This window comes from Heterodontus francisci, chromosome 5 (genome assembly GCF_036365525.1).
Source record: "Heterodontus francisci isolate sHetFra1 chromosome 5, sHetFra1.hap1, whole genome shotgun sequence".
Lineage (NCBI taxonomy): Eukaryota > Metazoa > Chordata > Chondrichthyes > Heterodontiformes > Heterodontidae > Heterodontus > Heterodontus francisci.
The window spans coordinates 170,603,384-170,675,472 of NC_090375.1; positions in this window are offsets into that span (position 1 = coordinate 170,603,384).

Here is a 72,089-nt window from a genome sequence, read left to right on the forward strand (position 1 = left end):
CAACAGCACCCACAAGTACTCGGTGCAGCCAACAGTATCAGAACCATAACAAGGTCAAAAAGGGCAAGCAAGCTGTGTGGTAAGTGTGGTTGGTCTCACTCATGAAGAAGTTGTCCTGCATTTCGTGACCTGTGCAAGGCGTGCAGTGTAAAAGGACACTGGGTCCATCTATGCAAGAAATCTGACTTCGAAGATGCAGTCAGAAGTAGCAGTAGGGCACAGGCAAACAGAAAACAGGGCAGCAGCAGCAAAGAAAGTACCAGAGACCTGCGTAAATGCAAGTCAATACACGAGGTCAACAGTGAAACATACCTGAGACAAGACTCAAAGAGAAGCAAGTCTCAGACAAATTATGAACAGGTGTTTCACATTGTGACCCTAACACATCATATTGATGAAATCAAACAACTGGAAGCTTTTGCCACTATTAACACATGTGCCCAAAGAAAGCTGGCAAACATACACTCAATGTCAAGTTTGACGCCGGCACTAGTGCAAATACCTTACCAGTCTGAATCCTCAAAGATATGTACCAAAGTCATTGGAGATCAATGATACAACCGACTACTACCAAGTTATCTACATACAACGGGTCATCCATCCCTTGCAGTGGCACACTGACAATGCAACGCCGCTATGGCAAGTCGGCATGGAAACCACAAACCGAATAGACACGAGCAGACCAGCAGTGGCAGGACTACCAGCGTGTTAGAACCTCAACATCATCACCATTCACAAGAGTATTGCCAAGGAATAATCTCCAAGGACCAGAACCTGCTCATAGACTCTTACCAGCATCAAACAGTACAGTCTGGAAACACAGCAACTGTACAACTGTGCCATGCCTTCACTTTTGCTATCTAGAGAACCACCAGTACCGCAATGGGTCAGAACAGACAGGTACTTCCATGTGACCAAGTACTCCTCCCCCAAGTCCTCGATCCTGAGCTCCAAGCCTTCAGACGTGGTGGATGAGGAGAGAAGGACATGCAATGTTCTGAAGAGGCAGAGGAATAAGTTGAAGCATTATCTGTTGGATCTTCGAGATGAGGTGCCAGAACTTTCCAAGAATTGCAAGACCCCAAAAGTGGTCATCTTGAGAAAAACAACAGAATACTTTAGCAGGCCGAAGGCAGAGCAACAGAAACGGAATGCAGAGAGGGAGAAACTTCAGAAAGAACAGCAAATGATGAGACCCAAAGTTCCCGAGCAAGAATTGTCAAACCACCGAGCTGACATATGGACTTTGAGCCTCTATATTTGTAAAGTTCTCATTCTATATCCATATGGAAATAATTTTGATGCTATCTAATGTTCTATGTTTCTACTTTTAACATACAAAACTTATCTTTGGAAAGAAGGGGGATGTTGTGTGATCTCCTTAAAGAGTAGTGTTCCTTCAAGATCTTATTATGCTAATGAGCTGAGTACCTGGATGCAGTCATGTGACTACTTGCCAGTCTCACTCTGCCACTGTAATACCTAGAGGCAAGTCATGTAAATAGTTAGCTCTGCACTGCATCTCATTTATGTTGCATCAGACAACATAAAAATCTTCTCTTTACACCCTTAACACACCAACACCATTATTTCATCTTGACATGCAACCTTCAAAGCAGCTCACCAGGCTACCATTAACATTCACCTTTCTTTTTTGCAGGGTGAGTTCGTGAACAGTAGCAGAAAGCAGAAGAAGGGAAAGTGTCCATTCAGGCTCTCTCTCCAGTCGAAGAGGACGTACGGAGATTGTGGGTATGGATCATGCCAGGGCTCTGGCAAGTGGTGACGCTGGAAGACACATCCCGTACTGTCTTAGTCATCTTGCACTCTGTATCTGCTCACTTAAAGTACTCCCAAGGCATGGCAAAGTACTGCTGCTTCAGCAGCCACTCAGTTGTCTTTGTTTATTCTTCACACTATTAATCCTTGCCTTTCTTCTCTTTCAGATGAAGAGAATGTAGAGTGCCCAGAAGATAAGAGGCTTGAAGGAGGCGCGATCATGGTTACACAACTTTACTTTAGCAAGCACCCGCTCGAGAAATGACACCACATGCATATTACGAAATAGAATAGAGGGGTCTGCACTGGGAGACTCACCAAACAGCAATGCACTGGAGCATGGGCAGAATGATGAGATGGGCCAAGAAGCAGTTTGCCAGAGGAAGAGCTTGCATTATAGTCCTGCTGCTTTTCCCACTACTGTGGTCGCCTCAATTGCAATCCAAGCAGCATTCCCACCTTTTCTCAGATGGAACATTTGAAGACTTTGATTATTGGAAGTGGGGATCCTTTAATTATTACCACCTTAGCCTCCTTCCTGAGTATTCATGTCATCTTTTCCTGGGTGGGCTTAAAATTGAGCAAATCGAATGCTCCGAGGCACCAGTATCCCCAAAGGGTCCTAATAACCACAGAGGCCCTATTTAAACATTTCAATGAGGCATGCATTCATTTCAGGCAGCTGCCACAGAATCCTGAGGATTGTCTTCATCAATAGAGTGGTGGTGGCCACATTTTGTGCACAATTTCAGCAGCGGATGTGCCACTGTGAAATTGGTAAGTGGAACACCAAACATGAGCCCAAAAACAGGGAAAACACAAACAAATTTCTACCTAATAAAGTTTCTCCATAAGTTGTGAAATCCGAGTCCAATAACTTTACTGTTTCATTATAGTGCTTAGCATTCAGGGGTTGCTCTTTCAATTGCATAATTACACATGGATATTAGAAAAAAATGTACTCAAAGCTCACTGTAAAAATGCAATGGTCAATCATGTTGAGTGCTGCAGAGAGATCGAGGAGAAAAGGAAGAATGACATAGAATCTTAGAATCATTAAATGATACAGCACAGAAAGAGGCCATTCAGTTCTTCGTGCCTGTGCTGGCTCTTTTGGTAGAGCTATCCAATTAGTCCCACTCTCCTCTTTTCCACATCACTGTAACACTTTTTTTCCCTACATGTATTTTTCCAATTCTCTTTTGAATGTTACTATTGAATGTTCTTCCACCACACTCAGACAGAAAAGGAAGATTAGGGATGGGGCTGCTGTTGGAAAGAATGAGGGGTGAGGGTGGGTTTTTTGGAGGAGTGGAATGGATTGTGCAATTTATTCTTTTTGCAGGAACAGTGCCCGAAGAAAGGAAACCATTGTTGATACTGTTCAGCCAAGGAAAAGCAGGTGGTGGTTAGGCCAAGAAGGAGTTGTGGGTGCAGCAGATATGTCATGTAGAGAAGATGAGCTTGGTAAAGGATGGGAGGGGTAAAGCTACAGAGTGATATGCAGCTAAAGAAAGGGTTGGAAGAGGAAGAGGAGGGTCAGAAAGTTAAGCTTCTAAGGGGAGAATTTCTACAGGACTCTTCCACCATAACTTTGGAGAATGATCAATGGAAACCCTGGAGAAATAATGTCAAAGGCTGCTTTGAACTGTTTATGCTGTTTCTTCAAAGGTTCATCCATTCATGCAGAAAAGCTATAACAGGAGATTGGGAGCATGCAGGTGGAAATTCTATAGTTTGAAGCTCTGAGATGAAGAATCCTACGGGTTTGTCACACTTGGAGTTGAAAGTGAAAAAGCAAGCAGCAGGCACAGGATAACTGGGAAGGAAATTTATATAAATTCGGAAAATATTCATGCCTCCACACAGCATCATTTTAATATTAAACACCTCACATCTCAAAGCTTACTCTAACCCACATCCAACCCACCCATAAAGAAGGAAGTTCAGGGTCTGGTGGCCAACGCATTCTCAGGAGCGATGTCAGACACTGAAATCTTTTAAGGAGGTTGTGTGCCTCCATTTTAACAGAATTTTTATTGTAACTCACAGAAGCTGCAATTTCCAGATAATTTCCAAAGGTAAAAGGAGGCAAAAAGACTTATTTTTTTCCTTACTGATATAGAGCTGAATTTTTTGGCCCTGATGGGAATGGACTTGGAGTCAGGCAGGCGCATAAATTGGTGTCACCAGTTCCTCGGTGCCATCTCACCCCTGGCCATTTTCCTGGAGGCGGATATCGGGGGCGGGGGGGTGGTGCAGGTGGAGGTGGCTGGGTCAATTGTAGGAGGCTGACTAGATTTGTTCCAGTTGGCCTCCAGGTCCCTAGAGGCGTTGGTGAACAGTGTAGCTGTCTGGAGGCAGCCTCCCTGCGGCAGACCAGAGTGCCAACACTCCAGCCAGACTTAGGAACCCTCCCTGCTTGGCTGCAGCTTCAACCATAAGCTGCCCTGTGGAGTGGGTCCCCCTCCACAATGGTGGCCCGGCTGCTAAGGGCTTTTTTTATTTTAACTTTAAAAAAGTTGGGAGAGAAGATGCCTCCATCTTGGGGTGCCCTCACTCTCACTTACCCCAAAGACATCCTGCTCTGAGGGCCTCCTGTTTGCCCTTCAGCTTCGAGAGCCAACCTGTTGTCCTTAATTGGATGGCAGCCCACCTTCTGACCATTAATTTACCAATTTGGGGAAAGCCACAGCCAGGTGACTGTTCTTCATATAGTGTAGGGTTCTGACCCCCATTTGACCCTGACGCTGGGGTCCTGAAGCCCGCAGAGAAAATTCTGCCCATAATCTTCAAAATTTCAAAACCTATCATCCTGATACCACTTTTTTGCTCTTTATACTTCATAAATTATTGCCCTTGGTGTTTTACCTTAGGGTGTCAATGAAAAAATGGATTTCCAGGCTACCAGAGAATATCGAATGCATCCCTCTCCTCATGAAACCAACTGGATCAAAGAGCATACAAACAGCTCAGAGCACAGTGTCCGATAACTATCAAAAAAATTCCCCTAATTTTAATGACCGAAACCAGTTGTGTTATACTGATATAAACAGGAACACACATTAGAAAACATTGATTTGCTGCTTTGGAGAATTGTGTGAAGGTGCTTTACCTCTGTGAGGTAAGAAATTTTAATATAATTTTTGACCTGCCGAAAGGAGGTCAAATACTTTAATGAAAAGTGTGCTTGTTTCATTTTCAGGATCTCGATGGTTTTCAATGGAATTCACTCTCCTACCCAGTTTCTTCCTGTAATGTCAAGTCAGCTTTATAATACCAGGCATCTTAAAAGAAAACTTCATTGCTATCGTCCAACACATTCTCTTCAAATAATTTATTTTCATTTCTCTGTGTGCACTTCAACTTGGATATTGTTTCACTGAGGTGTAGCATTTGTGAAAAAAGAAACTGCAATGTCAGTACTTCTCAAGTTTTAAAAGGCATTCTGAGAGCTCAATGTAAGGAATGCTACAATGACATTAAGCACAAGACAATAGAAGTATTTTAATTGGCACTTATTGAATAGGGGATAATTGAATAAGAACGACATCCCCAGTTCAATTAGTATTAATTCAGCACTGACAGCCCTTATTCACTTCTTTGTTTAAGTTTTAAATAGCACAGAAGCAGAAGAACATTAAAAGAATATTACTCTTACTGAGAGACAGAGGAGGGGGTGAATTTTGAAAGGAAAAAGATACGTCAGCGAGTTCTTATGTCAGTTTATTAATGGGCAATCAATAGGAAAACAAAGAAGTCAACATAAAGAATAATAATTATTGCCAAAACACAGAGGCAGTGTAATAATCTTACTTTATATTGAATGATATTGAATTTTGTGAAATGATAAGTTCCCTGTAGCGCTTTATCTGAAAGTGCTGCACAGCTCCCTCTAATGCGAACCGTTCAGTTATCAGAATTGGCTGAAGTAACAGTTGGTTTGACAGAGGTTGGAAGAATATTCTTTATGTAGCAACCATGACTGATCATCCCTACAAATATTGTTTGGATTAATTTGATTGTCTGCAGATGAATCTGCAACTGAAACAATATTATTGAATTAGTTACGAGCATGAGGGGGAAAGGAATAGAAGGATATGCTGATAGTTTTGAATAAGTAGCGTGGGAGAAGGCTCGAGTGGAGCATAAGCACCAGCACAGACCAGTTGGACTGAATGGCCTGTTTCTGAACTGTAAATTCTATGTAATTATTGCTTTAGGTGCTGTGAGGATGACACAGTCATTGTAGTTTAAGTATATAGCTCAGGACTATGGTGAAGGTATACTCAGAGAAGATACAGGCTTTTATCCGGGCAATGGGGTTCTCCTACTCTGGCAAAAGTGCCGGCAACAGCCCCCGATTCGCCCCTGCTGTGGGACCCCTGCCAGATCAAGTGTCAATTAGGCACAACTGGGCAGCTGCCGGCCTCCATGGGGTCAAGGACATTGGTGACGCAGGTCCCACCCTGTGAGAGCTGCCAGTCAATCCACGGCCAGCAGCTCTTTAATTGAGCAGCAACACTGCGGAGGCAGTGGCTGCTGCTGGTGGAGCGCCGACCCGAGGCCCAGGTAGCTCGGGCAAGCGGGGGTGGGGGAGGGGGAGGTTGGGGATCGCAGGGGGAGTGGGTTGTAGGGAGGTCGGCAGTAAGGGCAGCATTGTGGTTCTCAGTGGGGCCCCCACTTCCATTGCCGGGTCCGTCGCTTTAACCTTTTAATGGAGGACCCAACCACCCACCCCCCCCTCCCCCCACCACCATCTCCCTGACCCGGGAGCCGGCAAGCAACCAGCACGGTTTTTCTTGCCATCTTCCCTGTGCGACATCAGGCCCATATACCACTGGACTGATACCCGCGGAGCTGGAATGAGGCCCTTAATTGGGCATTAATTGGCGAACAGAATATGGGAAGGGAAGGGTAGCTAAGAAGAGCCAGAGGAAGTGCATCGAAAGACATAATTTCTTTAAATTTTAAATCTACTTTGCAAATTTAAGCTTAAATTTGAAGAAAAAGTGTTCCTGAATACAACTGTGGAATGAATGAATTAACATCGAACAGCCACTGATTTCTAGAGGCGGAAGTTCAACCAATGAGAGCTGCTCCTGCTGCCCTGCGATCACTTACTATGCCCCAGAAGCAGCTCTGTTTGGTGATCAGGAGAGGGATAAAGATTTGGAGGGAGGGAAGTGAACAGAAAGGGACCACGTGGGAGCTCATTTCAGTCTTCTGCCTTCCAGCGGAAATTGAAAAAGCAATCCTGCTCCTCCTGGCTCCATACTCAGCTAAGTATTTTTGAACAAACGTACCTTTCTGGTGGTCCTACCAACAGTACCTTTAAGAACCGTTGGTTAGACTGAATGTAAACAATGGCCTGGATTTTGCAGTCAGTGGCAAAGGAACAATGCTCGCCAGTCACCTTATTGATAGCTTCCCACAATTTTCTTGCGGCTTTTGAACAAAGACCTGTGCAAATCTGGCATCAAATCCAGTGCAGTGCCCTCTAGAGGGTATCTGTGAGCAAATCAATAAACAGCCAGGCCCTTCATCCAATCAGATTGGAGAATCCACACTGAGCAACGCAAGGCTGAGTTTTAACTGCAAGGGAGGCAGGTTCGGGTGCAGGCCTGGCGGGGGAGAGGGTGGGTAAAAGCCCCAAAAAAGGGCGTCGGATTGGGAACCCAACGTGATCCTGTTCTAACTTGGGTTGGTTTGTCGGCAAGTGGGAAACCGCCATGGATCTCTCAGATAAGGGTAGCAACGGCCAAAATTGCCATGAGTCTAAAAGAGAAACTGGTCAACATTGCTAGTGATTCTGTTTTGAGGGATCACTTAAAGTCATGCCTCTTTATCAGTTCTTGCTGTCAATTCAAAAAGAATTCCTGAATTGTCCCAAAGAGCCATTGAAATACTTGTTCACTTTACATGGAAAACAATATCAAAGCCACTTGAAAGGTTAAACCAATTTGTGGTTGAAACTCTCTGAAATCAAACTGAAATTCCATAAATTGTTCACCAGCAAACAGACTCATCCTACTCACTGAGATAAGCTTGAGTCAAGTGGTCCTTAATGTTCAAGTTTATTCAGTAGTATAGTACTGATACTGTGCTATTATGTTGCTTCTGTCTTGAGCAATAGGTTATGTTAGCCGACAAAATGAAATCATCTTGTTCAATGCAAAAACACTGTTTCTTAAAATGAGGGTGACACCTTGAAGTTGTGAATCTCCCGAGGGAGGCTTCAGTAAAATATGTTTGGGATCCTCTGTTGCAATGTTTTGATGGTCTAATCTTCAGATAATAACTGGTGTTTTAAAATGAAAACTATTAAACATGTGGAATTAGTGTTTTGCATGTCAGAAATTCTGGCTGGTAAATGAGAAGTGTCTGAATGTAAGAAAAAGATCCTGATGGCATATTCTTCTGATCCCTTTCACTAATCTGCAACTTTATAAGGTTAATAAATGCAATGATTCATTACGACACAAGAGAATTCAGCTATCTTAAGGATTTGACTTGTGAGGTCATGAAATTTAGTTCTGTTCAGGTCTGTACATGACTCCATAGACTGATGGGAAACATGAGTGCATTCCTCCCATTGAACTATCGGCCTATACCCATTGGAATTTAGAAGAATGAGAGGTGATCTTATTGAAACATAGGATTCTGCAGGGACTTGACAGGGTGGATGCTGAGAGGATGTTTCTCCTTGTGGGAGAGTCTAGAACTAGGGGATGCAGTTTAAAAATTAGGGGTCTCCCAGTTATTCTGAGATTAGGAGAAGTTCTTTCTCTCAAAGGGTTATTAATCTGTGGAATTCTCCTCCCCAGAGAGCAGTGGAGGCTGGGTCATTGAATATATTCAAGTCTAAGTTAGAAAGATTTTTGATCAACAAGGAAGTCAAGGGTTATGGGGGGGGGGGGGGGGGTGGGCAAACAAGAAAGTGGAGTTGAGGCCACAATCAGATCAGCCATGATCTTATCAAATGGTGGAGCCGAATGGCCAATTCCTGCTCCTAGTTCTTGTGTTCTTGTACTGGGGTAAATCAAGATGTAGTCACTGTTATATAGCCAGGGTTTGGGCCACGGCATTATCAGGAGATCAGGGAAAATACGCTCAATTCAATTAGAATCCAAGAATCATGCAACACAGACAGAGGCCAATCAGCCCACCATGCCTGTCTAGCACTTTGAAAGAACTCTCCAATTAGTCCCATTACCTCATTATATCCCCATAGCTCTGTCTATTTCAAGTATATATCCAATTTTTTTTTTAAGTTACTGTTGAATCTACTTCCACCACCCTTTGAGGCAATGTCTCTTTATTTACAAGTGGGAGAGAAGGAGGTCAGGCTGTTGTGTCAAAGATAGACTGAGATAGAGGAGAAGAGATTTTCCCACGAGGAAAAACATCCTCTCAGCATCTATCATGTCAAGCCCCCTCAGAATCGTATATGTTTCAATAAGATCACCTCTCATTCTTCGAAACTCCAATGAGTATCAGCACAACCTGCTCAATCTTTCCTCATAAGACAAGCCCTTCATCCCAGGAATCAACCTAGTGAACCTTCTCTGAACTGCTTCCAATGCAAATATATCCTTCCTTAAATAAGGAGATAAAACTGTACACAGTACTCCAGGCTAGTCTCACTGACGCCCTGCACAGTTGTAGCAAGACCTTCCTACTTTTATACTCCATCCCCCTCACAATAAATACCAACATTCCATTTGCCTTCCTAATTATTTGCTGGATCTACATGTTAACTTTTTGTGATTCGTGTATGAGGACACCCAGATCCCACTGCACTGCAGCATTCAGTAGATTGTTTCCATTTAAATAATATTCTGCTTTTCTATTCTTCCTGCCAAAGTGGACAATCTCACATTTTCCCACATGATACTCTAGCTGCCAAATTTTTGCCCACTCACTTAACCTATCTATATTCCTTTGCAGACTCTTAAGAAAGAATTTTACCAGCACAATGTGGGTCCTGTCTCTGGGACCAAATGCGGGTCTCAAGCCTTCGTGGGCAAACTGCAGGACAGCAGAGAGAATATTACCGGTGGTGGCTGTTATGTACTCGCTGGTTTGCTGGATATTTTATATATCTTATTTATCTCAGAGCAATGCAGATATGACACTAGTTATAAATCAACAACAGGTTTATTTACAGTACTTTAAAATTTCTCAGCACTTACAAGATTCCAGTACAAGGTCTTTCAGAACACTCTTGTGTTTACTCGAACATTCCAGCCTGTCTCTTTAGTTTCAGTTTCATCAATTAAAGGCTTAAACAATCAAGCACAGTGAACACTGATCAGTGAATGGGCTAATACAATGAAACCCAGATCAATCAAACCATTTGAACACGACAGTGGCCAATTAAGAGGCCTCTGCCATCCAATCAGAGGGCTGCCAGCTCTGCTGCTTCGGCAGCACCACTCATGGAGATGGCCGCTGCTGAGGCTGCAGGGAGAAGGAAAGGGTGCCTCCATGTTGAGGTGCCTTCAAGGGGCCAGTGAGAAATTTCTTTAATATGCTAGCGCCAGGCAATCGCACCCCAGCGATTGGATGGCTGAAACCTCCAGCAGCGATGGTGGAGCCCTGGGGGCAGCCAGTGCCACCTGGGGATACCCCTGTGGAATATAGAGCCTCTGGGAAGGATGTCCCCTCCCCCTCCCTACTCGAGAAGCTGCTGGGAGGCTGCCTCAGTGTACCTGGTGGTTTCTCAACATAGTGTGGGGAGGGGGGTGGCATTCCAGTGCTGGTAAAATGCCAGCGTGGATGTAAAATGGCCATTAACAGGCCAATTAATTTCCTTAGTTGGCTCCTGTCCTCCAGTTGGAGGGTGGCTGAACCGCTGCCCTTGTCACCTTTTGAAATATCCTGTGGCAGCGGGAAGACATCAGGCTTCCATCTTGGCCCCTTCTGCAGCCATTTTATCAACCGTCCTGCCTCCCAGCCCATCTCCAGATGGCAGCTAAAATCCCAGCCTTTGCATCCTCCTCACAACTTGCTATCCCACCTATCTTTGTATCGTCAGCAAATGTGGCTGCAATACACTTGGCCCCTTAGTTATTAATATAAATTGTAAATGGTTGAGGCCCCAGCACTGATCCCTGTGGCACCCAGTTAGTTACCGCTCACTACTAGATTGAGTAATGTGGAATGAACCAGGGCAGATAAGAGAAATAAAAACAAGGGGAACATCTAGGCAATAGGGACCACAATATAATATTCTTGAAGATAATAATAGGGAAGGACATAAGTATGATGATACCAGGTTGACTGATTGGGGAAAAGCTGATTTTGAGGGGCTGAGAATAGAACTTGGGAAAATAAAATGGGCAACAATATTGGCAAAAAAATGTAGTACAGCAATGGGGAACATTTAAAATGGCGTTCAACAGAGTGCAGGAAAATATACTCTACGAAAAGGAAATAACAAACTAAATACTTGTCAGACTCCATGGGTGAATAAAGACGTAAGGGAACAATTGAGGGTGAGGAAAGAGGCATGTATTCAATATAGACAGCAGTTTGTTGAAGAGATTAGAAGAAAAGTAAAAAAAAACAATTAGGAAGGCAAAGAAAAACTATGAAACTAAATTATTAAGGAACATAAGACAAAATATTAAAATATTTTACAGGCACATCAATTAAAAAGGAAGACCAGAAAGGGAATAGGATCATTAAGGGATAGACAGGATAATACCACAGGGAACGATAGAGAGATCGCGGAACTATTAACTAATTATTTTGCATTGGTATTTACCAGGGAGATAGAACAGGTAGACATGACATTGAATGATGAGACGAGTAATGAGATAAGTGCATTTAAAATAAAAAGGGGGATGTACTGAATAAATTAATAAAAATGAAAAAGGATAAGGCCCCTGATCTGGATGGATTGCACATTATAAAAGAATCTAGGGAAGACAAAGTAGAGGCATTGATACACATATTTAATAATTCATTAGAAAATGGTGTAGTGCCAGAAGACTGCCGGGTAGCTAATATAATTCTATATTCAAGAACAGGGACAGAACATGCCCAGGGAATTATAGACAGCTTAACACCAGTGGTGGGGGCAATAATGGAATCCCTACTAAAGGACAGAATAGGAGAACATCTAGAAAAGCAAAATATAATAATAAATAGTCAACATGGATTTCAAAAGGGAAAATCTTGCTTGATGAACCTTATTGAATTTTTTGAGGAGGTAACAGTGAGAGTAGACAATGATAATGCAGTCAATGTAGTTTATTTATCTGTATTTTCAGAAGCCCTTTGATAAGGTGCCCCATAGTAGACTATTGAATAAAGTCAGAGAATGCAGAGTCAGAGGACAAGTGGCAGAATTGATTGCTAGCTGGCTTCGAAACAGAAAGCAAAGGGTGGGAATAAAGGATATTTAGTCAGAGGGGCAGAAGGGGGAAAGTGGAGTTCCACAGGGATTCATGCCGGGACTACTGCTGTTCACAATTTATGTTAACGATTTGGTCTTTGGAATCAAAAACACAATTTATAAATTTGCAGATTACACCACATTGTGGGGGGCGGGGGGTGTGTGGAGAGGGAGCGGTGTTGGGTGGTCAACACTGAGGAGGGCTGCAACAAATTACAGGAGGAAAATAATAAACTTCCAGAATGGGCAAATAATTGGAAAACGAAGGTCATCACAGATAAATGTGAGGCAGTACATTTTGGTAGGAAGAATAGGGAGGTCACTTATTACTTTAAAGGTGTAAATCTATTTGGGGTAGAGGAACAAAGGGATCTCGGCATACAAATACACCAATCACTAAAGGTTGTGCCACAGGTTAGCAGGGCCATAAAAAAGCAAACTGAGCACTAGAATTTATTTCTAAAGGGATAGAATTGAAAAGTAGGGAAGTTTTGCTAAACCTGTATCAAATCTTGGTTCGATCAAACTTAGAGTACTGTGTGCAGTTCTGGTTGCCATATTATAAAAAGAATATAGAGGCACTGAAGAGGGTGCAGAGAAGATTTACAAGGATGATACCAGAAATGTACGGGTATACATATCAGTAAAGTCTTTTCTCTTGAAAAAAGAGGCTGAGGGGTGGCCGAATAGAGGTTTTTAAAATTATGAAAGGTTTTGATAGAGTGGATCCAGAGAGAATGTTTCTACTTGTGGGAAGAGCATAACCGTAGGCCATCAATATAAGATAGTCACCAAGAAATCCAATAGGGAATTCAGAAGAAGCTTCTTTACCCAAAGAGTGGTGAGAATATGGAACTCACTACCACCGTGGGTGTTTAAAGTGAATAGTATAGGTGCATTTAAGGAGAGCTAGACAAGCATATGATGGATAAGGGAATAGATTTAGATAAGGAATGATTGGAGGAGTTTCAAGCGGAGCATAAATGCCACATGGACTGGTTGGGCCAAAAAGCCAATTTCTGTGCTGTATATCCTATGTAATCCTACATATGTTTGCCAACCTGAATATGACCCATTTATCCTGTCTGTTTTCTGTTAGTTAGACAATCCTCTAGGCAATCATCAACCTCATAGTTGCATGCACCTCATTATAGTGCTCCTCTCTTGCTATTTGGAACCCTGTGATTGGGGACATTGCCATGGAAGCAGGAATAATGCATTGTCACCCAGTGGCTATCTGTGGATCAGATTCTTTTTGCTGGAGTCCAAGGGTGGTAAATGATGAAGGATGAAGGCAATATGGCAACAATCTGCACATCGGGCGTTATCGTGGCATCAATGTGTTTGAGAGGAGATGATTTTAAAACTGGAAATATGAGAAATCTCCCCAGAGCAAGGGGAATAGTGTATTACATTCATGTATTAGGCCAGTCTGATTTTCTATGCGTGGAGAATATTGTGGAAATGAGCTATATCTAGCAAAGTGTCACAGTAGCTTTGTTGCTTCTGTGCCTTTCTTGCTCTGATTTGACACCTGTGGGAACATTATAAGAAAGTGATCAAGGATTTTCAGGGAAAATTCATGCCATGCAGAAAACATCTGATGAGGATTTGGGAAAACCAATAATTTTATGAACATGTTAATCACACACTTGGAATTACAGTTGACATAAGGTATCTGACTGCCTACTGACCTAGGAGGCAATTTTTTTGCTATACCTGTGAGCTGTTTGCTTACTGATATCTAATTAAAGTTGCAACTGCTTAACTGACTGTACAGTCAGCTCCAGCTTGTGACCAGAGACATACAAAATCAATTGACTGTGATTAGTGTATAGAGAAAATATCAATAATGCATTCATTCTGTAAATTTCTCCACAAGCATTCTGAAAGAATCTTGTCAACCAACACTACAAAATTTATATCTTGATGATTACTAAATGAGCATTGAAAGAAGTGAAAAAATGGGGTTAATTAGAAGTGTATAAATAATTAAAAGCAGTTTCTCTGAGGAACATTTGGTGAATGGCCTATGAGGTTATTCCTCATGTGCTAACTTAGTCAGTGTTGATAAGTTATTCATCTTTGAGGGAACTTGACCCCGTTCTCACCTGGGTCAGTTTTTTCCGAGGCCTGTGGAGGTGGCTTTCGAGGTGGGTGGGAGGTGTGGGAATTTCGAATGCAGCAGGTCAGGCCGGCTCCCCGACAAGTTTCTGCCTCCGGCCGCTGTTCCCAAGAGTGACCTGGGGCCAATGCCAGAAACCTGCCCGTCCGTGGCAGGAACCCAATTAACATAATGAAGGGCTCAATTACCAGCAATCTTCTGATAGAAAGGCAAGCTTGCCAGTGTTGGACAGGCCCCCTGCTCTGTCAGGAGCCCAGCAATGCATCGGAGGCAGTTTCACGGCAGGAAGTCAGAGCGCCATCATATCATTTTGCACATTCATGTATAAAGGAGTGGAAAGGTTGTATGCAGCATGTTCACAGCCAAATTCATTCATCTAGAGGCATTTCCCCTGCCCTGATACCCCTACAGTTCTGTCCTTTAGTTTTAGCATGATGTTTGAACCATAGGTTATTGCTTCCGTCTTGTGCGTGCTCTCTTGCCCTCTGTCCACCTGAGCAGCACTCTCCTTTCCCAGTGTGGCTGCTGCCGGCCCTCCCTTCAGCCCCTCTGATTGACCCCCCCACCCCCGGCATTCATGCACTGCCCGCCATCCCTAATTGGGTGGCAAATGTGGAGACGGCCTATTAATTGGCCACCCCCCATAAAATTAAGCTGGGACCTCGGGACCCGGAAATAGTCCTTCGTCAGGTTCCCAACGCCTGCAGGAAAATTCATCCCCTGATGTCCACTCATCTAAATCCTCCCAGTAGAAGTTAATAATGGGGATCAGGAGCAGGAATCCCAAAGTAGAGTCTTGTTTCTAGTTTATTTCTTAATGCAGTCAAACAAATTACATGTTAAAACATATCCTCATATGCACATACATTTTATTTATTCACAATTAATTAGATTCTCAAAATCTACAGAGGGATTACTCATTTTTTTGGATTTCTTGGGGTTCATAGAAATGACAGTAAATTGTTAGAATGCTATATCTCTTGTTCAAATAACATTCCACTTTTTTCATGCAAACTTTATACTTATCCTTACCTATTGCATGTTTTGTTGCTCACTTATCACAAATTATTACTCCATAAGTTTATTCCCTCTAAGTTTATTGCTTTAAACACTTCAAATCTCTAATAATCTACATTGGTTCATCTTGAAATTTACTATAGCATTAGATGGTTCTAAATTGGCAAACATCCACACTACTGGAAACTTGGCAATGCTCATGGCATCATTCATCGGCATGTGAATGGTACCTATCTTCTGCAAGCCAGAAACCATTTCACAAATTAGAAACTTATTACAAGTAATGCCTCTTAATTAAGCATTTTAAATGGAAATAACACTCCTTTAGTTGAGTCTATTAAAGGAGTTAGAATAAACTGTTGGACTTGTTGAGCCTCTTTCATGCTACACAAATCACATTCCTTCACTTAAACAAAAGCAACATACCATGGATGCAACATTGAGGAAAGCACAGAATAAATTCCTGCTTTCTTCTTTATGAGTTAACAAAGGTGAAAAGATTAATTCTTATATAAGACAATACAGTAAGGGGAAATGAAGCCCCAAAATGGCTTAGGATCTGATGTTCAAAACTACTTTGAGGTTAGACCTTTTGCTCAGAACCGTTAAAAAAATTAATTGATTTTGTGTTATTTTTGTGAGCATTAATAACATTGGGGCTAGAATTCAGCAGGGGTTCCACTGACTTCTGCAGAATTTCAACCCCTTTGTTTTAAAGGGGAATTCCATCTTGCAGGACATTTCATTAGATTATATATGGAGAAGATTGTATTAGTAGTTACAGTATTTTACAGATTGTCAAGAGATATTAATATCCAAAAATACAGTAATTGCATTAAACAATAAATTAATTTTTGAACTTTTATATTTAAAGTATCATGATTAAACAGTCATACTTTTCATATTATTATGATTTTTAAAAAAAATTTATTTAGACATACAGCACTGAAACAGGCCCTTCGGCCCACCGAGTCTGCGCCGACCATCAACCACCCATTTATACTAATCCTACACTAATTCCATATTCCTACCACACCCCCACCTGTCCCTATATTTCCCTACCACCTACCTATACTAGGGGCAATTTATAATGGCCAATTTACCTATCAACCTGCAAGTCTTTGGCATGTGGGAGGAAACCGGAGCACCCGGAGGAAAACCACGCAGACACAGGGAGAACTTGCAAACTCCACACAGGCAGTACCCAGAATTGAACGCGGGTCGCTGGAGCTGTGAGGCTGCGGTGCTAACCACTGCGCCACTGTGCCACCCTTTGGGATCACTTTCAACCATTCAACACAGACGTAATTGCTTGCTTACAGAAATGTTTCTTATACTTTTGCTCCACAACATCACCTTTTCTGGTTGAAATTCCCCTGAATGATGTAACCTATCCTGCAGCAGATGCACTCTTAATGATGCTTTGATGCCATATGTCAAACCTTATCACTTGCTGAGTGGAGTGACATTTCTTTTGATAGCTCTTAGCAACAGTGATATACATTGTTAGTGGTCATCTCAAACTGTACAAACAGTTCCTGCAGCAAATACATTTATTTTCAGTTTCGTGCTAAACTGCATATAGCTCAAAGCTTTCTAATCTGTTACCTGAATGAAAGATATTATTACAAGGACAGCCTTTTTAATGTACGTTTTCTTAACTCAAACAATTGTTTGCTTACCAGAGATATTTTGTTTGTAGATATGGGATATTCCTTTTGAGGTAGGGTATTCCTATTGTTCTGTCCTGAGTGAGAATGACCCATAATGAAGGTATTTCCCATAAGGAGAAAAACGGTGTGCACCGTTGCCAAATCAGATGGTCTGTTCATTCTACAGCCATCACCATTATTAAATTAATCATTAAATGCTAATTCACTTTCCTATTATTGATATTGATTTCACTGCTGGAAATAACAACAACAATTTGCATTTATATAGCACCATTAATGTCATAAAATGTCCTGAAGCCTTCACAAGAGTGATGATAGAAGGGATTTGGGGTCAGAAGATCAGCTGAGGGTCAAATAGGACAACAAGGTTGTAAATGGTCTGATTCGGACTCAGACTGTTGCCAGGGAGAGGGATGGTGTCGGTGTCTAAAGAACAGGGTGTGTGCTGAGGCCAAAGCCAATGACTTCGGTCTTCCCAATATTTATATATTAAGTCCTGCTTTAGTGAAATATGAAATTTACTAGCATTACTTACAGTGTAATACAGCCCACTGTAGTATTCACACTCTTTTAATTATTGCTCACCTGACTGTAAGGTGTCAGCCTTGGCTCAGTTGGCAGCATTCTTACCTCTGAGTCAGAGGTTTGTGTGTTCAAATTGCACTCTAGGATTTGAGCACAAAAATCAAGGACTGAGGAAGTGCTGCACTGCTGATGCTGCCATCTTTCGGATAAGCTATTAAACTGAGGCCTCATCTACCCTCTCAGGTGGATGTAAAAGATCCTGTGATGCGATTTTGAAGAAGAACAGGGGAGTTAACCTTGATGCCCTGGCCAACATCAGGAGAAATTTCTGCTCTCTCTAGTAACTATCACTATCCCAATCTCACACAAAACGTGAAAAAGTTTCATTTTGTAGTAATGTTAACTTGGGTTCAAGACAGAGACTGCATCAATTCCAGCTAATTAGTTTGAAATCAAAAGATTTAAACAGTGTTTATATCGAGCTGACTGTGTTCCATCACTGGAGCAGTTACTCTTGCAAAATGATGGAATCACTGAAAAAGGACCATCATGGCTGGCAACAGGCTGAAAACTTTAATGCAACCAGCTTCAACTCCTGAAACACAGGGAAGGGGCTTTGAAATGTGCAAGCACTGCACTGGCATGCTTCCTACATGTGACATCATGGTATCTGGTGCATCATCGTGTACAGCACACAAGCAGTCTGCTTGAGGAATGCATTTACACATGTGTTAACATTTGTGGGATAAGGGAGATGACATAAACGAAACTTCTGGAATAGGCTTGTTAGTATTCAGAAGTAAAAATTACAGTTCCCAGGGAGATGCCTGGGCATAAGGTCACTATACCAATACCAGTTCTGAGCTCAAATAAAAACAAGAAACGCAGGAAATACTCAACAGGTCTGGCAGCATCTGTGGAGAGAGAAGCAGAGTTAATGTTTCAGGTCAGTGACCCTTCTTCACAACTGACAAATATTAGAAATGTAAAAAGTTCTAAGCAAGTAAAGCAGTGGTTAGGTCAAGAGATAACGAAAGAGAAGGTGTTGATTGGACAAGGTCACAGAGAATAACTGACCAGAAGGTCATGGAACAAAGGCAAACGGTATGTTAATGGTGTGCTGAAAGACAAAGCGTTAGTACAGAGAGGGTGTGAATTGACTGTAAAGCACAAAGCACTCCAAGGACAAACATTAAAATAAAAAAAAACAGAAACCGTGGGTAGGCACAGTAGAAACAAACTAACCAAACTAAAAAAAACTAAAATGAAATAACAAAAAAGAAAAAAAAGAAAAAAAGAAAAAATAACTAAACATAAAAGGGGGGGGCCTTGGATAGTGAGGAGAGAGGAGGTAAATGGGCAGCTATTACACCTCCAGCGATTGAAAGATTGCAGGCGAAGGTGCCGTGGGAAGAGGACGAGGTGGTGGGGGTACTGGAAGAGTGGACAAGAGTATCACAGAGGGAATGATCTTTTCAGAATGCTGACAGGGGAAGGGAGGGGAAGATGCATTTGGTAGTGGCATCACTCTGGATGTGTCGGAAGTGGAGGAGGATGATCCTTTGGACGTGGAGGCTGGTGGAGTGGAAGGTGAGGACAAGGGAACCCTGTCGCAGTTCTGGGAGGGAGGGGAAGGGCTGAGGGTAGAGGTGCAGGAAATGGGCTGGACACGGTTGAGGGCCCTGTCAACCACAGTGGGGGGAATCCTCGGATGAGGATCCAAGGCCCCAATGACTCCTTTCAAGTGAAGCAGCGATTTACTTGTACTTCTTTCAATTTAATATACTGTATTCGCTGCTCACAATGTGGTCTCCTCTACATTGGGAAGATCAAACGCAGATTAGGTGACCACTTTGCGGAACACCCCCACTCAGTCTGAAAGCATGACCCTAAGCTTCTGGTTGCTGGCCATTTCAACATCCACCCTGCTCTCATGTTCACATCTCTGTCCTAGGATTGCTGCAGTGTTCCAGCGAACATCAACGCAAGCTCGAGGAACAGCATCTCATTTACCGATTATGCACACTACAGCCTGCCGGACTGGATATTGAATTCAATAATTTTATGTTTAGCTATTTTTTCTTTTTTTTCTTTTTTCTTTGGTTATTTTGTTTTAGTTTTTTTTTAGTTTGGTTATTTTGTTTCTACTGTGCAAACCCACTGTTTCTGCTTTTTTAAAAAACATTTTAATGTTTGTGCTTGGAGTGCTTTGTGCTTTACTGTCAATTCACACCCTCTCTGTACTAACGCTTTGTCTTTCAGCACACCATTAACATACTATTTGCCTTTGTTCCATTACTTTCTGGTCAGTTATTCTATGTGACCTTGTCCTATCAACACCTTCTCTTTTGTTATCTCTTGCCCCACCCCCAGCTTTACTTGCTTAAAACTTTTTACATTTCTAATATTTGTCAGTTGTGAAGAAGGGTCACTGACCTGAAACGTTACCTCTTCCAGCATCTCTTGTTTTTATTTCAGATTTCCAGCATCTACAGTATTTTGCTTTTATTCCAGTTCTGAGCTCCTTTGCTACACATGTATAACAAACTGTATATCTATTTGTTCTCAATCAGTAACTCTTGGAAAATATTTTGTACAAATAAAACTTTTGAGCCTAATTTGCATGTTATCTGTCACTGGGAATAATTAATTATCTCTTATATATGGATTTTTCTTCTTATGGGCTCTTATTATTTTTGAATAGAGAATTTTTTGTAATGCACAGCCTAGGGGTATTTTGGTGAAAGGGTACAAACAGGCACTAAGTGGATATTATGTTAACACGATATGCCTGTTTGAATGTTTTAGCCTTTAGTTTTGGGGTTAATTGATGATTACCAAGATTTAAACTTGCCTGGATGTGCTAAAACAAACCCCTGCAAGTTTATCACTCAAGTGCTGATTGCAAGTAATTTTCCTGGAGCAGTATAAGTAGCTTCCATGCCACCTACCCACTTCTACTTAAAGGTGTGGAGAGTGCTGCCTGGCACATTTCAAGATGGCTCAGGTACTAAGTGAAAGGGTGCACTGATGCGACGCTGGAGGTTCTGGTGGCGGGTGTAAAAAGGAGGAGGAGGGATGTCCTTTACCCGTATAGGGGAAGGAGGCCACAGAAGCAACTAATGCAGGGGATGTGAGAGGAAATCATCAAGGGGATCACATCCAGGAGCACTGCCCCAGGACATGGCTCTAGTGCTGCGAAAAATTTAAGGACTGGAGACAAGTGGTCAAGGTAAGACCCTCATCTCACAAATATGTTTCTCAATGACTGCATCACAACCTCAAGGCACTGCATCCACCATCTAACCATACACTGGCATTCACATAACCTGCACTGTTGCAACCTCCACAGGCACTACTTACTACACCTTAGATACATCACACAGCTCTTCAACCATGTGAGGCATCATATACACGCAAACACACCTGCCAATAAATTCATTATCAATCAGCCCTCTTTCTCTTCCAAAGTGGTGGAAGCAGGACCTGACTGGGGGGAGGGGAAGCACAACTGTTTGACACCATTCCACTTGAGCAGGCAATGTTGCAGGTGATCAGGAGGGGAGTGGCAGATGCCATGGTCACGGCCAGAGCACGGGACATATCGCTCAGAGGTGTGTGGCCACTCTGGCTTCCTTACAGATTTGCAACTATTCCTGATTCCTAATCCCCCAAAACTATCCTCCCTCCCAAGCTCCATATGGTCTCATCACTCACATCGTCCTGTAGTGGTTGCCTTCCTCCCATCCTTATCATTGCATGTTCCCAGGAGCAAAATCCACCCACCCACCCCAGAAGAAATAAAACAGGAGGAAGAGCCACCCACCCCTCCCCCATCCCCGGACAAAGAGGAGGAGGAGAGCAGGAAAGATGGCACTGTGCCAATCGCTACCACTGTTGCAAGCACAAGGTGTAACTTAAAGGTTAGTATAAAACATAGATTCTCGCATTTGGATACACTAAGCACTTGTGGGCAGCAGCCAGCCACACTGGGTAGAAGGGTGTCACCTTGTCACGTAAATGCCAGGCAATGACCATCACCAATCAACTCCTCTTGACATTCAATGGCATTCCCTGTCATCAACATCCTGCAGGTTACCACTGACCAGAAACTTAACTGGACCGGCCACATAAATACTGTGGCTACACGAATAGGTCAGAGGCTGGGAATTCTGAGGCGGGTAACTCGCCTCCTAACTCCCCAAAGCTGGTTCACCATCGACAAAGCAGAAGTCGGGAATGTGATGGATTACTCTCCACTTCACTGGATAAGTGCAGCTCCAACAACACTCAAGAAGCTCAACACCATCAAGAACAAAGCAGCCCATTTGATCAGCACCCCATCCATCACATTCAACATTCACTCCCTCCACCAATGGCACACAGTGGCAGCAGTGTGTACCATATATAAGATACATGGCTGCAACTCACCAAGCCTCCTTCAACAGCACCTTCTAAACTCAGAAGAACAAGGACAGCAGGCGCATGAGTACACCATCACCTTCAAGTTCCCCTCCAAGTCACACACCATCCTGACTTGGAAATATATTGCTGTTCTTTCACCGTCACTGGATCAAAATCCTGGAACTCCCTCCCTAACAACATTGTGGGTGTACCTAAACCACGTGGACTGCAGTGGTTCAAGAGGGCAGCTCACTCCCACCTTCTCAAGGGCAATTTGGGATGGGCCTTGCCAGAGATGCCCACACCCCGTGAACAAAAGAAAAGGTACTAGTTTTGCCATAGGTGAGTTAGATGAGGATCTCGCAGTCCTGAGCTTTAGAAGGCTGATGGGTGTGACAAAACCAAATGCTTAATGCAATGGAGAACCTGCCTGAAAGCTAATATCGGTTCAAGGCAAGCGGGATGGAGGAGACTGTCTTCACTTTGGTCCATGGCTTGATACAGAGTCTGGAACCCATCCTCTGCAGCGTGGATCAGCTGGACAATTCCATCCAGTAACCTGTGGAGCCCCATCTCATGAAGCATCTGATGGCTGGTGTTGCATCTTCCACTCTAGTCATTGCAGATTCCATGGAATGCCAAAAAGCTTGCATGCAATGATAAAGTGCTGCAATGGAAGTCCAAACAGCTCCAATTGAACTACTTGCATCCTTCATGGAATGGCAAAGTGCTGTAATGGACACTGCCATAGTGGCCCTGGGCGCTTTATTTGAAAGAGCCTTGCAGAGTGTCTCAGCTACCACAGAACTGTGTTCCAGCAGATCACTGGACTGACTGAACAAACACCCTGAGGCAGTGGCATGGGGCTCATGGAGTAGGAACCTATTGGCTTCCCTCTGTACAGCAACATTCCTGCTCCCGTCCCTCCACTCCATCATTTCAGTTGCCTGTCAGTCAGGCAGCCCAGACTGCTAAAGCCCATGTTTAGATATTGCAGTCTGAGTGGGTGGAGAATGGAGCATCACAGCCCACAGTCTCTCGAGGGCATTACAGGAGGATATCTAAACTGCCTTCTTCAGTTTCTCAGCAGCCATCTACCTCACCTGCTGCTGCCACTCGGGCCACACTTCATAAAAGCACCAGAGTAGGAAAGAGCACTTATAGGATAGCCACTAAGGTAAGCACCAGGGTGAATAGTTAATATTTGTAAGTGCTGTTGGTTTTGTCATGTTCCCATTGTTTGTTTTTGCTTTAAATAACGAGTGATTATGGTGATTGGGTAGCGCTGGAATTTGTGATCGTTTTTATTGTAAGCTTCATGGAGAAGGGGGTGAAAGAATTGTATGTGGTCAATGGACTTCCTGATGGATTCTCAGTCATGGAAGGTAAGGCATGTGGTAACAGTGCTCTGAAGTCTGATGGTGGAGGACACGTTTGAAAGGCAGCCTTCAATTAGATGGTGACGAGCATCCCTCATATGTGCAGACCGTCTAGCTTGAATATTCTGCTGCTCTCCCTGGTCACCCAAGGTGACCCTAGCGAGATATCCATAATCAAGCATTCCTTTTCTCATAACTTCTATTAGGTCTCAATAAGGTAGAGTAGCACAGCACTCATTCTCTTTAAGTAACGTCCACAGAGAATTTTCAGGAAAAATGTTGATAGCGTGTTGGTGTGGTCTTGGCAAAGTGTTCCAGATAGTCTCCCATTGTATCTAAAAGTCTTCTTCAAACACATTGTAGTGAATAGGTCTCCAGCTGTAAGTGAACAGTCAAAGCTGAGCATGGCTCTGAGTGGTCTCGAAATCCTCAGCCATAACTTTTATATTCCCTTTCAGCTGGAAGCTGTTCAGAGAGATCATTAATTACAGAGCCAGCCAGCAAAATGGTATGCAGCCTCCTTAATGAGTACTGGCAGGCAATTTAATTGTCAATCATAGCCTTAACAATCCTCAGGATGGCCGTTCCTAGCATGCTGTTGAACTCCTTTACCAAGATAGAGTCTTGCACTAAAGGCAAATTCAACTGGCATTGTATCTCAAGACTGATCTTGGCCACCTAGAAGGCTCGTTAGCACTTACAGTGTCCTGGGAGAAATGCCTCCCCTCTGCCACCGCCGTCCCCCGCCCCCGACCTCCTGCATTGCATTTTCCATAGTAAGAGAAGCCAATATGGTACTTGCAACTGAGTAATTATTATTTCAAAATTTCAATAGAACTCTTTTCCTTTAGTTCAACAATGAGAATTATTATAGAATAAAATGAGAGAGGAAAGAGAAAGTAAGAGCAATTGCTGACAGATTATAAAAGAAAGCTTTGTTCAGGGATAAAACAAGCCTTGGGCTGGAAGGAAACTAGTTTCTATGAATCTAATTTGAAAACACATTGGTTATGCTGAAGAATTATACTTTCTTTAAAACAGCAGTAAAATGTCACAGTCCGTGCTATTCTGTAACCATAGCAATGTGGCCTTGTGTGACTAAAGCAATGGGACAGGTGCATTATCATTCAGGAAACACAGACTGTGAAGAGGTTTGAAAGCTGTGGCCTTTCTTTGAAGTTCATTTGTACAGTAGGTAGAGAACTCACCTCTTAGATGCCACTATTTCCTGCTTCACCCAGATCTCATGCCCAATCCTAAGAGGATAACTGCACAATTGACACATTTTCATATTTGACAATTCCATTGCCTACCCAGGCATAAGATCTTTTCAGATGAGACTACAAATCTCCAAAATATATTTTTTCAAGAAGTGAAATGTTTTGGGATAGGTTAATTTTTTCACCGTAAGGTACAAAAAGAGACTTAGTGAAGTTTCACTCAATTGAGTTTAAAAGTGCTAACATTTTTGATGTATCTCTCTCTTACAAATAAACAAATAAACATGTTTAAATGTGTTTGAAATCTGTCCCCAGCTTTTTGACCATAAAATTCACTCCTCCCAATTCTGTAATGTTGACGATTCTAAGAGTCACAGATGAAAAGGCAAGGTTTAGCAGCGCAACTTTTATAACTTTAGGCAGACCATAATGCTCAGATCAGCATTTCACTGAGAAGCAATTATTCTCCAAGTTTTCTCCTGTGTTCTCAGTTTTGTTTTATTTATTCCTTCATGGGATGTGAACATCACAGACAAGGCCAGCATCTATTGCCCATCCCTACTTGCCCTTGAGAAGATGGTGGTGAGTTGCCTTCTTGAACCGCTGCAGCTTTGGGGTGTAGAGACACCTCCAGTGCTGTTAGGAAGGTAGTTCCAGGATTTTGACCCAGCGACAGTGAAGGAACGGCAATATAGTTCCGAGTCAGGATGGTGTGTGGCTTGGAGGGGATCTTGTAGATGGTGGTGCACCCATGCATCTGCTGCCCTTGTCCTTCTGGGTGGTAGAAGCTGTGGGTTTAGAAGGTGCTTTTGAAGGCGGTTTGGCAAGTTGCGCAGTGCATCTTGAAAATGGCACACACTGCTGTTGATGTGTGTTGGGTGAAGGGAGTGAATGTTTAAGGTTGTGGATGGGTGCTGATCAAATGGGATGCTTTGCCTTGCATGGTATTGAGGTTCTTGACTGTTGTTGCAGCTGCACTCATGAAGTGAAGTGGAGAGTATTCCATCACACTCCCAACTTGTGCCTTGTAGATAGTGGACAGGCTTTAGGGAGTTAGGAGGTGAGTTACCCTCTACAGAATTCTCAGCCTCTGACTTGCTCTTGTAGCCACAGTATTTATGTGGCTGGTCCAGTTAAATTTTTGCTCAATGGTAACCTGCAGGATGTTGATGAATGGCGAATTCAGCAATGACAATGCCATTGTATGTCAAGGGAGTTGGTTAGGTTCTCTCTTGTTGGAGATGGTCATTTCCTGGCACTCATGTGGTGCAATATTACTTGCCACTTATCTACCCAAGCCTGGATATTATCCAGGTCTTGTTACAAGTGGGTTGGGACTGTTTCAGTATCTAAGGAGTTGTAAATGGTACTGAACACTGTGCAGTCATCAGCAAACATCCCCACTTCTGTTCTTATGATGAAGCAGCTGAAGATTGTTGGATCTAGGTCACTACCCTGAGGAACTCCTGCAGTGATGTCCTGGGGCTTAGATGATTCGTCTCTGACAACCACAACCATCTTCCTTTTCGCTACGTCTGACTCCAACCAGTGGAGAGTTTTCCCCCGATTCCCAGTTTTGCAAGGGCTCCTTGATTTCATACTCAGTCAAATGCTGTCTTGATGTCAAGCGCAATCACTTTCACCTCACTTCTGGAATTCAGCTCTTGTGTCCATGTTTGGATCAAGGTTTGAATGAGGTCTGGAGCCAAGTGGCCTAAACATAGAATGTAGTTGAGTCTTGTTTTAAATTATTAATTGGCGTTACAAGCTGTAGTTAAAGAGTGTGAGCATTGACACATGTTCCTTTCAGTATCAGTCATGTGACAACCCAAGGGCATCCACAGCATTTCACATGGAGGGTGGTAATGGAAAGGGTGGGAAATGTGGATCTGCTGCAACATTTGAAAGATTGCAGCTGATTAAAGAGCCAGATGCATTTTATTTGAAGGAAGATAAAGAGTAGAAACTAGTTTGCAATGGCAGGAGGAACAGCATCAGGGGTAAGAGCTCCTGGATTTTCAGACAAATTTGTAAAGCTGTTATTGCCAGGGATTAAACCAAAGAGGGATTGGCTCTCTAGCACCCCTGATTGGAAGCCTCATCAGAGAGACTTTTAGACAGCATGGAGGGAGATGGCACAGGTAGTAAATGCCATCTTGAACATCCCACAAATGGCACTGTGTCAGGAATGTTTAATGACCTCTTGAGGTTGGCCACAGTAAGTAAAGTCATGAACACCCATGCTTCTTGAAAGATTGCTAAAAGTATGATGGACCTACATAGCCTCACAGTGTAACTTAATAGGAAGATGAATATTCACAATGGACCTCACACCTTGCAGTACATACTTCCTTATCCCATCATTCCACTGTGCCTTTATCCCATGTCAAGACCGGAGTGGTCGTGCTGGAGTGAAAACTTAAGAGATGATGCATAACCTGCTTCGGACAACATTCTCTCCATGGACTGTCTGCAGACACTGGTGAAATTAATTGTTGATTCACACAGTTGCTTCATTCAATCTGTGTTCTTCTTGCAAAGGAAAAGGTCACTGACAAGAAGTATCATAGGTAAGAGTGCCAAGGAGGAATCTCTTGAACTCCTTGGCAGACACACCAGGGAGCAAACAAGACTTTTGTGATTCCTCAATTTTCATTTAACCTCTTCCATATCTGCATTCTCCATCCTATGGATCACAGGAATGGGGGGATTCAACTTTTCATTTTGATCTCCTTACAAACACATTTCTCCGGTGAGAGGAGGGATAGGCAGTCTTTGATCTACTTGGCATGCTGATTTTTATCTGATGGTAAGAGGTTCACCCCAAAAAAGGCAGGAAGAGTTTTTCAGTCACTTTTCGAAGGGTAGTTACCAATCAAAGGTAGTTATCAACATATTACACAGGATATGAGGTTGGTGAACCTTTAAACCATGGGGCAGCGAGGTGGAGGATTTGTGCAGCCATTCATATAAGAGACCTAACAGTGTCTTGGAACTTAAGAAAGAGAATGAGTAGTGGCCTGCGTGGTTGCCAATCTTTGTTCGGTGTTACAGACAGATGGGCAATGATAGGGATGGTTTCCCTTTTTCATCTCTCAACTGACTAAAGACAGCATTTTTGGCAGAAATGTGTTTTTAACCCCTGAGCATTTTAATGGTCAACAAACAGACAAATGATAGATTTTCTCATTGGTTTAAAGAAAGATAAATGTTTATTAAACAACAGCTGAAAATAATCCATGACGTTCTGGTCAGTTATTCTCTGTGACCTTCTGTCCTATCAAAACCTTCCCTTTTGTAACCTCTTGCCCCTCCCCCCGCTACCCCCCCCCCCCCACCCACCACTCCAGTTTATTTGCTTAAAAGCTATTACATTTCAAACATTTGCCAGTTCTGTTGAAGGGTCACTGCCCTGAAACATTAACTCTACTTCTCTCTCCACAGATGCTGCCAGACCCCCCTCAGTATTTCCAGCATTTATTGTTTTTAACCTGAAAACCATCGCAACTTCACCCATGCTCACATGCACACAGAGACACACACACACACAAGAAAAGATAAAGATTAAAAGATAACATGCATTTAGGTTAGATGGTTTTTAAAAGAGTTCACTGTAAAGCTAGCATTCTTCCCCCTATGGGGTGGGGGAGGGGAGGTGGTGGGGTGGGGGCAGCTGGTGGAGAAGATTTAAAAATAGTGCAGGCCTGCTTTTCCTTTGTCCTGGATCGCTAAAGACAAAACTGGAAAGTTTCAGGATGGTGAATGTGTTGTTGCAGCTTTTGTTTGGTTGTACCTCAGCCACAGTTCGATGTCAAAAACCCTGATACAATTTTTCAGGTATAGATTTCAAAATAATTTCCAATCTCTGCCTGTAGATAGTTTAAAGATGGTGTTCTCGGCAGTGTCCTTCTCCTTCCATTGGAGCAGATGGAATCTCTTTCTCACTGGCTCTGCCTTTGTCTGCCCAGTGTATATTTTTATTAAGCTCCTTATCAGACCCCTGGTTTCTATCATGTGACCGTGGTTTCTCTTTACCATTGTCCTCATAATGGTGTCTGATGGTGGGGCAATTGTTAGACAATGGGGTTGGGTGACAGTCATCTTCATTCCATTTGGATGAAATTGAGTTTTTCACACCTATTCATTTGGTTTGAATTTGAAGACATCGGGTGGGGGGGGGGGGGGGTGGAATTTTACGCTTGTGGCAGGGGTCTTGGCATCGGGGGAATTTAGGATTTGGGACCCAGTTAGTGGAAGCCCCACCCTTGGAGAGCTGCCAGCCTATCAGAGGCCAGCAGCTGCAGCACCACTACAGTGGTGGTGGCTGCTACTGAAGGTCACCTTCCTGGAGGCTGAGGAACATTGTTGGAACCAGTCCTCAGGTCAGGGTGGGAGGGATCTCATGGGGTAGGGGTCACGGAGGAGGGGCGAAAGGGGTTCTGCAGCAAGGGGGTGGCCCTCAGTGGGATCCCCTTCCCAATGTCAAGTCTGTCATTCAGAAACTAAGTGCCTTTAAATGAGGGACCCCCTACCCCGGAGCCGGGAAGCAGACAGCACAGTTTTTTGTACCGTTCATCCCATGCGGTGACAGGGCTGCGGTGGGAATAGGCCCTTAATTGTGGGTTAATTACCAGTTAAGGGCCTCAGTTGGCAATGGGGCGGGATAGCCATTCACAGGCCTTCCTGCCCCGGACCAAATTTCGGTGGAGGCGGGATGGTGCTGGCAATTACCACACTGCCCCATCGCCCCACCCATCACCATGCTACCTGATTTTATGCTCTTCCCACCTCCAAACCCATCATGGGGGAGAGCATAACATTCCACCCATCATATTAGCAATACCATTGTTAACCTAAAAGGTTAGAGAGAAGTAGCCATTATCAGAGAATAGGCCATTTATATTTTAATGTCTTCTCTAAGCCTGGCCTAAACATGAAGATTGACTCAGGGTTCTTGTAGTTTTCATATGTATTGGCAGTACAGGATAAGGTCACCTGACCTCTTGACTCCATCTTGTTTTTTAGGGCTATATAGCTCAGAATATTTCCTTGATGCTTCACCTCCCGAAGGACGTGGATGAGCTTTCCGGACGTCGATGGTGGGCACTGAGGAAATGGCTTATTACCTGCACCAGATTCCACCCCCCCTCCCCCCCCCCCTTTACCCCCCTTCCACCCCCCCCCCACCCCCGTCCCCTTCCCTGCTCCACCCTCTCAGCTCACCCCCTCACAACCCCGTCCCAGCCCGCCCCCCCCTCGCACCATCTTCACCCCGCACCCCCTTCCCCTGCACCCCCCCCCACCCCCTCCCTCTACCCCTCCCCCTTGCATCCCCTCCTCCCACCGGCACCATCCTACACCTGTGTAGGGGCCCCAACAACCCCACTGCCTTGTGGGCGTCTCGGGAGAGACCAAGGCTAAGGGAGTAAACCCTAACAGAAAATCCGGAGCGGAACCCCGTAGGCGGTCATGTGTCACCTTTGGCATGTTTCCGGCAGTTCCTGCAGCCATACTGGTGCCAAACGTCGTGTCCTGCACTCCTTTGGACCCCACCAGAAAGGCCGAGAGGGGGGTTTTGACGACTGGGCAACTCTCAACCTCCATAAATTTGCCCAGGCATGCGCCATGGAGAGGTCACTCCATAGTTGCCTCACAGCGACTGAAACAACACGGAAGGCAGCAGTTACGGGTTATAAGTCCAGATAAATTGGCGTAGAAACTGGGCGCCACGGGTTGCCTTTGTCGGTGGGAGAGGTCATTGCACCTCACTGGACAGCTACCGCCCGCCTCAAACCGGGCAGCCCCCGGTCAATAAGGTTCTGTCCCGCCACAGTCTGCCTGCTTCAATGGGTGCTTGGAGCTCAGGGTCATTGCCCGAAAGGTGGACTGATACACCGCACCAAACAACATGAAAAAAGGAAAGAAGGTACCAGCCCTTCGCTTTGCAAGCTGGAACGTCAGAACTATGTGTCCTGGCCTGTCGGAAGACCTTACACAAATCAACGATTCTCGGAAGACCGCCATCATTAACAACGAGCTCAGTAGACTCAATGTGGACATTGCAGCACTTCAGGAGACTCGCCTCCCCGCGAGTGGCTCTCTAGCAGAGCAAGACTACACCTTCTTCTGGCAGGGCAGGGATCCTGAAGAACCAAGACAGCATGGAGTGGGCTTCGCCATCAGAAACTCCTTGCTCAGCATGATAGAGCCTCCCTCAAATGGCTCGGAACGCATACTGTCCATCCGACTGCTCACCACCTCTGGTCCAGTACACCTACTCAGCATCTATGCTCCAACACTCTGTTCCGCACCTGAAGCTAAAGACCAGTTCTATGAACAACTCCATAACATCATTGGCAGCATCCCCAACACCAAACACCTATTCCTGCTGGGGGACTTTAATGCCAGGGTTGGGGCCGACCATGACTCATGGCCCTCCTGCCTTGGGCACTATGGCGTTGGAAGGATGAATGAGAACGGGCAGAGACTGCTTGAGTTGTGTACCTATCATAACCTCTGCATCACCAACTCGTTCTTTCACACTAAACCCTGTCACCAGGTTTCATGGAGGCACCCAAGATCACGTCGTTGGCACCAGCTAGACCTCATTGTCACAAGGCGAGCCGCCTTAAACAGTGTTCAAATCACACGCAGCTTCCACAGTGCGGACTGCGACACCGACCACTCCCTGGTGTGCAGCAAGGTTAGACTCAGACCAAAGAAGTTGCATCATTCCAAGCAGAAGGGCCACCCGCGCATCAACACGAGCAGAATTTCTCACCCACAGCTGTTACAAAAATTTCTAAATTCACTTGTAACAGCCCTTCAAAACACTCCCACAGGGGATGCTGAGACCAAGTGGGCCCACATCAGAGACGCCATCTATGAGTCAGCTTTGACCACCTACGGCAAAAGTGCGAAGAGAAATGCAGACTGGTTTCAATCTCATAATGAAGAGCTGGAACCTGTCATAGCCGCTAAGCGCATTGCACTTTTGAACTACAAGAAAGCCCCCAGCGATTTAACATCCGCAGCACTTAAAGCAGCCAGAAGTACTGCACAAAGAACAGCTAGGCGTTGCGCAAACGACTACTGGCAACACCTATGCAGTCATATTCAGCTGGCCTCAGACACCGGAAACATCAGAGGAATGTATGATGGCATGAAGAGAGCTCTTGGGCCAACCATCAAGAAGATCACCCCCCTCAAATCTAAATCGGGGGACATAATCACTGACCAACGCAAACAGATGGACCGCTGGGTTGAGCACTACCTAGAACTGTACTCCAGGGAGAATGCTGTCACTGAGACTGCCCTCAATGCAGCCCAGCCTCTACCAGTCATGGATGAGCTGGACATACAGCCAACCAAATCGGAACTCAGTGATGCCATTGATTCCCTAGCCAGCGGAAAAGCCCCTGGGAAGGACAGCATTACCCCTGAAATAATCAAGAGTGCCAAGCCTGCTATACTCTCAGCACTACATGAACTGCTATGCCTGTGCTGGGACGAGGGAGCAGTACCCCAGGACATGCGCGATGCCAACATCATCACCCTCTATAAAAACAAAGGTGACCGCGGTGACTGCAACAACTACCGTGGAATCTCCCTGCTCAGCATAGTGGGGAAAGTCTTTGCTCGAGTCGCTCTGAACAGGCTCCAGAAGCTGGCCGAGCGCGTCTACCCTGAGGCACAGTGTGGCTTTCGTACAGAGAGATCGACTATTGACATGCTGTTCTCCCTTCGTCAGATACAGGAGAAATGCCGTGAACAACAGATGCCCCTCTACATTGCTTTCATTGATCTCACCAAAGCCTTTGACCTCGTCAGCAGACGTGGTCTCTTCAGACTACTAGAAAAGATCGGATGTCCACCAAAGCTACTAAGTATCATCACCTCATTCCATGACAATATGAAAGGCACAATTCAACATGGTGGCTCCTCATCAGAGCCCTTTCCTATCCTGAGTGGTGTGAAACAGGGCTGTGTTCTCGCACCCACACTTTTTGGGATTTTCTTCTCCCTGCTGCTTTCACATGCGTTCAAATCCTCTGAAGAAGGAATTTTCCTCCACACAAGATCAGGGGGCAGGTTGTTCAACCTTGCCCGTCTAAGAGCGAAGTCCAAAGTACGGAAAGTCCTCATCAGAGAACTCCTCTTTGCTGACGATGCTGCTTTAACATCTCACACTGAAGAATGCCTGCAGAGTCTCATCGACAGGTTTGCGTCTGCCTGCAATGAATTTGGCCTAACCATCAGCCTCAAGAAAACGAACATCATGGGGCAGGATGTCAGAAATGCTCCATCCATCAATATTGGCGACCACGCTCTGGAAGTGGTTCAAGAGTTCACCTACCTAGGCTCAACTATCACCAGTAACCTGTCTCTAGATGCAGAAATCAACAAGCGCATGGGTAAGGCTTCCACTGCTATGTTCAGACTGGCCAAGAGAGTGTGGGAAAATGGCGCACTGACACGGAACACAAAAGTCCGAGTGTATCAGGCCTGTGTCCTCAGTACCTTGCTCTACGGCAGCGAGGCCTGGACAACGTATGCCAGCCAAGAGCGACGTCTCAATTCATTCCATCTTCGCTGCCTTCGGAGAATACTTGGCATCAGGTGGCAGGACTATATCTCCAACACAGAAGTCCTTGAAGCGGCCAACATCCCCAGCTTATACACACTACTGAGTCAGCGGCGCTTGAGATGGCTTGGCCATGTGAGCCGCATGGAAGATGGCAGGATCCCCAAAGACACATTGTACAGCGAGCTCGCCACTGGTATCAGACCCACCGGCCGTCCATGTCTCCGTTATAAAGACGTCTGCAAACGCGACATGAAATCGTGTGACATTGATCACAAGTCGTGGGAGTCAGTTGCCAGCATTCGCCAGAGCTGGCGGGCAGCCATAAAGACAGGGCTAAATTGTGGCGAGTCGAAGAGACTTAGTAGTTGGCAGGAAAAAAGACAGAGGCGCAAGGGGAGAGCCAACTGTGCAACAGCCCCAACAAACAAATTTCTCTGCAGCACCTGTGGAAGAGCCTGTCACTCCAGAATTGGCCTTTATAGCCACTCCAGGCGCTGCTTCACAAACCACTGACCACCTCCAGGCGCGTATCCATTGTCTCTCGAGATAAGGAGGCCCAAAAGAAAAGAATTTCCTTGCGTGAGCATGACACTGGTCATGGAACTTTTTCCTGCACTGGCCTGCAGTTCTTGGTGTGAGAGAGATAACTCTCAGAGATCTGCCACCTTTCTCCACATAAAATAAAAGCAAAATACTGCAGATGCTGGAAATCTGAAATAAAGGCAAGAAATGCTGGAAATACTCAGCAGGTCTGGCAGCATCTGTGGAGAGAGAAGCAGAGTTAACGTTACAGGTCAGTGACCCTTCATCAGAACTGACAAATATTAGAAATGTAAAAGGTTTTAAGCAAGTAAAGCGGAGGGGGTGGGGTGGGGCAAGAGATAACAAAAGAGAAGGTTTTGATAGGACAAGGTCAGAGAGAATAACTGACCAACAGGTCATGGTGAGGTGAAAGACAAAGCATTAGTACAGAGAGGGTGTAAATTGACTGTAAAATGAACAGCCCTGGCTCCAAGCACAAACATTAAAAAAAAAGTGAGTAGACACAATAGAAACAAACTAAACAAACTAAAATAAAATAAACAAATAAAAAAAAGAAAAAAATAACTAAAAATAAAATGGGGGGCCCATCATGCTCTGAAATTATTGAATTCAATATTCAGTCTGGCAGGCTGTAGCCTAATCGTAAATGAGGTACTGTTCCTCGAGCTTGCATTGATGTTCTCTGGAACACTGCAGCAATCCCAGGACAGAGATGTGAGCATGAGAGCAGGGGTGGGGTGTTGAAATGGCAAGCAACCTGAAGCTCGGACACTTGGAGGCTGGGAACACTATGTTTCAGTACTGTTCCATCAAAAATGAAAAATCTGAAGGGTGACTTCATTTTCTGTCAGTAGCTGGAATAATGAAATACATCCACTGATGTTTCAGAAAAGGTTGCAACAATTCTTGATGATTCTTCCAAATTGGGAAAAGCAACCTCTACTCAATGGACATTATATGGGAATACCTTGCTACCAGGATTAATGCAGATGCAGCCCCCTGTTTTCCCTCTTTAGCTATGCTGCACTTCCATCCTGCTGACGAGCACTCTGATTAATAAAAGCAAACCTCCATTAGGTCTTGTTTGCACCCCAAAGATGGTCCTGCCCAAAGGTATCTCTGCAAATAAGGTTGTACCCTCAAAGGACCTGTTAGCAACAGCAAGAAACCTAACAAGGGAAGATAGTCAAGCACACAAGAGAGGCATGCAGTCAACATGCAAGAATGGAAGCAGGTATTTATTGACACGCAAATGGCAGCATGATCACTTCAATGCAGAATATCTTTCCAGGTAAGCTTCTTCAAATAAACAGCATTAGCTTACAAGAAGAGCTTCCAAAAACGCTTATGATCCTAGTGTCTAAGGGCTTCGCCCCCTCTTCCCCTGAACAATGCTGGGACACTCAGACAGAACCCCTGCAGGTTTGGAAGGGCTATCTCACTGATTCCCTTACTTGCAGGTTGACATCCCTGTAGTTAACCTGATCACCCTTATTCCCAGAATATAGTCAGTATTGCTCCATCAGTATTTCCTCACCCAGCATATCAATCTCCAAAGATTCAGTTGGCAGCTGAAGTCTAGAATAGAAATAATAATGATAATTCCAGTTGTCCCTCTTCTTTACCACTTGGTGTTGTTTCTCTATAATTTTCACAGAATGCTCCATATTCCTGCCTTTTTAATTTCTGACCCTAATGCGCCCTGTTTCCTCCTCAGTCATTCCTCAGTTTCTTTCTCAATCCTTAAATCTCATTGGTTAAGGAGATAGACCGTTGGTCCCATCATTCACTCAGGACCCAGAGCCTCCATTGCCCTCACTGCACCATTATCGCTCGCATTTCCAACTAGTTGTGGTGCAAAAAAAAAATTCGAGGAAGGGTGCAGCAAAAATCTAACGGCACATCCCTTCTTCTCATTTTCCTAAGGCATTAACTCCATAGTGTACGCCACCACTTTGTTTAATTACCTATCATCCATCTCTAAGCTTCGACAAAGTACTAGCAAACTATTAGACCAGCCGAGTTCGATTTGTCCCTCATCTGATATCCAACCACTCATATTTTCAGCAGGGATTCTTGGATAGTGACCGAGAGTAGGAAGCCTGGCTGATTCCTCAACTCACCCTGGTTTCCCCCCATCTCAAACGCAAAGCTGGTTCAACAATTCCGATAAATGCTCCATTTTTTATTATATTCAGCATTAACTAACAGCAATGAGAATCACAGTGGGGAAATGTTGCTTGGCACTGTCAAGGTGAAGCTCAATAATAACTACTGAAGTGATTATTTGCTTTCCCTGATGCTGCTGTTTGCTTTCTGCTATTACCATTCACTAATTGCCTTATTCTGTAGGTAATGATCTCTGTGTATTTTCATGCCTCTGTTTGTCAATTCATTTTCAGTTTGCTTCTGTTTCTTTTGAAAAAACTCAACACTTTGTTAATTTTAACTAAATTTATATCATGCTTAATTGAATTTATCACTTTGTGCCATTTGTACCTGTTTGCTCCTCGCCTCCCACACATATATTTAATTAACTGATGCTTGCAAGCTGCCAGGTTTCGCATGCCTTCCAAGTGCTTTCTTCATCCTTTTATCCTTCAGGCAGAGATGAGTAAATTAACAAGGCCTAGGTTACAAAAACACTTATTATACCTTCAATTATACAGGAAACAGAAATATATAAGCCAATTTATTTTTATTTTTGGCCAAAAAATGTTACATTCAATAGATGAACAATGAAGGACATAACAACATACCAAGGAATGCCTGTGGTCCAGCCAGTTTCTCTAAATTATTTAGCAAGTCCGCTTGCATGGTGCCTGGAGAGCAAAACAAGACTTCCAACAACAGTCATCCAGATGCATCTACAGCAACTGAGGAACAGCATAGTAAAAACATGTTTAAATTTTAGTCCTGTTCCACTCATGTGCATGTTTTTTAAAAAAAAGTTTTACTTTATCATGAAGGCTGCCTAGTAAATAGCCAGATGGTATTTAAAAAGATGAACACCATTTAAAAAAGTCTAAGATTAAAGATTACACTTTGTACAAAATAATATATATTTTTTTATTTACTTAGAATTTGGATTTAGAAAGTTAAGGGGTGATTTATTTGAAGTTTTCAAGATATTAAGGGGAACAGATAGGGTAGGTACAGAGAAATTATTTCTGCTGGTGGGGGGTGGTCTAGGACTAGGGTACATCGAATAAAAATTCACGCCAGACCTTTCAGGAATGAAATTAGGAAGCACTTCTACACGAGAAACGTGGCAGAGGTTTGGAACTCTTCTGCAAATGGCAATTGATGCTAGATTGATTGTAAGTTATAAAACTGCAATTGATAGATTTTTGTTATCCAAAGATATTCAGGGATATGGGACAAAGACGAGTATATAGGGTAAGGTCACAAAAAGTCATGATTTCATTTAATGGTGAAACAGGCTCGAGAGATTAAATGGTCTACTCCTGTTTCTATATTCCTATGTTTCCTATATATAATAGAAACAGTAACAAGCTTGATTATTTACATCTCAAAATAAACTTGTCAAACTGAGAAATAATTCATTGAAATCTGTACTAGTCATAGAGTCATTTTGGTACAGAAGGAGGCCATTCAGCCCATCGAGTCCATACTGGCTCTCTGCAGAGCAATCCAATTAGTCCCATTCACTTAATTTTATACTTAGCCCGATTGAAATTTTTTATTTCCTGGCTCCGAGTTTGAACAAATGCTCAAGTCTATAGAAAGCAATAGAGAAATACTCACCAACCAACCACTTACCTGCTTTCCTATGATGTCACACTTTGATTTTCATTTTTTTTAAGCGCAGTTGGTCCACTCCAAACCCCTTAGCTCTTTATACCCCGTCGCTGGTTTTACTCAACTCTCACTGTCGCTGCTGCTCTCAGGCCTGCTCTGCTGCCACTGTTTGTTCCCTATCCGTCTCACTCAGCTCTCGCTCACGGGCTGCTCTGCTGCCGCTCTTTATTCCCTATCAATGTTGCTCAGTTCTTGCACTCGCTGCTGGATATTTGTTTAGATATTTTGGCGACAGTGAAAACCAGCTGTTTTGTGATATCATGTTATCACAGTGGACTGTGACTGTGACTGGAAATATGAGGAGGGATCACCCAGGTTGAGGACTGAATGGATTTGTGTCTAGTTTCCAATCTTGATGTTCCAAAAGCCAAAAGAGAGAATGCGTCTGTAACAATTATAGATAGCCAGTATATGACCAGTGTGAATGATCCTCTCCACATAGATGAGAAATAGTGAAAAATGGAGGTCAATTTTAACTCCTAACCCCACCCCTATCACTTACCCCCAGCTCAGCAGAAACCTGGAAAGGGGCAGTTAAGATGGAGTGGGGGATTTTACCCAGTCTGTTGCTGTCCTGATCTGGTCAACTGCGATGTTAAACTGCTAAGACAAGGACACTCACATGCAGTGTACAGCAGTGCAGTGGTTCTGTTACTGGAATTGTCATTTGGAAGTTTGGACTAATAATCCAGTAGAATGTATGTTCAAATCCCATCATGGCAGTTTGAAAATTTGGATGTAGCTTTAAGAAAAAAACTGGTAGCAGTAAAAGTGCCCACAAAGGTCTTGATTTATTGTAAAACCCAACTGGTTACTCCAGGGAAGGAAATCTGCTGTCCTTACCCATTCTGGCCTGTATGTGACTTCTACACCAATGTGGTTCACTCTGAAGTGGCCTAGCAAGGAAGCTCACCACTGTCTTATCAGGGCAATGAGGGATTGGGATCAAAAACTAGCCTTGACAGTGATGCCCACATCACGAGAATAACTTTCTAATAAGATTTCATCGGGGCTGACTGTTATTTTTACCTGAAGACTGAGCAGGGGAGAAGTAGTGGCTTCACGGCGAAGCGATTTCCCCGCCCCTTGACATCTGATGCACTTAATTTGTGCCGGGGATAACCCTCCCAGTAGCGGTGGCTACAGAGCTGCCCGATTCTAACAGCTAGGCAGATGCTTGACAACATCTTGGACGTTTTGATTGTAAAGTCAGCAAGTGAAATCAAATGAGTGGGCCAGCCACTTGCTAGGCTGCATTCCCACACAGAGTAAAAATCGCCCCGCAATCGCTTCCAGAGACAGAAGATATGTGTAATGGCATAGGAAATCCATGTGTGCTACTGATTCTGGGGGCACTGTGTAATTTTGGAATCATGCACTCACTGTGCCCCCAAACAGCACCAACTCTAGAGAATTAGCTCTATCTAGTCTCATTTTCCTTCTCTTTCATTATATCCTTTAATATTTTCCATAAATCTCCCTCTTAAACGTTGTGGTTGATTCAGCTTCAGTAGCCCCTTGAGGTAAGATATTCCATTTTCAAACAACCCTCTGAATAAAAGAAAAAAGTCATGCCCTTACGTTATCCTCCCTTGTTGGTGAAAATACTCCTTCATTATTTATACTCTGAAACCCTTTCATAATTTTGAAAAATTCTATTAGATCTCCCCTAACCTATCTGCTCTAAGGAATACAGAAATAATTTTTAAACTCTCTTGTCGTGACTATTCCCAGTGTTATCATAGTTAATCAATGTTGCATTGTTACCATGGTTTCATTTTCTGCACTGGTGTAGTGTGGACAAAACTGCATGCAAAACTCCAACTGTGGCCTACGCAATACCTTGTACAGATTCTTAATACATTCCTGTAAATTAATAATCCTTAATATATGAGTAAGGGAACTGCCATTAGCTACAGTGAAATATTCCCCATTGGATATTCTTTCTTTCATTTTCAACATGCAAATTTAGATAATACAGTGTGAAAATGCGATTCAACAATATTGAAGGAAATTATCAATATCAAGGCACAATACATCCACATATATATCAAGCATACTCCCATTTTAAATTGTGAAAAGCAAGTGTTAAAATACAACTTCAAACAGACTGCTTTTATTCTCTTGTTCTATGTGACATAAAGCACAGATAGAGTAATGCAGAGGCTACTGAGAATGGCTAATATTGATTGAAATTTCCATCTCCACAAACCTCAAATAATTGGCTCAATCAGTGTTTATAGTCTATTAGCAAAAATATGTTGAACGTAGATCAGAAGCTGTGAAATTGACTAAAGTATCCTTACTACGCAAACTACCATATTGCATGAAGGATTTCACTCGGGTTTCTGCCCCACCACAGTACTGAAACAGCCCTGCTTAAAGGTACAAATTACATCCTATGTGACTGTAACAAAGGTGAACTATTCCTCCTTATCCTTACCAATCTTGACATGATTGACACACATAGTCTCTATGGCGATGACACCCTCCTCCTCTAATGTCTCTCCTCTGTGGTCCAGCTGGATGGGACTGTGCTCACTTGGTTCCATTCTTATTTATCCAGGTGTAGCCAGACACTTACTTGCATTGGCTGCTTTTCCCACTCCCAGATTGTTACCCCCGGGGAACCCTCCCCAAGGACCTATCCTAGGCCCCATCCTATTTCTCATCTACATGCTGTTCCTTGGCAAATTCATCCAAAAACACTACATCAGATTCAACATGTGTACAGACATTACCCAGTTCTACTTCAACACCACCTCTCTCAGCTTGTCCACTGCATCTGACTTGTTATGCTTCTTGTATGACAGCCAGTATTGGATGATTCGAAACTTCTTCCAATTAATAATTGAGAAGGCAAAAGCCATTGTCTTTGGCCCCAGCCACAATCTCTGTTCCCTAGCCATTGACTCTATCATTTTTCCTGGCTACTCTCCGAGGCTGAACCAGACTGTTCTCAACCTTGGTATCCAATTTGATGCTAAGCTGATCTTCAAATCCCATATTGTCTCCAGCACCAAGATCATCTTCTTCCACCTCTGGAATATTGCTTGTCTCCAGTCCTGCATCAGCCCATATGCTGTTGAAACCCCCATCTCTGCCTTGGTTACCTCCAGACTTGACTATTTCAATACTATCAGAGCCGGCCTTCCATCTTCCACCTTCTGCAAACTTCAGCCCTCAAAAGCTCTGCTGCCTGTACCCTTATTCGCACCATGTCCTATTCACTCATTACCCTTGTGCTTGCTGAGTGACAATGGCTCTCAGACCAGCAAAACCTTGATTTTAAAATTGTCATCCATGTGTTTAAATCCCTCCATGGCCTCACCCATCCCTATCTCTGTAACCTCCTCCAGCCCTACAACCCTCCAAGAACTCTGCATTCCTCCAATGCTGGCCTCTTGTGGATCCTGCTCCTTAAAAATGATATAATGGACCAAACTTTTGGTCACCTGTCCTAGTATCTCCTTATGTGGCTTGGTAGCGGATTTTGTCCGATAAAGTTGTGAAGTGCTTTGGCATGTTTTACTAGATTAAAGGCATTATGTAAATGCAAGTTCTTGTTCTTGTTGGAGGCTAGGAATGATTAAAAAATAATTAACAGCCCAAGCATAGGTCCCTTGATTTCCAATTGAGGAAGCTTGAGATTTCACAGACAGTGGCGAAGCAACAGCACTTGCTGCTAACTTCAAAGAAAACTACCCACAAAGATCTAGTGGTCTCTGTGCCTTGGATTTCCCCTTTTCTGATGGCGGTTTATATCTTGGACCAAGTTAAGGGGATCTCCAGGAGTCCAGCACAGTGATGTCAGCAGGGTAAGCAGCCAATCACATTGAAATATTCACACATAGCAAACCAGGAAGTTAAAAGCACTCATCATCTTTTATTTTTTCAGATAGCGAAATAAATGATTATGGTCGGATTAAGATAGAAACTTAGATATCATAAACTTTTAAAAAAACATTGAAAAATATGTGGAAATTTTTTTTATCATAATGGGGAAATTTGAAATTCCATAAATGTAAAATTAGTTTTTCGGGCCAGTGAGGGTGTTTAGCAGTAATTATGAATGTAGTAGGCTGTTAAAAAAAATCCAGGGTTTTTACAGTGAGCCTAACAGTGTTAAGAGTGGAAGTTTTCATCAATTCACTTATTGCTTAGGGATTGCACTCAGTGGGGGAGGGGTAGGGGGCAGGCCTCAACAGTGTATCGTTCGGAGGAGCATAGAATCACACAGTAACTTCTGGATTTCCACATTTTGTGCATATTGAGACTCCCAAAGTTGCTATCAGTATCCCTGGAGTGATGGCAGTGAACACTGACAGTTGCACTGTCATTACTACTGCAAAATCTGGGCCAATAATATGATACTATCCTGTCATATACTCAGCTGCACTATCATACCAAAACTGTACTATAACATACATTACTGCAGTCATTAAGGTGTACCGTTTTCAACCTGGACTTACCTTCCGAGGGTCAATGGCTTCAGTAAATGGTTTGAGTGTATGGTTTTTATGGGAGCAAGCTCACACCATCCTACATCTACCTATATAACGTAACCCAGGAATGTAACAATAATATGGGTGGCGCAGTGGTTAGCGGCGCAGTGGTTAGCACCGCAGCCTCACAGCTCCAGGGATGCGGGTTCAATTCTGGGTACTGCCTGTGTGAAGTTTACAAGTTCTCCCTGTGACCGTGTGGGTTTTTGCCGGGTGCTCCGGTTTCCTCCCACAGCCAAAGACTTGCAGGTGAATGGTAAATTGGCCATTGTAAATTGCCCCAAGTGTAGGTAGGGAATATGGGATTACTGTAGGGTTAGTATAAATGGGTGGTTGTTGGTCAGCACAGATTCAGTGGGCCGAAGGGCCTGTTTCAGTGCTGTATCTCTAAATAAAATAAAATATTCCCTTGTGAGCTGGATCGGATGTTTAAGTCTTTTGCACGCGTCCTTCATCAACCTTTTCGAAAGCATAGCAAGAAAACAAGAAAAGGCCAGATCAGAATTGCTGTACCATTTTATTTCGCAGTAATGTGAACCTATAGAGCAGCCATTGTGACCAGACTCATTGGCCCCGTTAATACCCCGAGGCACATTCGGAACAGGAGAGTGTAATATCAGGTACAACAACCGGAAGAAGTTTCAATGTGCCTGTCTGTGGTATTTTAACGGAGCCATCTATTTGTAATATTATTTTCAGGTTTTTGCGGCAAATGTGCGGCAGCAGGTACGGTGAGGACCTGCAAGGTGCAATCTCATCCGGAGTAGTTAAAGGGCCAGCTATCTGGTGACACAATTAAATATTAGTGACCCACATGTTACACAACACTCAGTCATGCTGACTTCATTTCAACAGCTAGTGAAATATGAGCATCTTCATAATGATAAGTTGCAACATTCGTTCCAAGCCAGCATTAATTCATATTTTTTCTCTCTGTCAGGGCCTTCACGTGCTGCAGCATTTCGTGGACCTCACAGGTGATGAACCGTCAGAGGAACTGATTCCTTCTGAGGGTGAGGGAAGGTGGGTTTGGTGAAATGCATGAGGTCATGGTCGCAACATCTGAATCTTGCACTTCATGCCAGATTGTAGTAATAGGGTGAGGCGGGATTTGAGAAGGTGCATAAAACAGGAACATACCAAGATTCTGGATGTTCTCGGCAGTGCCGGTTGTAACGGGCTCAGTCACTGCCAGCCCAATAATTCACAGCACTGTCTCACCCATGGGGCTCAGGCAATGCAGGTACGCCTGTCCTCTGCCAGTTCTCTGCTGCTGCTTCCTGTCGTATGCCACCTTCTCCTGCAAGAGAGAAGTATGAATGTTAGTGAGTGTGTTGCAATGTGTCTGAGTGATGTGCCTGTCACAGGTGAATAGCTGGAAGTATGTGGAAATTGCAAGATGTGGGTGTGAGGTTTGCAGCAGTGGTAAGTGTGTGAAGGTGCAGTGGAGCAAATGAAAGTTAGACATGAATTCTGATTGTTAGAGATTGCTTATGAGTAAGTTATGGGGATGTGTTGCATTGACTGGTGTGTGAGGCTGATGGTGTGCAGGGTAGGAGATGGCATTTGAAAATGCTCACTGACCTTGAGGTCATTGAATGTTTTGCAGCACTGCAGTCTGGTCCTTGGGGCAGACCCCTGGAATTTACCTCTATGGCTACCTGCTCCCGTTCCCTTTGCAGTGTGTGCCTTATGGGCTTCCTGACCCCTTTTCTGTTTTCCACCTCTTTGACAAAGGCCTATAGTGCTACCTTAGAGAGCCTGGGAGCCCTCTCTCTAGCTTGCTGCTACATTGGTACCCTTATTCCCTCTGAGGAATACCTTTGGACACAGTTCCACCACCTGCTGCAGCCTGAATGCATCTCCTCTTTTAGAGTTCCGAAGAAGGGTCACTGACCCGAAACGTTAACTCTGCTTCTCTTTCCACAGATGCTGCCAGACCTGCTGAGTGAATCCAGCATTTCTTGTTTTTGTTCCTCTTTTAGAGGTACAGGCTGCCATTATGAAGTGCAGGTTAGCTATAACTCTTCCAATCATGTACACACGTGGAACCCTGTTGAGCATGCACCCATTCAACAGTGTGTTTAGCACTGGTCTGCACACTGCAATCCTGCTGCTCAGAAGGCAGTATGAGGTTTGTGTGCTGCCTGCATCAGCTTGACCCAGCATGAGTAATCGTGCATCTCAATCACTGCACCTGAAAATGAGCACTATCTAATTTGTAGCTCCTGTTTCCTGTATTGCATGAGAAAAAATCAGCTTTTAAAGGATTAATGTATTAAATTGAAGACCAACTAGCCAGAAAACCAGAAGCAAAATAACACAAATTTATGTTGCAAATGGCTGTCTGCTAATTATTTCAGTTAGGAAATTATTTCATTGTTTATTCAGCAGTATGGATTAGTTTTATTATTGGACAACATATATAACACTTTGCCATAGAAAACACCACTACCTAAGGCACAATAATTATTGATTTGTGTGTCTAAATAATTATCCACTATTATTACTTCTCATTCCAAAATCAATATCATTCCAAAAAGTGTAGAAATGATTGCTTAATTAAAAAGATACACTGATGTGACCTGTTAACTCCAGTGGTGGAGCACTCATTTCTTCATTTCAAACTGCTCAACCAACATGCCAAGATGTAAAGATTACATTTCACTAATTCCTGACATCTGACTGTGCTGGTGTTAATGTACGAGTATGCTGCTAAACTCTAAATCGAGTTTGGGGCCTGTAACGAGATGAACTGGGTGATCCAGGTTGACGAACAAACATCCAAATTGTGTCTTAACCTGACAGTGTTAGTTTCAAATGTGCAGCCTCAGTATAAAATTAAAATTAGTATAAAATTACTGAGGCTGCACATTTTCAGTGGCAGAGTTTTCAAAGCACTGCACTGTCATAATTTGGGGTTCCCCTGACACTACTAACACTGTGTTCAAATCAAAAGGGGAGTTTAGTTAAAGAGACTGAAAAGAAAGAGAAAAAGACTTGCATTTATTTGGCATTTTTCACAACCACCGGATGTCTCAAAGCGCTTGACAATGAAGTATTTTTGAACAGTAGGCACTGTTGTAATGTAGAAAACACAGCAGTCAATCTGTGCACAGCAAACTCCGACAAACAGCAATGTGATAATGACCAAATAATTTGTTTTTTGTGTTGTTGATTGAAGGATAAATATTGACCAGTACACTAGTGATACCTCCCCTGCTCTTCTTCGAAATTTTGCCATGGGATCTTTTACATCCACCTGAGAGGGCAGACGGGTCATCAATTTAATGTTTCACCTGAGAGATGGCACCTCTGACAGTGCAACACTCCCTCAATACTGCACTGGAGTGTCAGCCTTGATTTTTGACCTCAAGACCTGGAATGGGACTGGGGATTGGGACTGGGGTCAAGTATGACTTTTGAGCAACTGCTCAGCCACCCAGTGTCACGGTGAATAGGCCCTGTGATTTCTGAAGCCCTAGCCTCATTTCAGTTTGGCAGGTGACCTGGCTGTTGGGCACCAAAATCATACCGGGGCAGTCACCAGCAAGGTAAGCTGTGCGAGGGGTTGCTGTTAAAGAGGTTATTTTAATGGGTCCTGGTGGTACATTCCTTCTCCCTGATTTCCATATTAAAAGGGGTCTATTGACTGAAACAGGCAGGTGCGTTAGACACCAGGTTACAGGCAGGTGCGTTAGACACCATGTTGTAGGCTTCTTTTAGTGGAGCCTGTCGCAATGCCAGTATTAACATTTCAGTAACGCTACCAACCCCATTTTGAGGCTGTTACAATCCCATTAACACCAAGCAAAGGCTGTGAAAATGAACCTCATTAAATCTTCCTTGAAACAACACCTGCAGCGTTATGCATGTTTTGAATGGGATAACATCAGAAGACTAACAACTACCCTTTAATCATGCTTCAAGGCACCAGGGACCTTGTGTGCTGCTCACTACAATCTCCTGTCTACTCTGAAAGGCATTAAATATCAGACTATTTATTGTGTAACAATTTCACTGTTTTTGACTTTCCTTGTTAGAAAAAAGAGGAGGCATGCTTCTGTGGGTCCCACAAGTAAAGTTTATCCTCTCCTGTCATTCGGACTTCACCTTACCATGGGGCCCTCAGGAAGTCCCACATACCTGAGTGTCGGGGGACTGTTTCTTGGGTCCCCCGTGGTAGTCTTCCTTGCCTGGCATTTCGCCGTCATCTGCCAGCCTTCTACTGCTTCCTATTTGTTTTGGCTGGGAAGCTGGCAGGACCTATGCAGGTGAAATCTGGGAATTAAAATCACTCGGGCCTCAAGCTACCCAAGGTCAGGAACGATTTGCCACTTGCCTTGGTCCCTGCCTGCATGAGTTAAATTTGGGATTAAAAACTGTATAACTGATCAGGAGTCCATTCTGCCCATTGTACCCATTCCAGCTCTCTGAAAGAGCTTACCACTTAATCCCATTCCATTGCTCTTTCCCCATAGTGGTTGGCATCCTTCCATCTACGAAAGATGATGGATACGCAGTAAACAATCCATTTAGGTGGGGTGTCTTCTCTTGGTGCACCTTTCCTGATTGCTGTGAAGGCCAATCCTTGAGCGGCAGCTTCTGTCACAAATGCCGCACGCAAAGCTGTCAAGTGACGCTCTGAGTTGTTTTGATGTTGACACCTGTTGCCAAGCTGCTGGTCATCGTGGTAATGCACACCAGTCCACAGGATGTGTTGTTATTTCCCTCTTTCACCAACTAGTGACTCCCAAGTGTGATAGTCAACATTTAGGGCCTTCATATCAAGCTTGCAAGCATCCTTGAAGCGGAGTTTTGGGCGTCCCACTGGTCATCTGGCCCTAGCTCCCTCACTATACAGAAAGTCCATGGGTCTTCTGTCCTGCAGACTTGTCTGATCCACCGAAGCCGCCTGTGTTTGATTATTGCCAACACACTTGGGAACTCTGCCTTTGAGAAGACTGATTTTGTCTTGCCAGAATATACTCCTAATGCACCACAGACAGCTAAGATGGAAATTATTGAGCTTCTTTTCCTGGTAGCTGTAAGTCCCCATGTTTCACAGCCATACAGCAAGGTGCTGAGAACACAGGCCTGATAAACCATCAGCTTAGTCCTAAGGGTCAGTTTGATGTTATCCCATGTGTGTTTCACAAGACGGCCATACACTTTTGATGGTATTCTTTTTGAAATATTTATCCATTTCCTTTTTCAAATTTATGATGGATTTTGCTTTTTCTGGCTAATCATTCCATATAGATATTTAAACATCTCTCTGCATGAAATAAATCCTCACAACTTTGTTCGTTTAGTCATGAGCTTAAATTTATGCCCCCTAGTAACAGTGGTGGAAATCACTTTTGATCATTTATCTTGTCATAACCCTTCATAGAACCCCTCTATTATATCTCATCTTAACCTTCTTTGTTCTCTTGAAAGGAGCCCAACTTTCTCTAGTCTCTCCTTGTAACTAGGGGGGTCTATTCCCTTGTATGATATTAGTGAATCTCTTCTGCAGCCTCTCCATGGCCTTGACTAAAGTGAAACACTCCAAAACTGAACGCAATGGCCTAGATTTTAGCCCAGCAATGTGCTCCATGAAGTGGGTGGGATCTAGGGGGAGGTTTAGGAAGGGAGGGCAGTAAAGGTGGGGGGTGCTGTTTTCAGTTTTTTAACTGTAGGTCTCCTTTAAGTTATTTTCTATCCATTTTCCAACCACAGGCAGCCTAATTAACAGGCTGAAGGCCTGTTGGGAGGGAAGCCTGCAGCACAAGGCCACAGCTGACTATAGCAGATAGGTCTAGTTTGGCGGGGGGGGTGGGGAGAGGGGGGGTGGAATGATCCAAATCGCAGCGGGGCAGTGCTCTGATGACAGGGGGTTCTCGAACATTGATGGTGTGTACCTATCACAGGGGTAGGGGTTATATAGTGGTTGCAGGATAGCAGATAGTGGTCAGAGGGGTAAAGATAGTGGTTGGAGGAGGGGATGATGGTCGGGGGGCATATTATGTTCGGATGCAGAGTAGTTAGTTGGAGCAGTTGGTGGTTAGATAGTAGACAGATGGCCTAAGAAACCTGGCCCTCAGTTAAAATCGAATGACTGTTAAAATGAAGCCAGGCAGGCTCATTGTACCAGTTAAATAACTGATCAGTCTCCTATGAGTGGATTGATTGCCTGCCCTTGTCCCTTCTCCATTATAACTGGAAGTGGGCAGGTTTGAACCTTGATCAGTTCCTATTTTAGATTTTAGAGGGGGGACCCTGCCACCATCCAGTCTCCATCGAAATTTAGTCTGGGGCAGGAAGGCCTGTGAAGGGCCTTCCTGCCCCGCTGCCAATTGAGCCCTTAGCTGGGTAATTGAACCCCAAGTAAGGGCCTTTTCCTGCTGCAACCACAATTACCGGTGCAGTGGGTGGCCCTATTGCCGCACAGGAACGACAGCATGAAACACTGTGCGTGCTGCTTCCCGGCAGCAGTGGGGTGGGGGAATGCCCTTGTTCAAAGGCATTTAGTGCCTGAACAGGTGACCGTGCATCGAGAAGGGGAGACCCACTGAGAGCCACCCCGCTGCTCTTGCTGCCAACCCCCTCCCTCGCGACCCCCACCCCAAGAGACCGCTCCCGCCCTGACCTATCTTAAGCCTGGTTTCAGCGCTGCTCCTTGGTGTCTGATGGCTAAAGCTACTGCAGCAGCCACCTCCTCTGCAGTGGGACTGCAGCTGCTGGCTTCTGATTGGCCGGCAAGGCCGGGACTTCCGGCAAGGGGGTCCTAAATCTACGGAAGGTTCGCCACTATCAAGTTAAGTGCCTGATAGGCGCTAAATTCGGTGGGCCTTCCATACAAGAGATGACATGGGGATCTCAGCGTCGGTTTCCCTCGACGCCGAGACCCCTTGCTGCCAGCATAAAATTCCACCCTACCTCACCCATTTTTGAGAATTTCGTTTTAGCCTAATATTCCAAGCATGGCTTGATCAATGGTTGCATAGGTGTGACATTACCCCTTGGTTTTGAACTCCATTCCTCTATTTATAAAACTTAAGATCCAATATGTCTTTTATTTACAGCTTTATCAAAGTGTCCTCAGATTTTAAAAATTTATGTATCAGATCCTCATATTTTTTGGTCCCTTCTGTACATTTAAAAGTTTGGGGCCTAAAATTTCAATAAAGTCACTTTTCCTATGGAAATACAGTGAAGTGGGGCTTAAGGGCCCAGATTTTGTGTGGCCCCTCAGCAAGTGTCGGAGGTGGGAGGGGCATGGAGTACATGGTGGCAGGGAGGTGCAGGGGCAGAGGGCCTGTCGCATCTCCATTACCAAACGATCTTCCCAGGGGCGGGTTAGGCTGATGATGACCTTCATACCCAGAAGCCAATTGAGGCCCTTAAGTGGCCAATTAACAGCCAGTTAAGGGTCTCTGTCCACCACCGCTGGGATCTTATCAGCAGCGGGACATGTCCCCGCCAAGCAGGGAGGACACCTTGTAACATGAGGCACACTCCTTGTGGGCAATTTGTGGCCCAAGGAGGACCCCACCACGAGCTACTTTAGCCCCCAGGACCCTTCTCCCCCTGGACTGCATGACCAGCCTCCCACGCCCCCACCTCACTGGAGCCTTCTGGACTGGCCCAGGCGACCCTGCCTCACTTACCTGAGGTCTGGGGTTCCAACACCCGGCCTGATTCTGAGGCCTCTGCAGTACTGGTAGTGGCCACTGCTCCCAGTGCTGATACCGCTGAGCTGCCAGCCCTCTGATTGACCAGCAGCTCTTGGAGGTAGGATCCCTGTCTTTAAAGGGGCAGGTTTTCCAGTTTGTGAAACCTAGAGGTTAAAAGGATCAGTCCGGCGGGGGTGGGGGTGGGGTGTGGGGGCATGAAAAAGCTGAGGCGAGGCTTCCCCCACCTTTTCAGCCCGACGTTTGGAGCCCTGCCTCCAGCACAATATCCAGCCCAAGGGAACTCAAACAAAGATGCACCACCTGATCTTGTGGGTGGAGACATCTGCATACACGGGTTAGGCAGCCTGTGCCTGTCAGGGGACATCAGCAGCAGCTGCCCTGACAGTGGTCCGGCGAATCAGAGTGTCACCATTACCAGGTCAAGCGGGTGTGTACAGAAATTTCCCCCTTTTTTCTAAAGGTGTACCACATCAGGTCGCTAAATAAATCAATCTCCTCCCAGGAATGCAAAATGCAATCGGCCCTATTTTTGGGCGCCTGTTTAGATGGAGGTGGGTAAAAAAACAGATTTGCATTTGAAAAGTGTCAGTCATGGGTCAGCTCTGGCTCAGTTGGTAGCACTCCTGCCTCTGAGTCACAAGGTTCTGGGTTCGCATTCCACTCCAGGGCTTGAGCATGATAAAAATCAAGGCTGACATTTTGGTGTAATACTGGGGGAGTGCTGCACTGTCCAAGGTGCCATCTTAACCCTACAATTGAATAGGCTGCAGACAAATGGGCTTGTGTCCTTCCTCTGGGTTTAGTCTATAAGATTGAGAGGGTGATGCAGATGCTGGGCAAGTCTGCATCTCCAAATACTGCTCAGGCTATGCAGGCAAAAAACAAATGGGGTGGACATTTCAGCAGATGATCTCATCGGACCTCACCAAAGTTATGAGGCTGCATTCCCATCATCTCGCAAAAACAGAAAGATGCCAGCCACTCACTCATGACAACAGGGTGCCACAAAGTGTTTTATTGGCAATAAAGTATTTTTGAAGTGTAGACACAGTTGTAAAGTAAGAAGCCATCCCACAACCAACGGATCAGATCAAAGCTCTGCAGTCCTGCCACATCTGGCTGTGAATGATGGTGGACAATTAAACAAGTAAGCAGAAGAGGTGGCTCCTCAAACAACCCCATCCCGAATGATGGGGGAGCCTAGCATATCAATGCAAAGGACAAGGCTGAAGCATTTTCAGCCAGAAGTGCCAGGTGGATGATCCATCACAGCCTCCTCCTGAAGTCCCCAGCATCACAAATTCTAGTCTTCAGCCAATTTGATTCACTCCCCGTGACATCAAGAAAGGTTGAAGGCACTGGATACTGCAAAGGCTATGGTCCAGACATCATCCCAACCTGTGCTCCAGAACTAGCCATGCCCCTAGCCAAGCTGTTTCAGTAGAGCTGCAACACTGGCATCTACCCAACAATTTTCAAAGTCGCCTAGATGTGTCCTGTCCATGAAAAGCAGGACAAATCCAACCTGACCAATTATAGCCTCAGTTTACTCTCAATCATCAACAAACTGATGGAAGGTGTCATGACAGTGCTATCAAGTGCCACTTAAACACCAATAACCTGCTCAGTTTGGGCTCTGCCAGGGCCACTCTGTTCCAGACCTCATTACAGCCTTGGTCCAAACATGGACAAAAGAGCTGAACTCCAGAGGTGATGTGAGAGTGACTACCCTTGATATCAAGATAGCATTTTGAGCGAGTCTGGCATCAAGGGGCCCTAGCAAAACTGGAGTCAATGGGAATCAGGTGGAAAACTCTCCACTAGTTGGAGTCGTACCTTGCACAAAGGAAGATGGTTGTGGTTGTTGGAGGTCAATCATCTCAACCCCAGGACATAGCTGCAAGAGTTCCTAAGGGGAGTGTCCTAGGCCCAACCATCTTCAGAATAAGAAGTGAGGATGTTCACTGATGATTGCATACTGTTCAGTACCATTTGCAGCCCTTCAGACACTGAAGCAGCCCATGCCCGCATGCAGTAAGACCTGGACAACATTCAACCAAGGGCTGATAAGTGGCATGTAACATTTGTGCCACACAAGTGCCAGACAAAGTGCCAGTGACTGAGCTGGTGGCTGTGATAGGGCTCTTGGCAGCTGGCATCATTGACAACATTGAGGATAGTGGTATCCTCCTGCATTATACCCGTTCTCAACTCCCAGCACACCCTCATCCTGCTACCTGGAATGATGAGCAAGTTGTAGATGGTGTGACCTCTTGCTTCCCTCATCAACTCCCTTCCCTCACAAGAATCTTTTAGTTCAGAGTTCCAGCTTTCAGACACTCAGGAGCTGCTGCCTGCTCAGCCACAGCAGCCCCAGGAGGAGAAAGGGAGGGAGCACTGCACTAATGAAGAGGCCCTATCACTTGATCTGACACTGGCAGCCACCAGCTCAGTCACTGGCACTGCAATTATCTTGAGGCTAGCATAGAGTTGGAATCAGCACATGGTGAGACCCCGGGCATGAGTAGCCCACAAGCAGGCCCAAGGTAAAGGATGGATCACTTGTTAGCTCACCGGAGGGTGATGTTGCAGACGGGTTCAGCTGCAGAGGACTCAGATGAGGACCTTGACGGAGTGACATCCAGGAGAACACTGAATGGGAAAGCACACTGAGATACTGGGTGCATTAGGTAGCCTGCCAGACAATCTCCTGTCACTGTCAAAGAACATGGAGGAGTTCAGCTCCAACTTGGCAGAGGGCCTGGTGCAGGGCTTGCCCTTGCTGCGCCTCTGCTCCATCTGTGTGTCATGCTGCAGACCCAGCTGCACTGTCACTGCTGCCCCCATACCTGCTGCAGCCTTTGTGTAGACAGGTCAATTGTTCCTCTGCCATCCCTGTGAGGATGCAACTACACTCTCAGGCAAATGAACCAATGCTCATCCAAAAACACTTCAGAGTACTTTCAGACACATTCCAATGGAAAAAGCTCCATATTTTTGTACTTCATTGGCTGTAAAGCACTTAAGGATGCTTTAAGGCAGTGAAATAAATAATCCTTTCTTTTTTTCCTGTTGCTAAATGCTTTACAATCAATGAAGTACTTTTGAAGTGTAGTTACTGTGTGCATCTCTACACTGGTTTCCCAGATAATCAAATGGATGTGAGGATTTTTGACCAATCTGATAGTGATCTAGGGGTTACTTCTCTATTACTTCCAAGTTCTTGGCTGTTTTGATTATATAATGGTTAAGCCCTTTGCTAGTTTAAGTTTGGTCTGGCTTTGTGCCTTAATTTCCTGGTGGTGTATGGGCATTTCAGGTCTATCATATATAGTTAAGCTTTTATCTTTCTCAGTATAATAAGTTAATTCTACTCTTGACAGAAGACTCAGTGAACCATATCAAAATACAAATTTACAATATACAATACATGAATATTGAAAGCATCAAACTCACAGAATAACCTACTTGCAATGTTGTTATTCTTGGGTTATGAGGTGAAAATCCTTTGTAGAGCAGGCATTTCCTCTTCCTTTATTCCTAAAGGGTAGAGGAAGAGAATTGACCTACTATTTATGGTTGATGGCCTCTGTGCATTTCCAACAGCACAGAAGTTCAGATGCTTATGACTGTGATCCTGTTCAATTGAACACTCTGTAAAGGCTGGTGCTGAATAGCATCAGCAGGAACAATATTGTTGGTTGCAAAATATTTCAGTTGTCTGAGTCCATTCTGTGCACTGGGTTGGAGGGAGAGGGTGGAAACAAGTTTCTCAAGCCATTGCCATTATAATGAGTAGATTTTAATAGGTCTCCTGCTGCAAGATACATAGCACCTGGAGCAATTATATTAAATATTATTGATGGTGACAGGAAGACATCACGATGCTGTAAGGCAAACTTTTAGCATCCGGTTGCAAATTTCCAGTTCGGTTGCTGCTAACAACAGTAGCAATGTTGGAAGAAAGATTATGCTGCAGAAGAAGAGCAAAGGAGAATTATTTGACATAGATGCAGATGAAAATTTAAAATCATCTCCAACTGAATTGTGCCAGGAAACAAACCAGAGTGGATTGAAGAGCAAGCTGCCACTCTCATCCTCCACACAACTTACCCTTCTTTAATTGTGAGACAGAAAACAGGTAGTCATTTTTTATTGTTCATTTGCATCAGCAATAGCCTTTCCTCCAGAAATAACAGGTGGAAATTTTACACTTCACCCCCCATCGGGAGCGGACTGAAGGCAGGGGTGGGTGAGGGGGGAGGGGAGTGCATTACATCGAGTGGGAGGCGAGGGGTGCCATTCCCATCGTTGAAAATGACCCGTCTGCCCCAGGTCAATTAATTGCCACATAAGGGCCTCCTCCCACCGCCACTGGTACCTTACCATTGGCGGCCAGGCACTTTGCCACCTGGGTCCTTGTGGGCTGGGGGGTGGGGCCCTCCTGAACAGGCACCTGCACCCCATGGAGGGCACTCTCCCCCCCTGCAGCACAAGCTGTCCCTGCTGAAGCAACTCCCCCCTCCTTCCTAATCGACATAATTAGCACATAATTAGGAAAGTTAATAGAATGTCATTGTTTATCACAAGGGGAATTGAATACAAAAGTAGGGAGTTTATGCTTCAGTTATACAGGGCATTGGTGAGACCACATCTAAAGTACTGTGTACAGTATTAGTTTCCTTATTTAAGGAAGGATGTAAATACGTTGTAAGCAGTTCAGAGAAGATTAAATAGACTGATACCTGGAATGGGCAGGCTATATTATGAGGTAAGATTGGACAGGCTAGGCTTGTATCTGCTGGAATTTAGAAGAGTAAGAGGCGACTTGATCGAAACATGTAAGATTCTGAGGGGTCTTGACAGGGTGGATGTGGAAAGGATGTTTTCCCTTGTGGGAGAATCTAAAACTAGGGGTCACTGTTTAACTTCTGCTTCTAATTCGTATGTTCGTATGACCCCCACCCACCTTGCCAGGACCCAGCCAATTTTCCCTGGCGAGGCCCGAAGCCCCACTCAACTTTCGGTGCCAGCACCCATGGTCCTCTTCTTGTTGGGTCCAGTTGACCACTCCCGGTGGCGCTGCTGGGACTAAGGAGCTGCAGACCCTCTGATTGGCCGGCAGCTCCTGAAGGCGAGACCTCTTGCCTCAGAGGGGCAGAAGTTCTGCCCAGGGCCAATTAAGGGCCTGGGCCACACAAAATCACTGAGTAGCTTCCAGGCCCTGCAGAGGTGGGCTCGTCCCTGACTTTTCAGCCAGTGGGCAGGGCATCCGCCGCCACATAAAATTCGGCCAATCTTTTTTTAAAAATTGATTCATTGTTTTAATGTATTCATTTAGTTTTCCTTTTTATTTTTATTTTCAGTTCATAGCTTATTTTAACATTGTCAGTGAGTATATTGCAGAGAAACAAGTGTGGCTATGGCTAGTGGTAAAGCCCAAGACTCAATGAATCCACAAAAGTATCCCTAAGCATTTATAGGTTTGTAATATAACTTACTTACCACTTGTGAAATCCAAAGGATGAGAATCTATTCAAAGAGCTGTTCAATTACCAATTATGTGGCTTGACATAATTATCTATACATTAGTCTTGCATAGAAGTGAGCAAAATTACTGTTCCTTCACTGTCACTGGATCAAAATCCTGGAACTCTCCCCCTAACGACATTGTGGGTGTTCCCCCATCAGATGGACTGCAGTGGTTCAAAAAGGGAGCTCAACACCACTACCTTCTCAATGGCAATTAGGGATGGGCAACAAATGCTGGCCTAGATTATAGCCCCTTTTTGGGACCATCCCAGATCAGGCATACTCCCCAGATGATCGCTCTCACTTAAGATTGAGAAAGACAGATCTCACAGACACTTAATTGGGTCTGAAGAACCAATCTAACTCTCCCCAAATGAAAGGAACCAGGTGACGATATTACCATCCTCCAGATAGCGTTTTTAACAAGTTTTAGCCAGATTATAAAAACCCAGATATTATAAGGGTCTGGGCATCACTCCTCAATAATATACTTCCCCACTAAAGAGTGTACTGAAATGGGTTCTCGAGTTGAGATACAGAAAGAAGGGTCACTGACCCGAAACGTTAACTCTGCTTCTCTTTCCACAGATGCTGCCAGACCTGCTGAGTATTTCCAGCATTTCTTGTTTTCATTTCAGATTTCCAGCATCCGCAGTATTTTGCTTTTATTTTAAGATTATAACTCAGCTTCCCAGATTCAGTTGACAGGTGAATTAGCTGCATCCATAGAAAATAATGTCTCTATTGTTCAGTTGTGGTAAGTTACAATGATTATTTATAAGACTTGTATCGTCAGCACTTTACTGAAGTAATTATGTTTATGCTTTTCAGAAATGAGTTCCTGTTTTTCAGAAACTGCCTTTGTGATAGGAGGCAAAATTAACAAGCCACAATGTTGGTGTCCTTGAAGGTATGGGCTGCTTCTACCCTTCCAGACAGATGGAGTTCTGCTTTTCATTTTTTGATCCCTAATTCAAAGGAACGTAATTCCTTTAACATTATAACTCCTTATCATTGGCGAATTCCTTCATAGGCCTTGCCAGCAATGTCCACATCCCATGAAACAAATCAAAAAAATTCATGTATGAAACTTCAGATCATAACCTTAGTCACATGTGAAGCAAACAAATTCTGTGAATGCACCCAACAATAAAACAAAGGATGCAGCCTTCTTAAGGCGCATTACTTTCCAAGCAGATAGTCAGCAGATAAACTTACGCTTGCAATCTTCCAATACAGGGGTGATTAAGATTTTATGGAGAAGCTATGGTGAGCATATAAAATAAAGGGGAACTCCACACCATGCCCTGCAGAGGGAGAGACAGGGCAATACGAAAGGATTCTCCTCTACTGGAAGGTATTAACTTCTTGCCATAGTACATTTAGCCATGCACTGAACATCCTCTTAGCCAAGTGACTACTGAACATATATGATCCTTAACAGTAAGGGTCAGGAGGTAATTTATCCACTGGGAGCATTGCAACCGAACCCAAGCCTGCCGTCTCCCAATACCAACACATCTGCACTTCTAGTAGGTTCATTGTATTGAAATTGGAGTGGGAATTGTGGCCAGTGATTTTCCCTACCTAACTAAGAGATACTGAGGACAATTGTAGAACCTCCAGCACTGATTGAGATCAACTAACTCAGCACATACTAAGAATTGCTAACCTGTATGTCTCACCTATTCACAGAAACACAGAATCACAGAATCATTACAGTGCGAAAGGAGGCCATTCGGCCCATCGTGTCCGCACCGGCTCTCTGAAAGAGCAACTCCCTCCGTTCCATTCCCCTGCCTTCTCCCCATAACCCTGCACATTCTTCCTTTTCCTATAACTGTCTAACTTACTGGATACATGCATTAATCCATCAAAGGACCATTTAAGGATAGCATTTTTAGTAACGTTTGTCATGCCCGGAGAACAGAGGAAGTTAAAGTAGTTTTCTACAGCTCTACCCTCAGGTGCAAGATGCTTGTCTTATGTTAAAGAAAGTCACTTTTACTGATTAGCTCGTAGTCTTCAGCAACACATTGGAGCCTATTCCTTACATTGAAAACTTCAATTTGGTCACTCTTCTGCCCATTGACAGGCAGATTTGTCTGCTAAGTAATCACCTTGGTCAATTTAACTGAAGATATTATGATATTTAGTTAAGAATTAACTATGCCAGTAATAAAGTCTAGAATTATATGACAGTAGCCAAAATGAGCAATAGCGAAACTGTGGTCTGTTTTACAATCTTTGGGGTTACTTTATGGGTCCTGCAAGAGCAGCTTTTGTGGCAGACAGGGTAACTTAATTAGGCATGAGCTGAAATTTCGCATTCCCAACGGGAGTTTTTTTAAGATTAAGTCTGTGGTGTGTTTGTGGCGGGTTGGGGTTCACCCCATCCTGTGGCAGCTTCCAGCTTTCTATACATTTGGGTGGCATGAAGAATCATTACCTTATAATTATTTCAAATTAAGTTCTACCTGCCAGATTCAGTCAGCAGTGCATGGGAATCTCGTGGCACCTGGATCATGATCGTTTAAAGGCTTCGTGCACCAGTCGACTTTGTGCAGTTTGTATCTGAGATCAATAGTTTTATTAAATGAACTCTTCTGCACAAGGAAGGCCGGCATTGGAATGGATATTTGGCTCCAGGCTTGGGACCAGCAAGGACGATTCATTTGCGGCGATGGCGCGAATGCCACTGGGGGATGGGGGGGGGGGCGAGGTAAAGGGTCGGGTTTCAGCTGGGTGGAGGTGCAGGGGAGGGTATGGTATACAGTTTAGACTGTATAGTAGGTGTTTCCTTTGCTGCTGTTGGGTGAGGTGGATTGTGTTTGGAGCAGGTAATGAATGTGATGGTCATGATACGACTGTGGGGAGGGGTGTGGGAGGTGAGTGTTGTCAACTACAGAGTCCTGTGGGGGAAACTCAGGGTACTGACTGGCGGAGGGAACGTTCACAGTCACAAGGAGCAGTTGGATTCAGTAGGGGGGGCAGGTCTAGACTGAGAGTAGGTTATTTGATCATATCATAGGGAGTGAAACAGGACTCAGCATTAACATTGAGGTGGAGAACGGGAGGACCTAGGGTGATAGTGGGCATATCAATGGTGACGGGCGTAGGTATGGGGGAAGAGATAGCATGCATAAGCTAATAGCAATCCGGTGAACGGTAATGGGGGGTGGTTCAAGGGTCACAGAAGGAAGCTTTAAGGTAACATTGGGTGGGTCAAGGGTGATGGATGCAGGCTGGAAGGTGGCAGGAGGAGATTGGAATTTGGGAAAACATGCCTGGAATGTAATCCGAACAATTTTTTTCAAATAAAATTATAAACCACGTAGCCAATCGAGGATTGCAAATCAAAGCTGGAAGATACCAGTGATGGGTGAGTGGATCTTAGTCTGTGTGCAATGTTATGCGCATACAAGCTCTCTGCTCACGACTTCAATGGTTGAGCGACGTGGCAAATCAAGGTTGAAGTTTAATGTTTGTCTCATTGCAATAGTTGTAAAGTTGAAAGGACATGGATCTCATACATTCAATGTTTCTGCTACCTCGGGAAGAAGAGCAGAGGATGCGACTGAGGAGGGCCTTTGCTGCTCAGTGGCTGTTTCCGCAATGTTGGCAGCAGGCAGCACAAGAGGGGGAGGCTGCTCAGAATGATGCCGTCCAGGGAAGACATTATAGAGGTGCGATGGTGCGTCAGCACATCCTCAGGATAAGGACAAACTATCTTCAAATGTCTGAGAGGCAATGCCAGAGATATCTGAGGATGTCCGTGAGATAGTCACTGACATTTGTGGGATCATTCAGCAGGACTTGCAACCATGTGGTTTTGGCAGGAACCCCATGCCAGTTGCCCTCAAGGTGACTGCTGCCCTCTATTATTTTGCTAGCAGTGCTTTCCAGGGCTCAACAGGCGACATATGTGGCATCTCACAGGCTGCAACCCACAGGCGCATTAAAGAGGTGACCAATGCCGTATTCTATCGTGCGAATGATTTTATCTATTTCCCAGCAGACAAGGATAGCCAGGCAGCAAGGTCAGTGGCCTTCAGCACCATAATTCATTTCCCTAGAGTGCAAGGGGTGATTAAGTGCACTCATGTGGCCATAAGAGCTCCCTGGGACCAGCCTGCTGCATTGATAATCACAAAGGCTTTCATTGTATGAAGGTTCAATTGTTTTGTAACCACAGACAAAAAAATCAAGTCTGTGTTCATTTCCCAGGGAGCTGTCACAATGCATATATTTTGCAAAATTCACGTCTGCCAGGAGTTTTTGAAGCACCATCCCAAGCTGACAGCTGGACACTGGGTGACAAGGCTTACTCCCTTTATACATGGTTAATGACACCAGTGAGGCATCCCCAATGTGCAGCAGAAGAACTATACAATGAAGCTCACACCTCCACCAGAACCATCATCGAACACACACTGGCTTGTTGAAAATGTGATTTTGCTGCCTTAACTGGTCCAGAGGGGCTCTTGAGTACACACCACAGAGGGTCTCAAGAATAATCATAGTCTGTTGTGCATTGCACAACTTGGAAATGCAACATGGACATATTTTGAATGAGGAGAAAATGGAGAAATAGCATTCCTCCTCAGATGAGGATGAATTTGAAGAGCCTGAAGAGGAGGCCAATAATGTGAAAGAGAATTTTATGGATGTTAGGGCCATGGAGAAATGTGCACGGGACATCAGAGAGAACCTTATTTTTGCACGTTTCAGCGAAAAGTGAGGCACGTACATGATTAAAGATGAATGCACTTCCTGGAAAGTTCACATACCCCTGTAAGCTTAGGCATTGCTGCAATCTGACAGCAGGCGTTCTGTACCATCAAGAATTGCACCTGCAGTTGAGATGTGCAAAATGCCCTGTCTGCTGGAAACTGCATTTGAAGAAAACTGTGTACACTTGAACAATTGTCTTGCATCCAAGCATTACCCCTCAATCAGAAGCTGATACACCATCACATCACTTGATTAGACCTTCAACTTCTAATGGATCCAGGTTGTGATGGAGCTGCAACAGCTCCTATATTACAAAACTGTAAGCTACAACCAGCTGTCAGTGAAGACTGAAGGCTCAAAGGTCAACGTTAACAACACAATGGCCATGTCCGACAATCATTTGTAAGCATCAAAGCATGCTAACCAAAGGGCATCCATAATACTTATCCTTTTCCTGTCAGCAAGTTAAAATGATAAACAAGAGTTTATCAAAGATTAAAGCAATTAGATACATTTTACATAATTACATTTCTAGATATACACCCATGCCACCTTTGTGCTCATAATTCTTTTAGTTTGCATTTTCTACCACTGCGTATAGGTGCTCTCCCAACATTAGCAGTTGAGGTGGAGGCAGTCTGCTCATGGAGCTGCCCTGCTGCCCTGAATGACCGTGGCTGGACATCTTCTGAAGGAATGGGACCTTGAGGGCTCCATCCTCCTGGGGGTCTGCAGCACTGGTGCTTGAGCATCGCCCTTGTGCTCGCTTGCTGAAGATAAAGGGTTCGATGTTGGGGTGGGAAGATGAGACACCGCATACCCTGGGGGTGTCCTGAGAGGAAGGCCCTGGGGCAGCTGGCACATGTTCGTCCCCACCTGTGTACACGATGGCACCTGCCTGTCTCCTGAGAGGAAAGAGCACTTGGAGGTAGGTCCAGGTTTCTCGTCCCTCACTTAGACACTGTTACATAGAGCCAATTCCTATAGCAATGGAGTGCAGGTCAGAAGGCATTTGGTTCGAGTGCTCTACAAGGGTCACCACAGTGCTCGCCAAACTCTCCACTGAGGAAGGCAAATGCTCATATGCCTGGGACATGGCAGACATGGCTTGCATGGACTCTTCTACGGCACATATGACCTCAGCCATCTCCGACATATTTTCGCCATGAGATCGCTGCACTACCAGCAGATATTTTGTAGCATCAAACAGAGGATCAACATAAGTGTGGGGCGGAGCAGGGGCGTGGACACCAGCAATCCTCCGATTGTCAGGGAATCCAGCTGGCACATGCTCCATCAGCCGCTGGGCCATGTCTGTGTTGTGCCCACCAGATTGTGACTCTGACTCTAATTGCAAAGCCCTCCGTAGATCATGTGGATGTATCTGTGCTGGCGGAGGTGGAGGAGGAGGTAGGTGATGATGCATTGGTGGCCTCTTCCCCAGACATGGTGTCTTCAGCTTGATGGCACCCCATCCATCAAATATGGGCATCTGCAGTGGAAAATGAATAGAAGCATATTAACAATCATCATACCATTAGATTGTCACTTCTTCACACTATCCTCCTCCTGTGTGCACATATGGCTGCATTACAGTTGACACTCCATCCTTAGGCTTTGATGATCCTGCCTCACCGTCAGCTACTGCTCTTGCTCCCTCTTCACCAGCGATTTGAGCTGCCCCCTCCTCTGCTGGGGTCAGAATTCTAATATCAAGGACTCCACCCCCTGTTCTTTTCTGCTCACGTTGATTATAGGCAGCATCCAAGCACATGCAGACACCAGACTTACACATTCTCCACAAATTAGTTGCTATATGGCACCAAGGCTGAACACACATCTGTGCACAAGGCATGGCTACCCATTGCCAGTTATGAAATTTAACAGAGCCCAGGAGATCAATATTTGTACAGTCTCAGCCACATCACTTACCCTTGACGATCTGAGCAATTCATTGACCCTTTTCCAACACTGAACACAGGTTCTCCTGGTGACCCCATGGCACAATACCTTCACCATCTCCATCCAGGCCACCTCGGTCAGGCGAGATGGTCTTTAGACTTCATCTTCAGGAAAGAGGACCTCCCACCTTTCCCTGACATCCTGGAGGAGAACCTACATGGAGGCATCACTGAAGTGTGGGTCTGGGTGCTGCCTCCTGGCTGTCAATACGGTGGTGGGGGTTTGGTTGGTGATGGAGTAATGAGTAAAGGAAAACTGGAACTTGGTGCTGGGGTGGTAGAGAAAAAGTAAAGGATGAGGTAGGGTGATAACTAAAAATGATTCAAACTATATGAATCATAAATCTGTTGTTACGACCAGGCGAGAAAGGTGTCTAGGAGTCTGTTACTATCTTCACCTGGTCTTATTGTAACAGGGTTTAATTTTAAACACACTGTGTTTTGAGCTCCCCCTTTGTGAATTCTTGTTCACAGCTTTCCAAATATAAGGCAAAGAAATGAGCACAAACAGGTTTTCTTTGGTTTAAAGAAGAAAAGTGAAATTTATTAAACTTACTTAAACTCTAATACGGTTCACGCCTATGGATATACGGCGCATCCATGCTAGCAAGCACACACAATATACACATGCAGATAGGGCCAGAAAAGAGAAGAAAAGATAAAGTGGAACAGTTTGAGGCAATATCTTGTTACTGTACTTTGCTCACGGTATAGTCCTTTGATATATAATTCTTGTGATGCCTTGGGGCCCAGTGTTCTGCTTAAACCTTGTTCACATAGAATCTTTTCTCTCTTTGAGGCTTCACAAGATTCAGTTCCCTGAGAGATGAGCAGGCAGACAGGAGAGGAGGTAATTCTTGCTTCAGTTCCAGGAACACATGGCGTTCTGAGTTCAAATTCTGTTTTTCCAGTTTAAAACTCCCCTAGTTGTCCAGCAGGTGGTCACGTGACCAACTGGCTTGACCAGGTCTCTTCTGTGTATATTGGGGTGGGGACTGGTTCCTATGTTTCAATACAGTTTGGTACTATGCAAATGTCCTTCCAGCCAGGGGCTTGCAGTTTTAAGTTTTAATGTTCATGTGGCGAAATCATGTGTGTCTCAGTCTTGGCAGGTGGGGTGTTTGCCTAACACTATGCAAAGGAAAAGGGGGCATTCAGGCTGGTCAGCATCCATGCTTGCAATGTGAAATGCTTTATAGCCTGCTGCTAATTGTGCTTTGCAGAGTGACGGCAAGATCCACTGATGGAAAGCAGTCCTCGCCGGATTATCACACATCTCTCCCGTGCCCACCGCTGGAACATAAATTTCAATATGTGATTGTATGGGAACTGGCGTAAATGGTGGAAGCGGAAGTGCAGCCAATTTCCAGTTCTGCTGTTGGAAACATGGAGAGATTCATAAAATACCACCCATAGTCTACATTCTTTTACAATTCGCTATGCCCCATTTTGTGTACTTTCCAGGATGCTTTCTGCTCCATAGTGTTTGTTTTCATATCTGTCATATCAGACCAAATATTAAATAAATTAGATACAAATGTGGTTGAAAAATTGGCTTTCAGTTTGATATTAATGTATTCACAAGGCAAAGTCTTTGATCTATAACTGTCATTCGTAGATGGTACTGTTGAAATCAATCTATGAATACAAGCAGGTCATTGTTTTTTAATGACTATGGTTCAGAACAGCAATATCAAACCGAAGCCTGTTGGGACACAATGGCCCCAATTATGTTTTCTCTTCAGCCCGTTTTTCAATTTTAAAAAAGACACTGGCTGGCTGCAAAATTGGCTTTGGAGCACCGTTAGTTTCGGTGCTACGGGTGCCAGTCCAGGTGAAAAATACTGTGCGCGCCACTCCTGACCACTTCTTATGTGGCCCGCACCAGTCACCATGTTAATGAGGGTAATTGTGTGGATGTTACATGCATGTGATGGAAGTATGCAAAGTAGTCAGATTGTGACGTCAGTCAGTGTCAAACACTGATTTGACCCCTGACCTGTCATTTTCAAACTTGCCTCTTTAGTTAACACCCTTTCTTAAACACGCACAACTGAACATGTGTTCAGCTGCACAAGAGATCCCCATGCCAGCACTATTCAAATCCAACTTTCAGGTTAGTTGTTTATTCCTATCTACTAGCATGTGCAGAGTTTGTGGAAGTATTGGCTTGTTAGAAGTGTTCAGAGAAGTTGGTAAAGTCTGAAGGGTGCATTGGGAAGGGACTGGTTCTTACTGAATGGCCTCTGAATACACCACTTAATCCCAGTCGCGGGGGCTACCCTAGGACTGCAGCACCAGAGGGAGATGGAGCAGAGACAGCAAAAAACGGCATGCTGGTCACAGAGGGAGGAGGAGGAGGAGTGCTCTCAGCAGGAGGGCTTACCCACCTACAGTCTTCAGGAGGCACTTCTCCTAACTCCACCTAAGGCAGGAGCAGTGTGTTTGGCTGTGCTTCACCAAGGAGGTAGTCACAAAACAGTGCCACTTCCTGGAACCAGACCAGCAGCCTCACAACAGGGTGAGGTGGGCATTGTCAGTGGTGGACAAGGTGCCTGTGGTCCCAAACATTTTCACCAGAGGATCCTTCCAGGCTGGACTATCAAATTGTTCGGGCCTTTTTCTGGCAACATCGGCCGGGGGTTCTGATTGCTCCTCTGACTGCTGGCCTGATGTTAGCTGAAATGAAGATTGCCCCCAATTTGCAGTAAAAATTGACCCCAATGTGAGGTAAAAGGTAACAGGATTTATTTGGAAGTCCCCATAATAGAAAAAAGGTGTCATTCTGAAAACAAAAGTGTGTACTTATGGTTATTTCACAATAAAGCCTAAAAAGGGCAGCTCTCATTCTAACCTCGGAATCTCTGTGCCAATATTAGAAGTTGAGCACGTTACGTGTTTGTATGCGATTCCTCAGTTCTGCATTTAACAAAGTGACTAATTCATTTACAATGGGCAGCTATTGGCTGCATTAACATAGCAGATAAACTGTTCACTGAAACTCATTTCTATAATTTTAAAAAGATGATTTAATTAAAGAGGATTTTGTCCAGCAGCCAGACATTGGTTTTTAATATTAGGCTTTGTGCTGCCAAGAGCTATGACATATTTACAAAATGCAAAAAATAAACTGAGGTGGCCAACAAAATTCATTAGTAATTTCAAGTTATTATGTTTGTGAAAGAAACAAGATAATGATAATACTAAGTATGTGTTTTTTAATTATTTTCATAATGTTCCAGCACTCCTGAACAAACAGGACCACAGCTGTCCAGCATGAAAAGAACACACCCAAAAAGCAAAGAGCTGCCTTGAATCTAAAGTGTAGTTAATAGTGGGAAACAAACGGCCATGCTATCCTTTACATCCAGTAGTTCCATACGCAGCATCAGCATGAGCTGCTCTGGGAATTCAAAAATGAGAAATTAGCCATATAACTTAATCCAGAAACTGAGCCATTTCATTACGGGCGGCACAGTGGCGCAGTGGTTAGCACCGCAGCCTCACAACTCCAGTGACCCGGGTTCAATTCTGGGTACTGCCTGTGTGGAGTTTGCAAGTCCTCCCTGTGTCTGGTTTTCTCCGGGTGCTCCGGTTTCCTCCCACATGCCAAAAGACTTGCAGGTTGGTAGGTAAATTGGCCATTATAAAATTGCCCCGAGTATAGGTAGGTGGTAGGGAAATATAGGGACAGGTGGGGATGTTTGGTAGGAATATGGGATTAGTGTAGGATTAGTATAAATGGGTGGTTGATGGTCGGCACAGACTCGGTGGGCCGAAGGGCCTGTTTCAGTGCTGTATCTCTAAACTAAACATTTCATTTCAGCTATTCACAATATATGTTAATGATATAGATGAGGGAATTAAGTGTAATATATCCAAGTTTGCAGATGACACAAAGCTGGGTGGGAATGTGAGCTGTGAGGAGGAGCTCCTGTGTGATTTGGACAGATGAGTGAGTGGGCAAATACATGGCAGATGTAGTATAATGTGGATAAATGTGAGGTTATCCACTTTGGTGGCAAAAACAGAAAGGCAGATCATTATCTGAACGGTGATAGATTGGGAAAGGGGAAGGTGCAGTGAGACCTGTGGGTCCTTGTGCACCAGTCACTGAATGTAAGCATGCAGATGCAGCAGACAGTTAACAAGGCAAATGGTATGTTGGCCTTCATAGCAAGAGGATTCGAGTACAGGAGCAGGGATGTCTTGCTGCAATTATACAGGGCCTTGGTGAGACCACATTTAGAGTATTGTGTGCAATTTTGGTCTCCTTATCTGAGGAAGGATGTTCTTGCTATGGAGGGAGTGCAGCGAAGGTTCTCTTGACTGATTCCTGGGATGGCAGGACTGACGTATGTAGAGAGATTGGGTCGATTAGGCTTCTATTCGCTGGAGTTCAGAAGAATGAGAGGGGATCTCATAGAAACCTACAAAATTCTAACAGGACTGCACAGATTAGATGCAGGAAGGATGTTCCCGATGGCAGGGGAGTCCAGGACCAGGGGTTACAATCTAAGGATAAGGGGTAAATCATTTAGGACCAAGATGAGGAAGGATTTCTTTACCCAGAGAGTGGTGAACCTGTGGAATTCTCTACCACAGAAAGCAGTTGAGGCCAAATTGTTTAGAGAGATACAGCACTGAAACAGGCCCTTCGGCCCACCGAGTCTGTGCTGACCATCAACCACCCATTATACTAATCCTACACTAATCCCATATTCCTACCGCATCCCCACCTGTCCCTATATTTCCCTACCACCTACCTATACTAAGGACAATTTATAATGGCCAATTTACCTATCAACCTGCAAGTCTTTTGGCTTGTGGGAGGAAACCGGAGTACCCGGAGAAAACCCACGCAGACACAGGGAGAACTTGCAAACTCCACACAGGCAGTACCCAGAATTGAACCCGGGTCGCTGGAGCTGTGAGGCTGCGGTGCTAACCACTGCGCCACTGTGCCGCTATTAAGTATATTCAAGAAAGAGTTAGATATAGTTCTTAGGGCTAAAGGAATCAAGGGATAAGGGGAGAAAGCGAGAACAGGGTACTGATCAGCCATGATTGTATTGAATGGCGGTGTAGGCTTGAAGGGCCGAATGGCCTACTCCTGCTCCTATTTTCTATGTTTCTATGACAAAGTAGCTTTTAATTTTGGCACCATAGAACAGTTAAACCACCAATTTCACCAATGGCTCATTTACTAATGAACTTTCCAGTGTCATACAGACCAAGAAACCCCAGGTTCTCTCTGTGGCCTGCAATGAGGTTGCTGATCTCAGTCAGTGAGGTGAAGTGGATGTTAAACTAGGAAGCAGGAGAAAAAGCTAGGGTTGCCCCTCTCCTGACCATTATGTTGTGATCCTCCCAAAACAGTGTGCAAGTGTGGAAGTCAGATAAGAATAACACTGAGTTGGCCTGTGATGACCTCCACAGTCAGTCAGTCAGTAACTTTCTAGTTTCCAAAGTGAAGAGTGGCCATTTTGTTGAAGCATCAGAGAGCAACTACATCTGGAAATCAAAAAGATAGGAGAAAAATATTGGAATATAAAACATTTATTAAGACATTTTCAAACTAATGAAAAGGGGAGTGATTTACACACATTGATGATATATAGAGTAGATTTTAAATTATATTAGGATGTTGCAACATATTAAAAATATAGAAGTCTGATTACCTCTAAGATATATTTTACCCCATATTTTAACTATAATTTACAAGGTTATTACTGCCACAGTCTTGGTGAAGTTACAGCAGATTCCATTCATATCACCATTAAAATCTCAGGAATTGTGCATTCATGAATAAAGGCAGTGGTATGGCATTATAATAATGGCCAAGCCACCTCAAGCGCCGCTGACTCAGTAGTGTGTATAAGCTGGGGATGTTGGCTGCCACAAGGACTGTGTTGGAGATACGGTCCTGCCACCTGATGCCAAGGATTTCCGGAGGCAGCGAAGATGGAATGAATTGAGACGTCGCTTTTGGCTGACATACGTTGTCCAGGCCTCGCTGCCATAGAGCAAGGTACTGAGGACACAGGCTTGATACACTCGGACTTTTGTGTTCCGTGTCAGTGCACCATTTTCCCACACTCTCTTGGCCAGTCTGGACATAGCAGTGGAAGCCTTTCCCATGCGCTTGTTGATTTCTGCATTGAGAGACAGGTTACTGGTGATAGTTGAGCCTAGGTAGGTGAACTCTTGAACCACTTCCAGAGCGTGGTCGCCAATATTGATGGATGGAGCATTTCTGACGTCCTGCCCCATGATGTTCGTTTTCTTGAGGCTGATGGCTAGGCCAAATTCATTGCAGGCAGCCGCAAACCTGTCGATGAGACTCTGCAGGCACTCTTCAGTGTGAGATGTTAAAGCAGCATCGTCAGCAAAGAGGAGTTCCCTGATGAGGACCTTCCGTACTTTGGACTTCACTCTTAGACGGGCAAGGTTGAACAATCTGCCCCCTGATCTTGTGTGGAGGAAAGTTCCTTCTTCAGAAGACTTGAACGCATGTGAAAGCAGCAGGGAGAAGAAAATCCCAAACAGTGTAGGGGCGAGAACACAGCCTTGTTTCACGCCATTCAGGATAGGAAAGGGGTCTGATGAGGAGCTGCCATGTTGAATTGTGCCTTTCATATTGTCATGGAATGAGGTGATGATACTTAGTAGCTTTGGTGGACATCCAATCTTTTCTAGTAGTCTGAACAGACCACGTCTGATGACAAGGTCAAAGGCTTTGGTGAGATCAATGAAAGCAACGTAGAAGGGCATCTGTTGTTCACGGCATTTCTCCTGTAGCTGATGAAGGGAGAACAGCATGTCAACGGTCGATCTCTCTGCACGAAAGCCACACTGTGCCTCAGGGTAGACACGCTCGACCAGCTTCTGGAGCCTGTTTAGAGCGACTCAAGCAAAGACTTTCCCCACTATGCTGAGCAGGGAGATTCCACGGTAGTTGTTGCAGTCACCGCGGTCACCTTTGTTTTTATAGAGGGTGATGATATTAGCATCGCGCATGTCCTGAGGTACTGCTCCCTCGTCCCAGCACAGGCATAGCAGTTCATGTAGTGCTGAGAGTATAGCAGGCTTGGCACTCTTGATTATTTCAGGGGTAATGCTGTCCTTCCCAGGGGCTTTTCCGCTGGCTAGAGAATCAATGGCATCACTGAGTTCTGATTTTGTTGGCTGTATGTCCAGCTCATCCATGACTGGTAGAGGCTGGGCTGCATTGAGAGCAGTCTCAGTGACAACGTTCTCCCTGGAGTACAGTTCTAGGTAGTGCTCAACCCAGCGGTCCATTTGTTTGCGTTGGTCAGTGATTATGTCCCCTGATTTAGATTTGAGGGGGGCGATCTTCTTGATGGTTGGCCCAAAAGCTCTCTTAATGCCATCATACATTCCTCTGATGTTTCCGGTGTCTGAGGCCAGCTGAATATGACTGCATAGGTGTTGCCAGTAGTCATTTGCGCAGCGCCTGGCTGTTCTTTGTGCAGTGCTTCTGGCTGATTTAAGTGCTACGGATGTTAACTCGCTGGGGGCTTTCTTGTAGTTCAACATTGTACAGCGAGCTCGCTACTGGTATCAGACCCACCGGCCATCAATGTCTCCGCTTTAAAGACGTCTGCAAACGCGACATGAAGTCCTGTGACATTGATCACAAGTCGTGGGAGTCAGTTGCCAACGTTCGCCAGAGCTGGCGGGCAGCCATAAAGGCGGGCAGCCATAAAGGCGGGGCTAAAGTGTGGCGAGTCGGAGAGACTTAGCAGTTGGCAGGAAAAAAGACAAAAGCGCAAGGGGAGAGCCAACTGTGTAACAGCCCCGACAAACAAATTTTTCTGCAGCACCTGTGGAAGAGGCTGTCACTCTAGAATTGGCCTTTATCGCCACTCCAGGCGCTGCTCCACACACCACTGACCACCTCCAGGCTCTTACCCATTGTCTCTCGAGATAAGGAGGCCAAAGAAAAAGAAAAAATGGCATTATAATAATATGGTGGGATATTTAGTGTTGCTCTGCCTGAGCCATCAGCAAAACCTAGAACGGATCATAATTCAATCTCTGCCTGCCCTCACCACCCCCGACCACCACCCCCCACAACCCCGCACCCAATTGGAAATGCCAGTGAGGGCCAATTTGCTGCACTTAGGCCTGCTTTATTGCCACTGGTAAGAACACCATTTCAGAAAGGTGTTGGAGAGTTGGAGTCAATATTTAAAATACAAGTTAATTTTCTACTCATATTTTGCAGTCTTAACAAAGACAGTAAAAGTGGAGTATGAATATTTTCACTGTAAATACATTTGTAAACTTCATGATGAATTTAGGAACAGGAGTAGGCCATTTAGCCCCCTGAACCTGTTCTGCTATTCAATTAGATCATGACTGATCTGTATCTCAATTCCATTTACCTCCCATGGTTTCATAACCCCTAATACCCTTGCCTAATAAAAATCTATCAATCTCATTTTTTTGTAATTTTCAGCTGACTTAACCTCAATAGCTTTTGTGGGGAGAGAGTTCCAGGTTTCCACATTCCTTTGTACAAAGAGGTGCTTCCTGCCATCACTCCTGGACAGTCAAGCTCTAACTTTAAGGTTATGTCTCCTTGCTCTGGACTTCCCACCAGAGGAAATGGTTTTTGTCTGGCTACCCTGACAAACTCCTTTAAACATCTTAAACATCTCTATTAATAGCCCCTTAATCTTCTATACTCAAGGAAGTACAAATCTTGTCTATGCAACCTGTCCTCATAATTTAGCCCTTTTAATCCCTGTATCATTCTGGTGAAACTGTGTTGTACCACCTTCATGGCCAATATATCCTTCCTGGGCTGTGGTGGCCAGAACTGAACACAGTACTGTAAATGGGTCTAACCAGAGCTTTATATAACAGTAGAAATGTGAAATCACTCACTGCTGTTTAAAGCCTGGCTACCCAACCCGAACCCGACCAAACCCGATTGAATGTTTCCGGTGCGAGTCGGGTCAGGTCTGTATTCTGAGTCCAGCATTCAGGCTCGGCTCAGGTCGGGCTGGACTGTACTGTTTTGCTTCATATTGTTTTCGTTTTAATCTACGATTTTTATCCGTTTCAATAATATGCTTGTTATTTTCAGGCCGGGTCGGGCATTTAAAAAAATTAAAGGACTCGGGCCTGTGTTGGGTTCGGGTTGGCTGTTGTCAGGTCGGGCCTGGGTTGTGTTTTAATTTTATACCCGAGCCAGGCTTTACTACTGTTACATGAAAACCATGAGCTGAAAATTACAAAATTGCAAAGCTGGTTTTGTGAAACCGCGGCAGATCTGAGAGTTGGAGACTTGCACAGTTACATCCGCTCTTTATTTTCCCTTTTGCTTGGTATACTCTGCAGAGGCTGTTCTTGCATAATAATATCTTTAAATAACAGGCATGAAGCAATGTCTTGAGACCTGCCATCAATCAGAATTTTCCTTCGGCTGTGTTCTGCGCTTTCTGCAACAGATGCTGGAAGACAAAAGCAAACTGAAATGAATGTAAGATCCAGGTTCAGGACGGATATTGTATCATCTGAAACTGTAAATTAAACAATTAATGGCCTTGAGCCAAAAAGGCAATGTTTCAGAGGGCTTCAAATATCTTATAAGATGGATGCCTCATAAATAATGCAGCTGCAACTAAATGCTGTGAGTTTAATCATTTGTAAGAACTGATTAAAAAGTCTGATGTCTCTGATAGTTAATGAGTGCAGGCTCACCCTCAAATTTAAAATCAGTTTACAGAAAAAATATGTTTTGCAACAAATTCAGTGAATACAATCTCACGTCAAAAAAGCAGTCTGTTGTATAGCTTGTGATTGTTGCATAGCTAATCAACTGTGATTGCTTGATAATTGTAGCTCTGACAGAGAATCAAGAGGGCGGTAGTTGAATTGAGCGGCAACCCTCACCCCACCACCACCTGCCCCCCACCCACCCCACTCCCTGACCTCAGCAGAGTGAGACCCAGGCAATTTTAACTCCAGGGCCTCATCTGCATGCCCCCCAGGCCAGTTAAATACACAAAACAGGTGAGAAGCAACAGCTGGCCGGGGGCTGGGAGCAAGATGTGGGCAGAAACAAACCCAGCATTCAGGTAAATTGCAGGGACTATATTCGGGAGTGTCTCACAATTGGGTAGGAGGAGAGCTCGGGCAGGGGAGGCCTAAAATGTTCTTGT